The sequence below is a fragment of the Vombatus ursinus genome, unplaced genomic scaffold (assembly GCF_900497805.2).
Source record: "Vombatus ursinus unplaced genomic scaffold, bare-nosed wombat genome assembly UNPS02009573.1, whole genome shotgun sequence".
Lineage (NCBI taxonomy): Eukaryota > Metazoa > Chordata > Mammalia > Diprotodontia > Vombatidae > Vombatus > Vombatus ursinus.
The window spans coordinates 27,182,561-27,249,680 of NW_020949351.1; the positions used below are offsets into that span (position 1 = coordinate 27,182,561).

At 36.2% G+C, this 67,120-nt stretch overlaps 2 protein-coding genes and 1 pseudogene across 6 annotated transcripts; 1 reads left to right on the forward strand and 2 right to left on the reverse strand.

Annotated features, from left to right (window-relative positions):
* Nucleotides 1-2,805: 2,805 nt before the first annotated feature.
* Nucleotides 2,806-15,845, forward strand: HSBP1L1 (heat shock factor binding protein 1 like 1). 3 transcript variants are annotated; one of them, XM_027852335.1, is made up of 5 exons: nt 2,806-2,929; nt 3,178-3,379; nt 6,313-6,379; nt 7,893-7,987; nt 10,321-15,845. In XM_027852335.1, exons 2-5 carry the CDS (start codon nt 3,335-3,337, stop codon nt 10,324-10,326), a joined length of 213 nt encoding a protein of 70 aa, XP_027708136.1. In that variant the 5' UTR covers nt 2,806-2,929; nt 3,178-3,334; the 3' UTR covers nt 10,327-15,845. The 3 variants fall into 3 exon arrangements, with proteins under 3 accessions (XP_027708136.1, XP_027708137.1, XP_027708138.1); XM_027852336.1 differs by lacking the exon at nt 2,806-2,929 and adding an exon at nt 2,936-3,048; XM_027852337.1 differs by lacking the exon at nt 2,806-2,929 and adding an exon at nt 2,936-3,048 and having other exon boundaries at nt 3,181-3,379.
* Nucleotides 15,846-17,548: 1,703 nt separating this feature from the next.
* TXNL4A (thioredoxin like 4A) lies at nt 17,549-32,015 on the reverse strand. 3 transcript variants are annotated; one of them, XM_027852338.1, is made up of 4 exons: nt 31,928-32,015; nt 30,765-30,938; nt 21,518-21,621; nt 17,549-17,957 (listed from the first exon to the last, which is right to left on the reverse strand). In XM_027852338.1, exons 2-4 carry the CDS (start codon nt 30,915-30,917, stop codon nt 17,786-17,788), a joined length of 429 nt encoding a protein of 142 aa, XP_027708139.1. In that variant the 5' UTR covers nt 30,918-30,938; nt 31,928-32,015; the 3' UTR covers nt 17,549-17,785. The 3 variants fall into 3 exon arrangements, with proteins under 3 accessions (XP_027708139.1, XP_027708140.1, XP_027708141.1); XM_027852339.1 differs by lacking the exon at nt 31,928-32,015 and adding an exon at nt 31,630-31,711; XM_027852340.1 differs by lacking the exons at nt 30,765-30,938; nt 31,928-32,015 and adding an exon at nt 27,717-27,788.
* A 33,061-nt stretch (nt 32,016-65,076) lies between these two features.
* Nucleotides 65,077-67,120, reverse strand: part of LOC114036015 — a 12,373-nt pseudogene continuing 10,329 nt past the window's right edge.

Consider the following 67,120-nt stretch of genomic DNA (forward strand, 5'->3'; position numbering starts at 1 on the left):
AAGGAAGGAAGGAAGGAAGGAAGGAAGGAAGGAAGGAAGGAAGGAAGAACTGTCTGGAGATGGGTAGCATGTTTCATCATGAGCCCTTTGGAATTGTACATATATACCACTACTTATTCAGCCACTACCCAATTGAAGGGCACCCCACAGTTTCCAATTCTTTGCTACCACAAAAAGAACTGTTATAAATATTTCATACATATGGATCCTTCTCTTTCTTTAATCTCTTTGGAGTATAATACAGTGATATTCATAAAAACATCCAAACTTTTAAAAAACAATATTTTATTTTTTCCCCAACTACATGTAAAAACAATTTTTAACATTAAAAAAAAAAAGTTTTGACTTCCAAGTTCAGTTTCTCCCTCCCATTACCCCTCCCTGAGATGGTAAGCAATGTGATATAGGTTATACATGTGCAATCATGTTAAACATATTTCCATATTAGTCATTTTGTGGAAGAAAACTCAAACCAAAAAAAAAAAGAAAAGAGAAAGAAAGAAGGGATGAATGAAAGTGAAAATAGCATGCTTTGATCTGTATTCAGATGCCATCAGTTCCTTCTCTGGAAGCAGATTGTATTTTCCAACATAAGTCCTTTGGAATTGTCTTGGATCATTGTATTGCTGAGAATAGCTAAGTTATTCACAGTTGTTCATCATACAATATTGCAGTTACTGTATAAAATGTTCTCCTGGTTCTGCTCACTTCACTCTGCATCAGTTCATGTAAGTCTTTCTGAAATCATCCTGCACGTCATTTCTTATAGCACAACAGTATTCCATCATAATAATATACCAAAACTTGTTTGGCCATTCCTCAATTGATGGGCATCCCCTCAATTTCCAATTCTTTGCCACCACAAAAAGAGCTACTACAAATATTTTTGTATAAATAGGTCCTCCCCCTGCCCTTTTTAAAAATCTCTTGGGTGTACAGACCTAGGATGGTGTTGCTGGGTCAAAGTGTATACTTAATTTTGTAGTTCTTTGGGCATAGTTCCAAATTGCTTTCTACAATGGTTGGATCAGTTCAAACTCCACCAACTGTGTATTAGCATCCCAATTTCCCACATCTTCTCCAACATTTATCATTTTCTTTTTTCTATCATATTAGCCAATCTGATAGGTGTGAGAGTGTCTCAGAATTGTTTTAACTTGCATTTCTCTAATCAATAGTGATTTCAAATATTTTTTATCTGACTATAGATAGCTTTGATTTTTCGGTCTGAAAACTGCCTGTCCATATCCTTTGGCCATTAATCAACTGGGGAATGACATATTCTTATACATTTGACTCCATTTTCTATATATTTGAGAAATGAGGCCTTTATCAGAGATACTTGCTGTAAAATTTTTTCTCAATTTTTTACTTTCCTTCTAATTTTGGTTGCACTGGTTTTGTTTGTGCAAAATTTAAGTTTTTAATTTAATATAATCAAAACAATCCATTTTACATTTCATAATGTTTTCTACCTCTTATTTGATTCTAAATTCTTTCCTTATTGAAATATCCAAGCTCACTAAGGAAAATAAGAAGTGAGAAAGAAACCAATTTTCTCAGTATTGTAATTCATATTCCAACTGCCTGGAACATAGTAGGCCCTTAACAAATTCTTGTTAATTTATTAAACTGGTGCTATCACAGTGTGTTTATGCATCATAAAGATATAGAACTTGGGTGATATGTCAACGGGAATTCAATGAAAACAACTTTGTTAAAGGGTCCAGTCAGTAAGATACCATAAGAATTACTTCATCAAGCATGGCCTCTTTAATTAAAGGAACCAGGGAATGTAATACTCATGACCAATTCAAATTGTTTTTTTCTCAATGCATTTAAGTAGCACAGAGAATAATCTGCCAGAATTGGTCACCAACAAGAAAAAGAAATGAATTCTACAAGTCTTGTAGACATTATCTCAAATGAAATCCAAATTAGGTATATATAGTTTTTGGGTTTTTTTTTTGTTTTTTTTTAAATTACTGCATTTGGAGCTTGGTCTAGTTCCAAGTATGTGTAAAGAGGGGCTCAGGGTTGGATAATAGGCTTGATTGCCTCTGTAGTTGGGCTACTACAATGTTGAATACACTGCTGCATGCTTCAGGGGAGTTGGGTAGAGCAACCAAATATCCAGAGACTATTTCCTGATCTTGGGATTATACACAAATCTGAAATACCCCACTTCAAGAAATGCTTTGTGGTTCATGAGAAGGTGGGTGTTTAGAAAAGGCACCCATTTTGAATAAAAACCAAATCATACTCTTGGAGCTACCAGCTCCCTTCAGGTCACATCATTAATCATTTGTGATGTAAGAACAGAAACCACAGCTCATTATTTGGCGGTCCACCAGGTTATTAAAGCAGCTTTCAGTGTTAGGCTGCAAAACCTGATAGGTTCCTGGTTTTAGTCGAAGGGAGGGCCTAGTATTCAGCTTTAGAAGACAACAACCCCTCCCAATATAACAAATAAGAAGTCAAATGAAAACACACAAGGTAACAACCAATTATACCCTTACGCTCATCTCCTACCCTTCACTGGACTAGTCATTTCCTCCGGAGATTATCTCCTTCCTGATTTGGCCAGCCAAATCAGATAAGCCAGCCACTGGATTTGGGTGTGTTCATTTAAAAATTTTTGTTTGTTGTTGTTGTTTTTTAAGCTCTTTAACCTGGTTTGGAAATTAAATAAAGGTCATTTGAGGTGAAAAGTGTAGGAGTTCAGTTTCGGAGTGGTAATACTTTTTTTTTACTTCTTGCTGCAGGTTAAAATATCACGAGCACATACAGATCCGTATTAGCATTTTATTTTGTAAACCAGAAGCTTCAGGTTTGACGCATCCCCATCCCTTCTATTATTCACAACTTCAGTCATCACTCCTTGACCTCTCCTGTAGTAGGTAGCGTCTTACGGAAACCATGAGTTTGGGTGAGACCTGAATCTTTTTTAAACTCGATCTTGGCACAGAAAAATATGCTTGCTCTTAGCACTCGAAGAGCTCATTAACATTCACGTTGGGTTATTTCGTCTTGGGGTTTATAAATAAGGTGAGTGGGAATTACCTCAACTCTATCACAGTGCCAGGAAGAGGAAGGAGGGCAAGCAGAGCTAGAGGGCTGTCGGACTGGGCTAGTGTTGGCAATGCTTTGTCATTCGCGGGTGTTGCCTTCCACCAGCAGGCGAGTGGGAGGCTGCTCGGGACGCCGCCTGTGTTAGCTCCGGTGGAAGGAGCCCCGAGAGCTTCCTGGTTGTTGCCTTCTCCTCAACGTACTTGGGCTGCCGGTCGCCGCCAGAGCTGGCCCTGTAAGGGGGCTACGCAGGGAGAGGTGACGGATGGCGGACATCGATACCCCAAACGGGCGGGCTCTCACCGAGTTTGTAAGTTTAGAGCTTCTCCCACAACTCCTTGTTCCCATTCTCCCCTCGTCCTTCTCCCTCCCTCTTCTTAGGAATTCAGATTCCTCGGGATTGAAGATAGCAATGCTGCACTAGCTCCTGAGTAAAGCAAAGGGGTTATGCAGCCGGGACCTAGGCACTGACTGTTTGTACATAGTGAAATTATCTGCACTCGATTTTCTCGAAAATCCTACCCAAATGTGCACGCTAATGCCTTAGCTGGGTTTACTGCCGTTCTTTTCTTCGGTTTAATTCAATACCTATGCACATATGCGTGCAGTAGGTGATGAGACACTGCTTCTTGGAAAATTTTGCCTCTCTCAGCCAGGCATCTGATTCCGCGGAAGGCTTTCCCCCCGCAAGGCGAAAGGCCTATCTTTTATATTGACATGCAAAGTATAACAGCAATATCCCAGTTCAGAAGATTGGTATCTGGAAGCATGGAGCTAAAGGGTGGGTGAAGGGAGATACGACCCGAGGCTCTTAAATGAAAGGAAAATCATTATCATAGAACTTTTGAGGCCAAAGGAATGAGATGATCGGTTTGACTTAACTCTTTGTTATTTACATTTAAGGACTGAATCCCAGAGAACTGACTTCTCCCTCACCCAAAGATGTATCCTTCTAGTTAAAAGCAGCGCTGAGATTAGAAGCTAACTCTTCTGATCCCAAATCACTATACCACAGTTTTCCACGTTCTAGCCATTACTCCCCCTCCCCGGATTCTGCCCTACCTCATTATTGGCATTTGGGACCTTTTGTTGCCAGCCTCTCATAGCAGCAGATTGTCAGAGAAAGCTTGGGTAAAGACTGTCTGAAAAGTAAGAGGTCGCATAACTTTCTCTTGAAAGTGAGTTAATGATCTTACTACTGGGGGAGGAAGGGTGTTAAACATCCCATTCAATCCAATGATTTAGCATTTTCTCCCTAGACTGGCAACCAGATGAAAGAATCTATTATTTGAAGGGCTCTGTGAGACTGTTTCAGACAAGAGATGGATTGGCTTTGCCAACTATCCCCTCTCTCTTCCTTAAGTGACAACTAAGATTTAGTTTCTAATTAAATGCAATGCTAAATTACAGCAGCAGTTGGACATTGTAACATAGAATTTAAAAGTTTGGATATTTCATCTGCCTTCTAGATGGATTACCTACTGGGTCTTTATAGTATATAGGGCAGATTGTAAAATTCAATTACAAAAAATAAGTGAACGTTACCCCCATCCCCAAAGTGATGTATTATCTGCTGTTTTAACTGATTCAAGTCTGAAACACATTTTATTGTAGAGTTGTTAACTGTGTCCTCCTCGTACATATTATAAACCAAATTCTATTTTGTATATAAAGATGAGACAAATGCTCTATTATTGACCATTTTCATGAATCTTACAACCTGGCAGTAAGAAATAAAAAGGACAAGATGTTAAATAATAATTCACTTTAACAGTTTTGCATATAACTTTTAGAGCTAGAGATGTTTCTGGTGCTTGGAGAATGAACATTTAGAAATCTATTTGTTAGTTAAGTTTAACTTTTAGGCAACATCTGTGTTTTGTTTTGAAAAGTAAACATTACTGTCGAAGGAGGTAGCATGATGTACTAGCAAGAGCACTGTATTAGAAATAAAAATTGGCCCTAGCGCTGCCAGAGATTGTATGACCTTGGGCATGTTGTTTGACCTATCTAGGCCTCATGCTCTTCATCTATAAAATTGAGAGGTAAACTATACAAAATTTAAGATACTTTACATTTTTTAACTTGTATGAATTTTTTCTAGGGCAATTCTTTTTAGCCTTCAAACAGGAACTAACTGGCTCCCTGGTCAGATCATTACTGTGGTCCTAAGAGATACAGAAAGCATAAATAATCACAAGTCTATATAAACAAATCTTAAAACATGGTTGGTAATTCCAAGAATAGTATCAGCAAATGGGAGATCAGTATGACATGCACTTATTGTCATAATCACATGTATAAATTTCTTAGCTGGGAAATTCTCTATCAACAACTCTTAACATTACATTATTATCTAATGTCTTTATGAATATTTAGGCTAGACAAAGGACTGCAGCACAAATATTACATGTTACCTGTTCACAGAAGTTAACAAGCCTCTTAAGACTTGGCTTTTATCTTTGAAACAAGATAGCTGGCACTATAAATTTTAATGTTATAAGCACTTTAAGTAGCAGTGACTAGGTGTAGGTAGTGTGGTCTAAGAGATAAAATCAAATTTGGGAATCAGGGACAAGATGTTCTCCATTAGCTATTGAAAAACCTCACCAACTACTGTACCAACTGTTATTGTCCCACTGTCATAAAATAGGTGACATCCAGTTTAAAAGGGCAAATATTGTTTTATAAAGTCTTTTAAAACATTTAAATGGACCTCACCAACATGGTCATTCCTTCTGAGTAAAGAGATCATAGCCCATCCAAGCTTACCCATCCTATGTAACTCTTGTCCATGTCCTCCCAGTTTGCCAAAGAAGACCCATCAAAAATGCTTGGGGGGTACTTCTTGGATTTCTCCTGACATCACATAGGATATTACTGAAACACCAGTTATCTCTCCTCCCTCTTGCCATGTGATTAGCTTTTTTTTTTTTCAAAGATACATTTCTTTGAAAGCATTATTTACTCCAGTTCTTTTTAGTTCCTTGTAACATATTGCAGCCTGCTCATAGGCACTTTGTGCCTCTCCACTGCTGGGAAATTTTTAATTCTTTATTTGCCATACTAATCCGTTACTAAGTCATACAACAACATGGGTGGACTATTTATATAAAAATGAAGGGGTTTTATTTCTGGAATTAGAGTCATTAAACAAGTTTTACAATTTCCCAAGGGCAATCTCACCCCAAAATTCAGAAATGTATATTAAATGTTATATTCAATGATGCATTTTTGTTCTAGGCAGAAGATTTATTACAGGAACTTCAGGTACACTTTCAAGCTCTGACTGAGACAATAACTCTCAAAAATATCCTTTTGTATTTTAAAAGAATGTACAGCGTTGCTCTGAAATTGCATAGTGAATAAGAAATGTCTTCATGATCAACATTCCTGGCCATTTCTTTTCATATAACTTTTCTAGTATGCATATTTTTTAATGCAAAGTACAAATTTGCATTTTGGTGGTACATCTGGAGATGTATTAATATTCATCTGTAGGATGGAAGATTATTTCATATTTTATCAAGAGGTGGAAAGAGAATTGGTATGTATTTTTCAAGAATAAAATAAAAATTCATTTATAGTCCTCAATACGTCAAAGATATGTGATTCTGTTATTGTGGAAACTCCTTTTACCAGCTGCCTGAGACTTAGGGATGTTAAATGATTTGCCCATATTTACAGAGCTAGCAAGGGTCAGAGGAGTGATTTGATTTCAGAACTTCCTAGCTCTAGCTTCTACTCTATACACTATGCCAAGTTAACTCTGAGTAGCCATTGTGTGTGGTGCATTGTAAAGAATGCTGGATTTGGAGTCAGAGGCCCTGAGATGAAATCTGGCAAGGCCTTGAAGGGGCTGGTCTATAAAGACCTTTAAGGTCCTTTGCTCTATAAGCCTATGATCTCATGTTTATAAATATTATAGAAGGAAATCACTAGCTCTATATGATATGAATCCCATTATTTACACTAACAAGCATCAAACATTTTCAGCAATGCAATTTTTTTTTTACTCCAACTCTTCCGACTTGTGGCTTTGACTTAGAAATAGTCAAGCACAACAGGTTGTTTCCAGTTTGTATAAAACCAGAAGAAAAACAACCGATTTGCTGAAAATAAATTTTATGTCACTTCAAAAACCAAATTCCTGAATATTTGTGTGCAAAACATATATGTACAATAATTTCTCACTAACTTACACTCCAAATTTGGGAATTAGTTCCCTGGGGGAAAAAACACTGATCCTAAGGCACAATGAAATTAACTTAAATATCTTAAAATGTGCAGGTGTAAAAAAGAGGTTGTCCCACACAACTGGGCAAGACAATTTAGTTAAAAAGATTAGGTCCTCAAAATGTTTAAATGTTTAGTCACATATTAAAATACATCACAGTTAATTCCTATTTCCTTGGATATTACTCCTGATTCTATTAAATTAAATTAAATCCATTGGATTTCGACTTTTTAATATAGTAATGGCTATGCTCATGCTCTAGTTATTTGGCAATATATCAGTCAAGGAAAAATTATATGAAGGGATTTTTTTCCTTTCCACAGATTAGACAGTGGAAGTAAATTAATTTGCTATGATTTCTCTTTGTCCTCTTAATTTGCTTTAAATCTTTATAATTTAATCAAATTATCAGGATTTGTTATAAGTGCTAATAAAAAAAAAAGGGTCTTTGAAGAGGGTTTTTTGGCCAACAGTTCAAAAGTGACATTACATATGCAAACTAAAGGACTATTATAAAGTATCTAATGGAGAAGTGAATACACTAATGAAATCAATCTGCACTATACAGTTCTCTTTAACTTTGTACTGGAAGAAATGGGGAATCGGATTGATGACTTACAGAACAACGTAACTGATCTCATGGTAGAAGCAGGGATCCAAAATACAAACAAAGAACAAATGGTAAGGACCATTAATTTTTTTTTGTTTGATGTTTTTAAAGGCCATTATTTGTTTTCTTCTTTAAAAACTGACAACACACTTGTTTTTACAGCCTGAGATACTATACAACCTGCATACTAAAATAAAAATCTTGAAATCTACAATTTTTTCAAGTTATAAAGCTATATGCAAATTTCCTGTGCTTTCTGATTTATCTTTATGGGTATCAATTTTAAGAACTTGAGAACTTGAATGCTTATTTTTTTCTCCTTAAATAGGCGTAAGTTAATGTTTTCACACTTAACCTTCAGAGAAATCACTTTGGAAAATGTATTTAGGAAAATGGCTAGTTTTTGAGAGAATACATTCATGTAACCTTCAAGAAAAGCTTTATAAATTATTAGGTCCATAATACAGTCTCTGATGTATCTTAAGAGTTTCTGTTGTATGTGAATGCACCAGTTTAGCTTTTTCTTCTACAGATTTAAAGACCACCCTATTAGTGAAAATTGGCATTCTTAGTCTGAAGAATTTAGTAGCTTATGGCATTATATTAATATGCTTTGAAAATAAAATATATAGGGGCAGCTAGGTGGCTCAGTGGATAGAGCATCGGCCCTGAAGTCTGGAGGATCTGAGTTCAAATCCAGCCTCAGACCAAATATTTGACACTTACTAGCTGTGTGACCCTAGGCAAGTCACTTAACCCCAATTGCCTAAAAAAAATACATACATACATACACATATATATACACACACACATACACACACACACACACATATATATACTTAGAAACAGGCATGTTTCATTTAAAATAATTATGCATATTTGCTACTGGCTTGGCTTGTGATATTTGGTGGCAGCTGTCCTAATTCAACTAACAAAAATTTTCATGAATAATAATGAATTCAAGAGGGTTCATTTTTCAATGCCTGATTGAATTAGCTTTTTTATGAAATAACTAGATTATAATCATATACTAGTATTACAAAATCAGGTAGAGAGATTAGCCCTAGTAAGGGAAAGAGTTTCAGAGGGAAAAAGATGCTGAAAAGTTTTGAAGGAACTGAGAAGTTCAAACTCGTCAGTTAAGTAGGAAGTCACTTGCTGCAAAAGTATAGAGCTTTAGTTTGGGCTTGAGACACAAGGAAGAAGGCTGAAACAGGTGCTTTTGAAAATTAGATAGGCAGCAAGAGTTGGATCAAGAGGCAGAAGAAATCGAGGGCCCAGTTACAGTTAGGTACCATAAATCTGTAATGGGTTAAAATCAGTGTTTCTGTCAATGGCAGCCAGGAGCAAAGCATGCCCCAAAGTGGCAAAACTGGACAGCTGGGCTGAACCTCAAAGCAGAAGGACTAAGCTATTTAGGAATGCTAGGTCAATGAGAAAAGGCATTCTAAGGTAGTGGCTAGTGAAGCATTAAAGTGGCAGACCATGGGCTCAAGGCTGGATATGATGGTAAGAGTGTAGAAGAATAAGCATAAGTCAAAGGACTGGAGGTAACAATAAGGGAAAAATGTAGAGTTAGTGTGAATCAGAGTAGGTAAGGTAGGAGATTTAAGAAGTGTTGCTCAGAGACTAGACATTTTCAAACTTCTGGTTCTTGGAGGTGATATAATTCCAAGAGATACTAAGTCTAAGATGTGACTGAAGTACAATGCAGGAGGTTGTTGCAAATGAAGAAACTGAGGAATTATGTTCAGGTTATTCAACAGGTCATTAACATGAACACTGAAGTCTCAAAGGATCACACTAAGGAAAAAGGACAGAAAAGATAACCATGAGCTAGATGCTAAAGTCATTAAAAAAAGTTGGGAGAGTTATCAGGAGGTCAATAAATAACAGCAACAAAGATGGGGCAAGAATGGTATAAACTGATTTCATATAGCATTTCTTCATTCTCATTACTCCAAATCCATTGTATATGAGGGAGTGGATAATGAGCTGGTCTCTGAACCAGGTAGACATGGATTGGAATTCCAATTCCGATCCACACGGGCTGTGTGATCCTCAACAAGTTACCTAGCCTCTTTTAGGACTCTGGGCTGCTAAGACTACAAGGAGCAGATAAGGTGCAGACCTACATTGGCAAAGGGAGTTTCCTCATCTGGGACTTTACTATACCATAGATACATAGGTTCAGTCCCTATCCCTATTACAGTTATCTATGTATATGACTTATTCCCCTTAACTAAATTGTGTACTTCCTCCAGCATCAAGCACAGTAGCTTAATATTTGTTGCAGTGAATTGAACTTAATTATATAGTTACCTGGAAATTAAATTTTAAGATGTTTAGTTTTAACTGTGCATGAAGAAATATAAATAACACTATTTCAACTTTTCCCAAACAGACTTGAATTACTGTAATGTTAAAAGATGCAAAGTGCATTCTTTATGGATAAAGATTCTGCTGCACAGAAGCAACTGTTCCTGCAAGAGAAATCTTGTCAAAACAGTTTGAAAATTTAATCATATGATATGATAAATAATATTACTATTTTAAATGTATGTTTGTTTCAGTGACTAATTAGATTTGTTTGTAGAAATTCAGTTCTTAAATTACTTTTAAGACTGATAAGAATGTTTATAAAAATGTCTTTCAGGGAGCACTTTTATCAATTCATAAATATTTTCATCAAAGATGATAATAGCTAAATTCACATCAAAGATGATAATAGCTGAAATAATGCTTAAAAATGTGCAAATGCTTTTGATATGTATGATCGCATTTGTTCCTCATCACAATCCTTCGAGGGAGGTACTGCAGGTATAATTATACCTATTTTACAAATGAGGAAACTGAAGGAAAACTCTAAGCCATTATTACATATGGACCCTTGGCCTTCAGAAAAGAAGTCATTATCCTTAAATGAGATACCCAGTCAGTCTCTTAAAAATGGATGTTCATTTTCTATTGTATGGTATAACAATCTTTACCTTTGGTTTAATACTCATGATAGTTCAGTGCTAATCTTCTGGGGGGGTGGGGGGAGAAATCTTGAAGAATCTGAGTCATAATTTACCAATTTACCATGGCTAAAATGCCCAAAAGCTTCAAAGAATCAACTGAACAAGTGAAATAGCACTTAATGGTCTATCTACTGATTCTGAAACATACTAATACATTGTTCATCTTAGACTATCAAAAATACAATGGAGTCTTTTAAAAAGAAACTGCCAAATCAGGCCAATCTCCTATTATAGGCTGACATCCTACATCTCTTCATTCATTCATCTAAACTCAACACACCCATTTTTATGGGGAATCCAGTAGGGTAATTATCTGAAACAATTATACAATGGTACCTCCTTTTACTAATTCTGTCTGACTTTTCTGTAGTAACTGTTTTCTCTAGTACCCTGTTATAACAAAGATTATAATATCCTCTTATAAGCATGACAACATACATAATGCATAAGGTTTAAAAGTTATTTAAGCACCCTAGAAATTCTTATCACCAGATTCCCTTTATTTAAGTAGTAAACTGCTATAGCTGAACACAAGTTTTAAGTATGAAATAGTTTATAGCACACCCAAATAGAATATATACATTTCCACATCTAATAATATTCATACATTTGAATAAAAGCATCTTAATTTTTCCAAATGTGTTCAAAGAATTTGGATGTAAAAAATTCTGGTCCTATTATAGAAATACGTGGGGAAATTGTTGGAAACATCTAGAAACAAACATCTGTGAAGTCAGTTTCTGAAATTATGAAATGAAAAAGTACCCCTAGACTGTCTTGAAAACTACTTCATTTACATAGTAAACACCATCTAAAATTTCAAAGAAATTTGCCACCAGTATCACTGATAATATCTCTTCATAAGTAGGAGTGAGAACTGATGCTCCCCTCCCCCTTTTCAAATAAGGTTTATGAAATGATGTAACTATTAACAGAACTGGCCAAGAGAAATACAGTTCCTGAATTAAAAAAGGCTAGTTTGATGTCCTCTACTTTAAATCCTTAATAGGTTATTCCAAAAGATAAAAATTAACTTAGCACACACAAAGTGGGTATGTTTCTGCTAATTTTGGATAACTTCAGTTAAATGTGAAAAAGCCACACATAAATTTCAAAGATCAGATTTTTTTTTAAATGTTAACAGTGCAGGGAAAATATTATAAATTGTATTAAGTACTACATTGTTGTTTCTCAGTACTTAGTGTTGCTTTATAACTTTTTAATGTTTATAACAATGCCTATTTTCTTTGTATTTACTTTATAAGAAATAAAATTAAGTCTTCTTACACACGTCAGCAATCATTATTATCAAAGTTTAAGGACTAGCCTTTAAACACTTTACCTCAAAGCCACTTCAAGAAACACAAAGAGGGAATTCAGGGGATTTGCTATCTAGATAACCAGGAGCTTTGTTTTTCTGTTTTTCCAATGGGTAATTTCAACAAAGTAAATATACACGGACTAAAACACCAAACTATTATGATGAATCAATTATACCCTGACAGTATTTTGTCACACAATCCCATTTTATTTAAAAACCTCAATGATCTATAAATCAGTTTGGTCACTGTTTAAATATCAAGAATCTTTACAAAGAAACTACAGTGAAAAGCAATGGCATATATAAAACAAATGACATCTGTATTTGATTTTTATTGTGCCTAGTATCCATAAGCCTCATTTGGCACTAATTGCTTGATATTGTTAGCTAACTTTTTATAAGTTAATTCTTTGTTTCCCCAACTAGATTGTAAGTCCTTTGAAAACTGTCAATCACACATACATATAGGAGGGGCTCAACAAATACCTGTTAAATAAATTAAGAGCACCAGATAATGAAAGGTTAACATCAATTAAAGTATAAAACATGATACAATTTTCCTTTATTCTACTAAAATAAACATCAGAAATAATTAAGTTACGCAAACCTATTCCATTTCCCAGTGATATAAGTGAAAATGTCACTGCTATGAATGTACAGCATCACAACTATAATACATGCTAATCAAATCAATTGGTACAGCGCTTCATTTTGCACAATGGAGCAAAATAACAAACAACAAAACCTTTCTGTTATTAGACCCCAATTTCAACTAAAAATAAAGGCTTAATGTAGACTAAGGAATATCACTTATAGTGACACTATTCAAAGCTGGCTTTAAAATGTGCTAGTTGAATAGTTTTAGCTGGTAATCTAAGGAAAAATGATTTATTGCTGTACACTTACAAACTAGAAAGGAAAATTTGGGATTTCTGATTTAGATTTGATACTTAGTCAAATTTTCTCTTCTCTTTTTCAGAGATTAGTAAATCATGGCAATAGTTTCTCTATTTGATCATCAAAAAAAGTGCTATAAAGACATCATTTACTTGTAACTGCCATAAATTTATTCCCAGCAGGAAACTTTTTCAAGTATTGTTTCTAATCAAAATAATATGATTCACTTAGGGTTGTTTATAATTAATAGATGCCACACAGAGATTCTTAGAAATGTTTAATTCTTACTGATGACTGGAGACATAAAAGTGGGAACTGTTATGAATGGGTTAATATTTAGAAAAAACATATTATTTGTGATTGGATTGCACTAATGAAAGCTTGTGGATTGCAGACAATGAAAATGATTATTGCTGGGAAATGCCTGGTAATAAATGTCAGTGATTTGTCAGTGATATGGGCATATGGAACATAAACCTTTTCTTTTCATTAAAAACACTGTCTTTGTATAAAAAAAAAAGAAAGGAAAAGTGCTTTTTCTATAAACTTAACTAAGTAAAGCATTTTATTTTTCCAAAATGATGTGAGGTGGTTTACAAAGCTGGCACACACAAGACAATAAAAATTAAAATAGAACAGAATTAAAACTCAAAAAGTGGTTATGAAGAGGAGCATCAAAACCCCCATACCAGGCAGAGTGAATAATGTTTGTTAGTCACTGCGGGGGAACAATAAATCAGCGTGAAGCTTCTAGACAGCTAAGGCCAAAGGGGAAAAGTGTAGGGTTCTCATTATCAACAATTCAAGACACTTGTAAATACCTACTAGGTGGCAAGGCATTCAAAACACAGACACAAATGAAGTAGTACTTGCCTTTGAGGAACTCATATGTCACTATCTGTGTACATCATGTACATAAATAAGTAAATATAAAGTACATAAAGTAACACTAACAACTGCGGAATAAGAGCAGGAAAGGCCTCATTTAAGAGGTGGAACGTGAGCTAAAACTTGAAAGAAGCTGGGGATTAAATATCTACGGATAAATAAATACAGTTCAGTAAAGGAGAGAGGGGAGGAGAGTGCAGGTGGGAAGAGGTGGCTTTGTAAAGATTTTTCATGGAAGTGGCTACTTAGATGAATGTTAAAGGAAGCCTGAGATTCTAAGAATTTGAGGTAAGGAGGGAGTACACTCTAGACACAGGAGAATAGATTGTGCAAAGGTATGGATGGAGGTGGAAGATGGCATGTCAAGTTCTGAGAAATAATGACCAATTTGACTGGAATATATCAAATGAAGAGGAGAAATAATAGAAGATATGAAGGAACCAGATTGTAAAGATCTTAAATATGTGGGATTGTTTCATTATTTACACGTATAACTCCAGTGCCTCATACACTGCTTGGAACATTGTAGGCAATTAATTAAATCATCAGCTTAGAAGTCTAACTTATATCCTAGAGGCAACAGAGAACTACTGAAGATTTTTGTGTAAGAGAGACATGATCAGACCTTTGTTTCAGAAATATTAATTTAGTAGCTGTAGGGAAAATGGATTAGAAAAGAGAAGAAACTTGGAAAAGGAATCTTATAAGTTCAATAGGGAGAAAGAAGTTTTCTTGGTAATAAAGTTCAACAGGAATTCACCTCTAGGATCCTTTCATAAAAGGTACTGTTATATAAAAGACATTATTACCAATTACAGTTTTGCAAGAGATACAGTAATACCCCTCATATAGACTTTTCGTATTAGTCCTCTACCCTCTATGATAGCTGAGGGTTATGTTAAATTCTGGCAAGGGGAAAATGTTTCTCCAGGGAGCTGTGGTAATATGGTCTCTGCACACAGCTTCATAACGACCTAATTTATATAGAGATAAATCTTTTAAAACCCCAGAGGAAATAATAATGAACACATTAGACCTTTTTCTCTAAAATATCAAATGTCTCAAGTAAAATGCTCGCAACTAACAGACATCAGATTGTTCATGGTTAAATTATATGACAGTTCCTTGATGTAACAATCATAAATGTTACTGATAAAAGGATTGATGTTTTACACATCTGACAAAGGAAAGTAGCATTAACGCTGCTATGAAAATGCATGACCATAATCTGAATTCTTACACAGACAGAAGGCTATTCCATTTTCGTAGAGAAGTAGCCTAAATTGCTGATTTAGCCTCCACCCTTAAGCTAATGCAAATGTTATTACAGGTGAGAAACAATTAAAATGGTAGGTCAAATATTTTGACAACTGGAAAAAACTGTGTTTTCTGTAATAATTTCAATATACAAAGGTTTTTGTTAAAAGTCTAAAGATTAAATAGAAAATAATTTCCATTTGTGTTGGTCATACTTAAATAACTTTTTAGCTATTATGAAAAAAATATAGAACATGAATGTCACATTTAGTTTTACTTAATTACCAGTCAACTAGTTATTTTCCAGATTGGAATTAGCCAACTATCATATATGCAAGGTGATAATGAAGTAACAGGACTTTGACTGACTTGTTCTAAACAAACAGAAGTACTTATATATTCAAATGACTACTGATCCAATCACTTAAATTCAGTAAGTGTTGAGTACCTTTATTATATGCCAAACAATGTGGCCTAGGTCCTCAAGTGTGGCCCTTTGACTGAAACTAAACTTCACAGAACAAATCTCCTTAATAAAAGGATTTGTTCTGTAAAACTTGGACTTAGTCAAAAGGCGCAACCAAGGACCTAGAAGGTCACATGTGGCCTCGAGGCTGCAGGTTCCCCACTCCTGTTCTAGGTTAAGGACAGGTCCAAGAGCCAAGAATAGTTTTCACATTTTAAAAGTTTTGTTGTATTTAAAAATGTAAAAACCATTCTTAGCTTGGGGCAGTAAGCTGTAGGCATCAGGGAAGATTTACCCCCTGGACAGTAGTTTGCCACTTCTTTTTAGGTTCTACAAAAACAAGAACCTCACTCTTCCTCAAGAAGTTTACATTCTACTGGAGGGATATTAAGAGATACAAAAATAAATATAAAGTACATACATAGTAATGAACAATCCCTCAGGATGAGGGTGAGCATTCCTAGTAATGAGGCTGGGGATCAGAAAATATCTCATGTTGGAGGCAGAACAAGAGCTGAGTTGAAGAGGACGAGGGATTCAAAGAATCAGAGATGACGAAGATGGTGAGTATTCTAGACGTGGGCGGAGTCGGGAGGGGAGGTAGTGGAGAGAGACAAAATTTCAAATAACATTCCTTTGAAAGGAGTCACCTATCCCAATGATGCTGCCATTGCTCAAAAGGGGGAGTCTCTTGAAAGCCTGACAATGCATTCTTTTGAATATCCTCTATCAAATCTTATTCTTCATTCTTCAAGGATATAAATTTTGGAAAGTAGCCAAAAATATTCAAGGTCAAATCTGATGACCATAGTAGGTGGTCATGCAAGACACCATCATTTTTGTACCCTCCTTCTCCAACCTCCAAAGGTAAACACTAAAGAAAGCAGTTTTAAAAGACCATTTTGCGTAATGGAAACAGAGGAATAAGTACCTCAAAGAGACATTTTTAGGACATTAATTTAGATGCTCAGATCCTGATACATTTGCTAAAAAAAAAAAAGTTAAGGATTTCTTTTGCAATTTTATTCAAATGATTGGCAAAACTGCCCCCCTTCCTATATACTGGAGATATGATAAACATGAGCTATTCTATAAGACCACCTAATATAGCAGAAAGAGTACTTGATTTGGAATTAGAGAAGTTAGATTCAAATTCTGGCTCTATGTACTACAAGATGTGACCTTGGTACAAATGAAATGACTTGACTTCTCTGGGCCTTCGTTTTTTATCTAGTTCTAAATCTACGTCCTAGAATAACCACCTAGGCTAGAATAAGAGAAATGTGTTTAATTTGCCACAAGGAAGGTTAATATTGAAGATTTTTTTACCTTTTAGCATTATAGAGTGAACTTCCCCAGAGATTTTTAACAGAGAAAACAAATAAATAACAATAACAAATAAGAAGGCTAAATATGTTAGACATAGACCAGCTAAAATAGGAAGTGAACTAGTTGAACCCTCAGCCCTTTAATTCTAAGTGAACTTAAAAAAAAATACATTTATATTGTAGGGTTCTGTTTATAGCCAGATGAAAGGATGAACATTTCTTGTTCACATTTTTGGGGGCACTTTAGGAGCTTTGGATAGTTATTAAACAATGAGAACAGAACAATAACAGATTATAAAATATAAAGGATGAACTCTTTAATCTTCTGAGGCAAATTTAGTGAAACTTTTAACTAAATGCAAAGAATCCTCAATCACAAAGTTGTTTCAAAACAAAAAAAAATCACATTAACAAACTGTGATAATATTTTCATATATTTTAATTTTTTCAGCTATGAATTGTTTATAGTTATTTAATCATATAAAAATACACTTAAAATGTAAAGCTTTATAGCCCTTATTCCAAAAAGATGTTACAGCTCCTTATTTCATGTATCTTCCAAGCATTTTCTCCAAAGGATTTAAATATCTAACAACAAAAAACAAAAAACAAAAACCTCCACACACAAAAAACCCCAAAGAGTCTTTACATACTCTTAAAGAATTAGAACACCGATCCCCAAAAAAACATCAGTATCTGTATTTGGTGGAATAGTCTTTTGGAGAAACCACGAGACCTCTACCTTTACGAGCGCCTCTATATACTGTTTCTATTATGTCAATCATCTCTTGCTTGTCTTCCATTGCCCAGTTAATCTTGTTGTTGTTACCCGTACCCAAATCGATCATGATGTGCTTGTTCCTTCAAAGAGAAACAAAAAGAAGTCAATTCACATACGACTTTAAAGGAAAAAGAATGTTATGTACTCCACACATACCCCATCCAAAATATGTTACTATTATTTTTTCAAGTCTTGTTACAAGCTGCAGCATCAACATCACCTTAATACACAGCATTCTCTGTCATTTCTGGTTTTGTATATGTAAAATAAAAACTTAACTCTAAAAATGCATTGCTGCTTTTACTCCATTAAAGAGACATCTGAATAAGACATTAGACATGTTTCAATTCAACATGGCATTTATTAAATACCCACTATATATGTCAAACACTGAACTAGGTCTTGGAGATATAAAGGAAAAAATGACAACAGTCCTCGTTCTTAAGAAGCCTTCATTCTACTGGGTTGTGAATTGTTTATAGAAATGGGGCAGTCCTCAACTAACAAACTGTTTTTCAAAAGTTCATTTTACATCAATTAAACAACTAGTCATTTAAGCATCTACTATATGCTATTTATTGGGAACATAAATATGATTTTTGGAAGATCAAAGAGAATACAACTGACAAGTACAAATGTCCTACTTCCAAAAGGACAGTGAGAATGGAGTCTAAAAATTATAGATCAGTGAGACTAACTTCATTTCCTGGTAAAGTTCTGGAATTATTAAAGATATGTTTAGTAAACATCTCATAATGACGCATAATTTCATCAAGAACAGGTCATACCCAAGTAACCTCATTTCCTTGACTGACAGGGCTGATAAAGGGATTGCTGTATATACACATAAATTTTAACTAAGTTATTTGACACTGACAATCTCATGCTTTTTTTGTGTGTGAAAAGATTGTTTGTGGGGTAGGCAACAGTACAATTAGGTGGATTTGGAACTAGTTGAATAGCTGGACCAAAGATTGGTCATGAATGGATTAATGTTAACTTAGAAAGACATCTCTCCTGGAATGACCCAAGGTGCCATATTTGGCCCTATACTGTTTATCACTTTCATTAGTGACTTAGATGAAGGTAAACAGATGGCATGTTTATCAGATTCACTGAGGATACAAAGCTGGGAGGAACAGATAAGACACCAGATGACAGTCAAGATCCCAAAAGAATTTGATAAACCATATGTAATAAGGTAAAAATTTATTAAAATATACATAGAATATAGAATATAAATGAAGCCTTATAAATCAATTTCACAGGGACAAGTTAGGGGAAGCATGGGTTAAATGGCAGTTCACTTAAAAAAGATCTGGAAAAGGCTCAGGAGAGACAAGGTAGTTTTATTAAAGTATTTGAAGAGCTGTTAAGTAGGAAAGGGATCAGATGTTCCCTGTTTGGCCTGAGAGGGCCGAACTGGGAACTGAAAACAACAGGTAAAATTACAAAAACGCAAATTTAGACCAGTTGCAAAATACTGCGAATTCTACATCCACAACATCTCTGGCATCTGTTCCTTTCTCTACTCAAAAAAGCCACCACCAAATTTAGGCCTTCATCACTTTTAACTTGGTTATTTGCAGTAGCCTCCTAATTGGTCTTGCTTCATAATTTTTCCCTTCTCCAATGAATATTCCACACAGCTGCTAAAGTGATCTTCCTGAAATGGAAGTCTGACTACATCATTTCTTTCTCCCATACTCAACAAACTCCAATGGCTCCCTCGAGCACTACGGTCAATTACAAACTCTTCTGTTTGGCTTTTATAACCTTTCACAATCGGACTACAAACTCTTTTCAACCTTATTATATAATATTCCCTTTCTTATAGTTTTTAGCCAAATTGGTATTCTTATTATTCTTCACACATGGCACTTCATCACTAGTTTCTATGTCAGTGTACAGGCTTTCCTCATACCTGGAATTCACTTCCTTCTCATCTCCACCTCTTAGAATTCCTAGTTTCTTTTAAAACTCATCTCAAGAGCCACTGTCTACATAAAATCTTTCCTCATACCATTTCCCCACTCCGCAAAATATTACCTTGAATTTATTTTTTAATATATATTTTGCATCAAATATGTACATATAAGATAAATACACACACACACACACACATTATCTTTCATTTTAGAACGTAACCTCATTCAGGGGAATGAATGTTTCATTTTGTCTCTGTATCACAGGGTAGATACTTGAACATAGCAGAAACGTAAAACTCACCAATTGCCTAAAGTAACAAGGTAGTTGAGTGGCAGAGATCTGAACCCTTTGACCTGAAATAGTGTTCTTCCTACTAAAGCAGAATATCCAGAACATCAGTGTTGTCATTGAATCCTACCTCTCCCTCAGATCCAATCAGCAGTTAACTCTTTCCAGTCGTATCCTTCTCATCTGTCTCTCTGCCCATCCCTTCTCTATTCCCATTACTATCATGCATACTATCTGTTTTCTTACCTGACAATTCCAATAATCACCTGAGAGGTCTTCCTACCTCATCTTCACCTCCTTACAAATGAGCTGACAGTCACTGCAAGCCAATACTGCTCTCATACAGATCTAATTACATCATTCCCCTGCTCAAAACTTTTCAATGTCTCCCCATTTATTAGATAAAATAACTAGATACTTATACCAGATACTTAACTTGGCATTCAACAGCCTCCACAAGTTTCTAACCTGCCTTTCCAATTTTACCTCAACCTACTCCCTCCTTCATATACTTTATACTTCTACTAAACCAGTCTATGTGGTATTTACTAACACACTATCCCTTCTCATGCCACTGGTTCTTACAAGGTGTGCTGCAGCACTAGTACAACACAAGTCTTACTAGGTATACTATACTTATTAAGTATACTACTCACACCCTGAGACTCTGACATTCCCCCCCTCCTTCTCCCAGCTGCAGTTTGCTGCCTGGTCTTCCTAGGTTGGCTCCAGAAAGGTCACAATATCAGCTCTCTCCAAGGAGGAACAAAGCCACCTTCTCCATGGTAAATACTGGAGAAATAACGAAGAGGATGAGGGGGGTGCAGGATGGAAAAGAGAGGTAGAGTATCCCACCATTCCTACAGGCAAAGAATACTGTGATATGAACACAAAGAACTCATCCTTTAATGAGCCTCTCAAATACCATCTTTTCCATAGTCTTCTGTGATCGTCCCCCCTATATTGAGCAGGCAGTAAAAACTTTCTTTGCTGAATTAGTCATGAAAATTTGGGGAGAATAGAAGCGAATGACAGATTAATATTATGTATGAATTATTAAATGTTATGTCTGTCAGGATATTAAATAATTTTAAAGCCTCCATACATGACAAAATCTTACCATGGTTCCAAAAAATGTACGCACAAAAATGGAAAAACTCTCTTGAATACACTAATTACACTTAACTGCGTTTTCTTAGCAGTCACATTTTATAAAAAAATTATTGGAAGACATTAAATTGGCATAACTTCATTTCACTATTAACATAATGAGATTCATTTTGTATTCTAAGCCAATTCCACTTGGAGTGTAAATCAACTGTTCCAAAATAGGAAGTACCATACCCAGAGGTGTTTTGAATACATTAAACATCACAAGTTTTCTAGAATAAACTGAGTAGTAATTTTTTTAAAAATACCATACCTGAAGAAAAACATGACAGTACAGGGATCATACAACTCATACATTTTATTGAAGTCTGGTACTTCTGTAATATCCACAAGATATATAACTGCAAAATTTTTTACCTAAAAGAAAAACAAAAAAAGAGGAATCAATCTAGGATATTTCTTTTTTATTTTCATTTCACAAAGGTAGATTTTTAAAGAATTTGGTTACAATATATTTAAAATAAAGACATTTATTCATATCTCTGCCCAGAACCATTTTCCCCACTGTAGCTTTTATGGAACAAAAAATACCGAAAACGTCAAATTTTGACACCTAAATGTTAACATATGCTTCATACTTCCATTTTCTAAGACACCTCAGGATAGCCTGGTAAGTTTCAAACAACAATCTAAAGGTTGTAAAGAAAATTGCAACACGTTTTATAAACAGAGGCATTTTAATAAGTGATTCTGATACAAATAAATAACTCTGCACTAAGCAGTTCTAAAGAAAAGACTCCTAAACATAATCAGCTAGTTATCTCACCAGACACTTCTGTCCTCACCCCCAACCTTGGGAGGACAGAGTCCTGGAGGGTTCTGGTTTGGCATTGACCTTGAACTTGATCATGATCTTGGTCTTTTGGTCCTTTGGCTTCCACTTTTCCAATTATTCTGGTTGAACACTTGCAACCAACCCTGATGTTAAGCAGTACCCAAATACAAAATTATTATACAAAATACATTTTGCAGGGAAAAGCTGATTTTCAAAATTATACTCTTCTATCAGGTTATTAAAAGATTAATAAGAATAGGGCTATAAACTTCTAATAGACCAAGATAACTATACCTAATTATGTATGTGTAAACTATATACAACTATACTTTTTTTTTTCCCCACTCTGCTCAATGGTTAGCACAGTCCTGTACACTGAGTACGCACACAAGTGTGTAATCAGTATGCTAAGAAGATAAGACTCTACTCCTAGGAAGGGCACAGTGTTACCCCAAAATGTAAAAGCAGTATGGTACAGCAGAAAGTTATGGATTTGGAGTCAGAGGATATAAGTGTGCATCATGGCTCTGCTACTTGATTTTTAGTGTGACCTTGGGCAAGTCACTAAAACTCTAAGGGCCTAAGTCCCTCATCTGTAACGTGACAGGTTTGGGTTGGAGGGCCGCTGGGGTGCCATCCAGATCTAAATCTATAATCTTATAATCTTTATCCTTTTAGTTTTCTTTAAATGAAGTTTTATTCAAATTTTTGCAACACCAAAATTTCTCCCAGTTATTGGTCCTCCTTCACTCTCCCAGAGAGCCATTCCATATAATATCCCTCTATTTTCTTGTACACAATAGACCACTCTATTTTCTTACATGCAAATTAGGTCTAAAGAAGATAAATGTTTGAAAAATAAACATATGAACTTGTGTGCCAAGATATATGAAGACAGATGAACTGACTTCATCTTAAATGAAAATATGGCCAACAAGAAATAGAAAACAGTAAGACAAGTCATAAAAAATTTTAAAACACTCCAAGTAATAAAACTCTCAGTTACACATACACACACACACACACACACCCCTAAGTTTTACACATTTAGAAACAGAGGAAATGACATTATTTTAGTTATTTTATAGAAAATTCAATATGAATTAACAGATATTCCATAATGTTATTAACTACTGAAGATATATTCATATAGATATATAATTACCAATATTTCTAACTGTAGCTTCATTATTATTAAGTTCAGCAATAAGTTTCATCTTTTTTGTTGTTGTTCAGTCACGTCTGACTCTTCATGATCTCATTTGGGGTTTTCTTGGGAAAGATACTGGAGTGGTTTGCCATTTCCTTTTCCAGCTCATTTTACAGATGAGGAAACTGAGGTAAACAGGGTTAAGTGACTTCCCCAGGGTCACACAGCTAAGTACCTGAGGCCAGAGTTGAATTCAGGAAGATGAGTTTTCCTGACTTCAGACCCTGTACTGTGCTATCTAGCTGCCACTCATTACATATACATTATATGCTTCAAAAATTTAATGGGTTCAAGGTACTATACCATGAATTTCACTTCTTTCAATAACCTCTTTTCTTCACCTTACATGTAACCCTACATAGTACTCTCACTGAAAACCACAGTGAATTCTGCATACAGCACTTACACTTTTGACCATGCCTGAAGATCAATACTATGCACAGATATTCTCTTCCACTACTTCAATCATAAAAGAAACAGTAAATAAATATGTCAAAATCTTAATAAACATGATAAATGGTTTGATATATATAAGGTGACAACAATATATTACCAAGTTCTTCAATTTCTGGCCCCTAAAGCAAAGAACAAAATACAGGCAAAGGCAAAACATGGGGATATGAGAAAGATCAAGGAGTGAATAAACTACATATCTAAAGTCCTAGAATTCCCTGATATAAAAGCAAAGGTTATTAGCAATATTTTCTTAATAAAAGTAAAGGAATATAAATAATCACTTAATTTTCAAGATTAGACTTCTACAGGAACAAAAGGGAAATTTCTTTACCACTATAATTCTCACACTCTGAACATAAAGCTGAAAAAGTGCTAGGTTTTTAAAAACTGTATCCTTTTACTAGTCTTTAATACTGACAAAACATATAATAATTTATATTTCTAAGTGTTTTTAATAGAATGTTGTAATTATAATTACCAAGGTTATCCTTAAAAGAAGAATTGAAAAGATGCACCTCCACCCTTTTGAAAATGTGGGGGTCTATGGATGTAGAATATAGTACATACTGTCGGACAATGGATATGTTGGTTGGTTTTGCTGAACACTTTTTTTTTTTAATCTTTGTTATAAGGAATGGCTTGCTTGGCAGGGGAAGGGAGGACATATACAAAGTAAAGACATAAAAGCAAGAGCTATCAATAAAGATTTTTCAAAAGTGTATTCCTGTTTGGCTTGGCTTAACTTTAATACTGAATATACTCTTTACAACTTGACATATAGTAAATGTTTTCATTTTAAAAGATTATTATATATTATTTAATCTATAATACACGTACATCATAGAATCTTAAGAGCTGAATCTAGACATCATCTAGTTTAACCTTGAACTCAATGCACAAATTTCCCCTCTGACATATCCTGCAGAATGATTTTTCAAGCTTTTTAGCATGAACATTTCCAGAACAGTTCATTACCCCCCTAAAAAATAATCCATGCTATTTTCAGATGGGTATTTGAAAGTAGTTTCTTAGTCAAAATCTGTCTCTCCATAATTTTTACCCACTGAGTCAGTCCTCTGAAATTGTATGGAAAATACCTAATTCTTTTTCCCTATAATTCATCTTCACATATTTGGAGATAGCTATGAAATCCCTTAAGTTTTCTCCTCTCCAAGAAAAACAGCCCTGGTGCCTTCAACCAACCCTCCTATGACATGTTATCAAGACCCTTCACCATCCTGGATACCTACTTTGGATACGCTTAAATTTATCAAAGTCCCTCTTAAAACACGGCCCATTGGAATGAACCCCAGGTATACTGTGACACACAACACAGTAATAGGCAAAAAAGAAAAAGAGCCGAGGCATGGTGATGCATGTCTATAATCTCTGCTGCAATTAGTGAATCACCTGAATTTGGGAGTTGAGTTATTGTAGTAGGACTAAAGCTAAATGAAGGACCACACTAAGTCCAGAACAGTATGATAAGCCCTTGAGAGCAGGTCACCAGGCTGACTAACGAGGGGTGAATTAGTCCAGTTCAGAAAAATGAAGCAGGTTAAAGTTTCTATGCAGATTGGTATTGGGATCCAGCCCATGAGCGGATTCTGGAGTTCCAGCCTGGGACTTTTTTGAGACTTGGTCTCAAAAGAAACAAACAAACAAAAAACCAGTAGGATTATTACAGTGAATGACACCTGATTATCAACTTATATTGAGCTTGTAATCAATTAAAACCTCTAAGGTTTTTATAGATTGCAGTTGTTGGCTCGAAATTTCTGAATCCTGTATACATACAGTTTTTTGTTTTTGTTTTTTAGCTCAAGTGAAAGGTTTTACATTTATACCTATTAAAGTTCATTTATTAGCTTGGTACATTATTACAGCCTATTGAGATCTTCTGAGACTCAATACTGTCATTTAATACACCGATTGATCCATGAACAAAATACTCCATCTCTCGACTCCAGGCATCCTATCTGGCTGTCCCCAATGCCTGGGATGCTCTCCTTCCTTGACTATGATTACTGACCTCCCTGGCTTCCTTTAAGGCCCAACTGAAGCCCCAACTAAAGCCCCAACTAAAACTCCACCTTCTATAAGAAGCCTTCTCTAAACCTTTTCTATTCCAGTGGCTTCCCTGTAATAATTACTTCCTATTTATTCTGTATATGACTTGCTTTGTCTCTTTTTCTTTGCATGCTGTCTGCCCTAACAGATGGAAAGCTCTTTTAGAGCAGGGATTGTCTTTTGCCTCTTTTTGTATCCCCAGTGCTTAGCACAGTACCTGGCACATAGTAGGCACTTAGTAAATGTCTACAATTGACTATTGACAGATTCACTGAATTTCTCCATGATGTGTCTTTCTGCATGAATGATAAGCAGGACTTCTCTATCTTCAATCAAACTATTTATGAACAAGATGGATTCCTGTGGCATATCCTTGGAGATTTTTCTCTGCTGGCTGACAACAATCCATTAAGAAACACTCCTGGAAATATTATGTAGATGCAGGTGTTCAACCAAAAAAAATCCATCTAATATTTTCCACACTATACATTTTTGGGCAGTAATTTTTATATTTTTAGGGGACTAATTTTGTGGCTGTAATAAAATCAAATGATGATGATTTTATTTACCAGTAGACAATCACATATCTTACTGAGATCTACTCTACCACAACAATTCATTTGGCCTCATGCAACTTTTTTACTTTTAGCACCAAGGCATTACCTCTGTACACAGACACTTTCAGTGATTAGGGCTAATGAGAATCTGTAATCTTCCCCAGAGACTGCTTTTAATAAGAAACTAGAATTTTTAGACACAAACTCAGTGAGAAATCAAACACTATCTTTATAATATATATAATATAATAACATTATTTATAATTATGTATAAATACAAATATATGTAATATATGTACATACGTACACATGTAATATATATATGCGTGTGTATATGTATGTACGTATATATATATAATGTAAAAAATTCTTGTAATACTCCTCCAAAACAAATTTCCAGAATTATACATTTCCACTATGTCCTTAAATTGAGGGGGTGGAATATATATGTTCTCTATATATTATGTAACATTTAATATATATATTTAGTATTTCTAGACTTACTATGCAACTCCCACTGAAAAGAGTGGTTTTCTTTAATTTTTCAAAATGAAGGAGCTTTTTGAGCCCCCAAAATTGGATTTCTAATGCAGTCCCAAGAAAATTTTATCAAGACACTGCTCCCAAATGCTACATAATCCGAAGTTAAAAACCTTAACCTACATCTTCAAGCTTTAACATTTCTTAAGTTTATTTTATGTATATGGTTCCACCCTTCAGCTACCAGAGTTTCAAAAGAAAAAAAGCATAAACAAGATTTTTATACACATTGGATATAAATAGGGAATATGAAGTAAAAGCATGGTATGACATAAAGAACACTGGATTTGAAGTCAGGAGACCTGATTCTAGCATCATCTTAGTTATTAACTAGAAGTGTAACTTGGGCAAGTCCACCTCCTCTCTACATACTTTCCCTAACTTATAAAATGAAGGTGTTAGCTAAGATGATTCTGAGTTTCCTTCTGTCTGCAAAATTCTATGTTGTTCCAGTGCATCTCAAAGCAACACTGATTGAAGTTCATTAGTACTATTTCTGATACATGACTTCAGATATTATTGTGAGCCTCAATCCTTCAAAACGCAAAAATGTTTTGTATATGATATGAAATATACTTTACTCTAAGTCTTGAAACTACTTGTTAAAATGGCAACTTTATTTTTTAATGCCTGAAAATATTATTGTACCACATCTGTAAATAGTAAACTCTAGATTTAATAAAGACTAAATATAGTTTCCATCATTAAGTACACACCTCGTAATTGAATTAAAATTAAATCAGCTTGAGGTGTTGATTGGCAAAAGCAGTATGTCAACAAACTACATTCGAGGAGAAATACTGTATAACCAAGTCCCACCTGAACATCTGGAACTTTTACTCACTTTAAAACTGTCGTGATATCCAAAGATGGCTCGCTAGCAAGATGAGGAAGGAGATCTCCCATTATCTGCCATTTCTGCAGAGGGAGATTTTTAAATAGAAAGTTATATTTTTCTTATTTCCCACAGAAACCTTAAGCGTCAAAAATTCTTGTAATGCTCCCCCAAAACAAATTCCAGAATTATACATTTCCACTATGTCCTTAAATTGAGGGGGTGGAATGTAAAGCTTTGAAAAAATAATCTTTGCATCTCAGGTTTGCATTCTATATAGATATTAAAATGGATGTTAATTTAAAACTAAATCCAAATTTCACTGTTATAGAAATATGAAACAGAAATCTACAAAGCCCAGAAGCTCAAATTATTTCTAAAAATGTTTTCATTATTAGTGGATTTACTATTATATACAATTTTGCCTTTTATATAGTGATTTATATCATGGAAACTATAATAGAATTAGAAAAAGAACAAATATAGTTAACAGGACACAAAAACTTGTATTATATTCCCTAGCCAGTTGCAATTTATTGCAGCTTTGTTGAGATAAGAACACATGACTGATACTCATGTCAACAACCATTCCAGTCTCACTTTGACTAACGGCAGCAGGATTTAGACCACTTACGGTTAACATTACTTATGTGTACCTATATTCAACCTTGTGTGATACAGCTAAGAAATGGATAAAATGGGAACAAAGGGTCACATCTTCTATTATTCTTGGCCCTTGTCAGTGGTAGTTCCTAGTTTGAAGAAAATACAGTTCCTCTCCCTTGCTTTCCCCAGAAACTTCCAGATTCCTTAGTCTACTGAGGTGGGAAAGGGAGATTAGAACATGACTAGAAGTCAAAAGAGTAGAAGAGTATACAGAAGTCAAAAGAAAGTGCATTTCTTTAATTCTAACCTCCAGCCAACTACCAGTGATAATGACTGCCAGGTTAGCTTCATATAAATTGTTTTTATTGTTGTTCGCTCATGTTTGACTCTTCATGACCCCGTGGACCACAGCATACCAATATTGTCCAAGGGGTTTTCTTGGCACAGATACTCAAGTGATTTGCCATTTCCTTCTCCAGTAGATTAAGGCAAACAGAGGTTAAGTAACTTGCCCAGGGTCACACAGCTAATAACTGTCTGAGACCAAATTTGAACTTAGGTCTTTCCGACTCCAGCAGCATTCTATCCACTGAGCCACTTAGCTGCCTCCTAGGCAAACAGAGGTTAAAAGGCTTGCCTAGGGTCACACAGCTAATAACTGTCTGAGGCCAGATTTATAGTCAGGTTTTCCTGACTCCAGACCCAACGCTCTATCCACTCAGCCATCTAGCTGCTCCATTGCATGGTTTTATTTTTCAGTTGTTTCAACTGGGTCCAACTTGCAATCCCAAAGATACTAGAGCGGTGTGCCATTTCCTTCTCTATCTCATTTTATAGATAAGGAACTGAGGCAAACATGGTTAAGTGTCACACAAGCCCAAGGTCATTCAGCTATTAAGCATCTGAGGCCAGATTTGAACTCAGGAAGGTAAGTCTTCCTGACTTCAAGCCTGGCACTCTATCCATTGTGCCACCTAGCAGCAGCTGCCCTGAATATACATACACATACAAACACACACATACATACATATACCCATGCGTGTACATGTGTATGTGTATATATCTCTATTTACAGAGTTATATAGAGAGATTCATGTTGGTGTTTCTTATTAACACTATGGAAGCCTTGAAAGAAAAATCATATTTACAAAAATAAGCCATGATATATGGTGATTTCAAGATGTTTTATAGCTTTCACTAACCTTTAATTACATTTAATATTAGTTTAGGAAATTTCATCTTAATTAATAATTTATCAACATCATTATAACAACATATGAAAATGAAATTTCTTGACACTAAATGATTATTCCTACCACAGCCTCCAGAAATTTGTACCAAAAGTTTACCGCCCAACAATACAGTGATACCCCAGATTAATATTATTGTTGTCAGCAAAATAAAACACTGAAATACAGTACTCTGGTTTAGACAACACATGTCTAACATTTTATTTCCAAATGTCAATGGAATTTGCTTCAGAGGAAGATATCAATTAGCTCATGTATGGTAACCAAAGCACACAAGTAAGAGAATATTAAAGACACCAATTTCAAGATTACAGTATGCTCTATGTAGGTTCATATAACACACATGCCTCAGAAAGCTTTAAATTATAGGTAGCAAAAAACAAATTTAAGCATATCTAGAGTACAGCTTCTAGGATGTGAAGGAGAATTTTGCCTCTAAAACAAAGGCATAACACTTCTGAAATATCCTCTGAATGTTCAGACCTGTTATTTTAAACTAATGTTTTCTTTTATGTGGAGTTAACTAATTTTCACAATTTTAGCTGTTAACAGTCACAAAAACAGACTAATGCTGAAGGTAGCAAAAAGCAGGAGGCAGTAAGACCCTGAAATCAAGAAAGAATGAATCAATAACACTTACTGATTATTCCCTATGCTGGAAGCCTGTGCCACATAAGTATTCTATTTACCATGTTTATTATAATTCTGATTCATTTCAATCCTGAGATGGGGTAAGTAAATCCTGAAAAATACCTTATGTATCTAAACCATTTATGTACTGGTATACTAAAAAGCAAATGAATTCAAAATTTTTGGTTTCAATATGAGGTGTGGCTTTTAATCCTAGATCATATACATTCCTCATTTCCTTAGTTCCAGGAAAAATAGTATAAATGTTTAAGAACCTAATTAATGATTTCAATTACAAGTAGCAGCAGTGAGCAAAATGGAAAGAGAAACAGAGAATTAGGCAGGTTCAGGTCCTGCCTCCATCCCCATAAAGCTGTATGACCCTTTATAGTCACTTTACCTCTCTGGGTCTCCATTTTTTCATCTGTAATATGAAGATAATACTTGTTCTGCCTATTTCATGGGCTGTTAAGAGGATCAAAGGAGAAAAAGGACACCAAAGGGTTTTGCAAACAAACAAACAAACATGAGGGATCATAGTATTAAAAACTGTTAAGCAAATAATGTTTACCTTTTCTGCAATACTATATAAAACTTCATCCATTTTCATACAAGTGGGGTCCCAATCATGTCCAAACCTAATGACAACAACCCGGTCCTCTTCTGAAAGAATAGCTTGATCTACCTGCCAACCATTGTGCAAATGTGGAAGCATGTACGACATCTTTAACAGTTAGCCTGAGTCCTGCAGAAGAGAATCCACTTATTAAAAATCATGTTGTTTCTTATTGTCCATCCCATTCCTACTAACATTAAGAAATAATCCTGGTAATAACAGACAATTAATACTTCAACTCAGACTAGTGAAAATGAAAATACTCCCCAATTCCCCTCGCCCCCCCCCCAAAAAAACTCCCCACACCATCCCAACCACACCTATAATTCTACTGCTACAAAACTACACTCCTACAAATGCCCAAGTAAGACTCTCCACCTCCTAGGGCTTTTTAAACCCAGTTTAAGAAGCACCTACAGTAGACCATTTACGTATTGGAAGACTAAAAAACAAATCAACTTAAATTTTCGGTTTTAATCTACGACACTGGCTTTTAATACTAGATCATAACGCTTTTCTCATTTCCTTAATTCAAGGGAAAAAGTATAAATGTTTAAGAACCCAATTAATGACCTCAATTACAAGTAGGAGCAGAGTGCAACGATGGGAAAAGCAACAGAAAATGCGGAGATGCAAGCTCAAGCCTGGCCTTCATCCCTATATATCTGTGTGATCCTGCACAAGTCATTTGACTTCTCTGCAGTCCTTTAAACCCAAAGCCTGCAGTCACGGCCCAGCAGCCGCATCGGCAGCTCAGGCCTTTGAATGACCTCACGGGGGTTCGCTATGCATTCACACGGGGGGGGGGGGTGACTAATACCGCAGTTCTTCTGAATCTGACGTCCGGTCTGGGGGCGGCAGGCGCCGGGTCCCCTCTGGGCCCGCCCTCCCCAGGCCTCCCGTCGCCCGCCTCGGCCCGAGCGAGGACAAGCTCCCGAGGCCTCGCGAGACACCCGGGGGCCGGCAGCGGACGACACGCTCCCTTCCGGGCCCCCAAGCCGAGGCCGCGCGAGCCCTCCAGGTCTCGCAGCGAAGCCGAGCCTCGGGGAAAATGGCGAAGCGACGGAAACCCGCAGCGGGGCCAGGCCCTCACGAAGGGCACAAAGTCGCGCACAAACCTGCCGCCAAAGAGAGAAAACCCAGCTCCACGAACCGCCACTGGAACCGCTGGCCCGCCCCCAACATCTGCGCGTGTGCGTGAGGACGCACTGCGGGCGCGCCCCCGTCCCAGTCGGGGAGAACGCGCTCCCTCCCGGGGGCGCGCGCGCGTGCATAGATCGCTCCCAGAGCTCTATCTCTAACCCCATCCGAGCTAGAGTGGTTGAGTCCGTTCCTGTCCATTAACGCGTTTTTGGAGCACCAACTTGGTGCTAGACCTCGTGAGGGATAGAATGATGGATAAAACCTCTAGGAACTTACATTTCATTAATGCATTGAGGTTTGCAAAGCACTTTTCTCCCCATAACCATCACGTCAACCCTCTCAAGTAAACAAGCACCTACTTTGTGACCTAATGCTAAGAGCTGGGATACAAAGAAAGGAGAAAGACTTACCTGCCCTCAAGGTGCTCAAAGTCTAATGGGTAAGACAGCACTCAAAATCCTCTACATACAAGTAATATGCAGTATAAAAGGAAGTTAATCTCAGAGGAAAGGCACTAGCAGCTGGAAGGATAGAGGTGACGTTTGAAATGAGCCTTGAAAGTCGCCTCAGTAGCCGGGGAGGCAGAGGAGAGGAAGGAGAGCCAAACCAAAAATATAAGAACTAAACTGTCTTTGAATTGGTAAGGAAAATCAGTAAGCATTCACATATTGCCTAATAAGAACTTAAATTTCCTTAGTGTTTGAAGTTTACAAAGTACTTTCCCAACAACTCTGGGAGGTAAATAATGAAAGTATTATCCCCATTTTACAGATGAGGAAACTGGATGCTGAGTTTTTGGGCAAAGGTCAATGGAGAAAGAAACAAATGATTTTGTCGTTGGCGTATACTACTGACAACTTGCACAGAAAGAAGAGCTAGAAGAGGAATTTGGGAAATAAAATCATGAGACTGGCATAGAAGGGACTTCACTTATCCAGACTTTTAGTTAGTCAATAACCATTTACTAAGTGCCTATTATGTGTCCAGCATTGTGCTAGATGCAAGGAATAAACAAAAAGCAAAAGACAATCCCTGACTGATCTCAAGGAGCTCACAATCTGATGGGAGAGACAACATACAAACAAATATATATAAACTATATACAGAATAAATAGGAAATAGTTATAGGAAAGGCTTCCTGTGGAAGGTGGGATTTTAGATGGAACTAGAAGGAAGCCAGGGAAGACACAAGATGGAGGCAGAGCATTCCAGGGAACAAAGACAGCCAGAGAAAATGCCCAGCTGAAAGAATGGGTATCCTAGAAGAGCAAGGAGGCTGGTGTCATTGAATCAAAGTGACATGGGAAAGAGAGGGTGTTAAGTGGTGGGGAAGGGTGTCCTAAGTGTTGAAGGCCTTTGAACGCCAAACAGAGGATTTTATGTTTGATCCTGGGAGTCACAAGGAGTCACCGTAGTTTATTAAGCATATGGGTGACGTGGTCAGACAGTTCCACTGGCTAGAACTCTCTCTGCCAAAAGCAGAGCAGCTAGAGACGGCTTGATTTTGCTTTGCGGTAATTTCATCCTTCTAAAGGTAGAGAAACCAACAGGGGGAAATTCTATTTTTGGATCTGATTCTCACTAACAGGGAGGAACTGTTTGCTAGAGTAAAAATAATGAGATCCCTGAGGGAAAAGTTACCACTTTTTCCTACCGTTTGTGATAGAGGAGAGGAAATCCATCATAGTCTGACTTGTAGTCCAGGTGTTTGAGAAAGCAGATTCAAAGGGTTCACAAGAAAGATAGGTAGAGGGGCAGCTAGGTGGCGCCGTCACACACATGACACTTACTAGCTGCGTGACCCTGAGCAGAAAAATAAATAAATAAATAAATACGATAGGTAGAATACCACGGACTAAAATGCCATTAGAAATAATCAGCCGCTGGAGGGGGAGGGTGGGAGTTGCTTAGAAACAAAGAGAAACTCCTCATAAAAAAGGAAAATGAAACTTGTCTGAAGAGACTTATGTGGAAACATTGGGAACTTACAACTTACATTTAAAAAGTAGAGAAAGAAAATGGAAGCAGGATGAATATAAAGCATTGTGGTCCCGAAAAAATTACTTTGTTTATCAAGATTAATGACCTTTGCACTAGAAATGTCAGAACAAAAATGACTAAAAGGAAATTGATATCCAAGATAAGACAGGAAATAGTAAAAGAGTACCTAATTGTACTTAATATATTCAACTTACCTGACCCAGATGAACTATAGTGTCAGGTCCTAAAAGAACTGGAAGATATGATTACTAGCCTTAGGATTATTTGAAAGACCATGGAAAATGGGAAAGTTGCTACTCCCTACATCAAAAAATTAGAGAAAGTCAAAAATACTACTTTTCAAAAAAGGAAAAAGAAGTGATCTGCAAGCTATAGGTCAATGAGCTTTATTTGAATTCTTTTGAAAATTCTAGAATTGAAGTGGTGGTTGTCAAATACTTTAAAAAGGGAAGTGGTGGTTACAAAGACCCAGTATGACTTCATCAAGAATAGGTCATATCCAAAAAAGGAAAATGTTGGATGTTGGAGAGGATGTTGGGACACTAATGCACTGTTGGCAGAATTGTGTACTAATCCAACCATTCTGGAGAGCAATTTGGAACTACACTCAAAGAATTGTAAAACTATGCAAACCCTTTGATCCAACAATAGCACTGCTAGGTCTATATCTCAAAGACATCCAAAAAAAGGGAAAAGGACCTATTTATAATATATATTATATGTTATATGTATATAAATATGTATTGTACATACATGTATTATAATACATTTATGTATTATAAATATATATAATATATAGCAGCTCTTTTTGTGATAGTTAAGAATTAGAAATCAAAGGAATACCCATCAATTGGGGCTTACCAAGCTGTGGTATATGATTGTAATGGAATATTATTGTGCAATAAGAAACGTCAAGGTGTATGGACTGATGCTGAGTGAAGGGAGCAGAAACAGAAGAACATCGCACACAGTAACAGCTACATTGTAGGATGACTAACTTTGATAGACTTAGCTTTTCTCAGCAATGCAAGGATCTAAGACATCTCCAAAAGTCTCATGATGGAAAATGCTATCCACATCCAGATAAAGAACTATGGAGTTTGAATGCAGATCAAAGCACACCGTTTGCTTTTTTTTTTTCTTCTGTTTTGTTTTGTTTCTTCTTTCTCGTGGTTCTTCCTATTGGGTCTAATTCTTCTTTACAACATGACAATAGGAATGTATTTTTTTAAAAAATGACAAGCAGGATGATTTCAGAAAAACCTGGAAAAACTTACATGAACTGATGCATAGTGAAGTGAACAGAACCAGGAGAACATTGTACACAGTAACAGCAATATTGTTCAATTGGTGAATGACTTAGCTATTCTCAGCAATACAGTGATCCGAGACAATCCCAAAGGACTAATGATGAAGCATACTATCTTCTTCCAGAGAAAGAACTGATATTGATTGAATACAGACTGAAGTATGATATTTTTCATTTTCTTTCTTTCATTTTTTCTTTAATTCTAGTCTTCTTGTACTAAATGACTAACATGGAAATGTTTTACATAATTGCATATGTATAACCTATATCTAATTGCTTACCATCTCAGAAAGAGGAGAGGGTAGGAAAGGAGGGAGGGAGAGAATTTGGAACTCAAAACTTAAAATAAAAATGTTTTTAAAAATTGGGAAAAAAAAGAATAGATCATGTCAAACTTCCTTTCTTGACAGGTCATTACTAAATAAGTAGATGAGGGGAATGCTGTAGCTAAAATTTGTCTAGATTTTAACAAAGCTTTTGATGAAATATCTCATGTTATTTTTGTAGAAAAGATAGACTTGAACTAGGTGATAATACATTTAGATGCAGAACTAGTGGCCAGACTCAAAGATTAGTTGTTAATGTCCAATGTCAATGTATCAAGAGGTCTCCATGGAATACCTAATGAATCTGTCCTCCATCTGTCTGCTTTGTTCTGTGCTGTTTAAAATTTCTATCAGTGATTTAGATAAACATATAAGTAGCATATTTATCAAATTTGCAAATGACAAAAATCTAAGAGAAGTAACCAATACACTAGATAATAAAATTAGGGTCCAAAAAGTTCTTGACATTCTGGATAACTGGGCTAAAGCTAATAAAATAATATTCCACAGTGATAAATGTGAAGTCTTACACTGGGTACAAAAAATAATTAGCTTCACAAGTACAAGACAGAAGAGGCCCAGTTAAAGAGCAGTTTTTCTGAAAAAGAACTGGAAATTTTACTAAACTACTGGTTCAGCATGAATTATCGGTGTGATATGGAAGTCAAAAAGTCTAATTCAGACTTTGGCACCATTAGCAGGTATAGTTTCTAAAAATAGGGAAGGGATAATCCTACTGTACTCTACCCTCATTAGACCCTAACAGAAGTGTTTTGCCCAGTTCTGAGTGCCACAGTTTAAGAAGGATGTTGAGTGTCCAGAACTAGGATGTTGGGAGACCTTGAACCCATGGCAGGCGGGGGGGGGAGGATGATCATTTGAAGGAATTGGAAATAGAAGACATTTTGGGAACATGATAGCAGAGAATATACAGGAAGGCAAGGTGATAGATATTGTCAAATGCTGCAGAGAGGTCCAGGAAGGATAAAGATCGAGAAAAAGATCATTAGATTTGGAAATTAAGAGATCATTGGTAACTTTGGAGGAGGGTAATTTCAGTTAAGTAATGAGATCAGAAGCAAGATCAAAGAGGGTTTAGAAGAGAGTGAGAGAAGAGGAAATAGAAGCATTAAATGCATATGGCTTTCTCAAGGAGTTTAGCACCAAAAAGGAACAAAGATGGGCGTACAGCTACTGAGGATGGAGTGGATCAAATGAAGATTTTTTTTAAGGATGAGGAGACATTGACATGTTTGTAAGCGTCAGAGAAAGGGATAGTATGTAGAAACAGTCTGAGGATAAGAAAGAATAGATGATAATGGGGACAATTTGCTGGAGAAGTTAGGAAGGCATGGGATAAAACATTTATGTAAAAGGGGTGGCTCCTGCAAGGAGAGGGGCCAGCTCTTCGTTCAAGACTGAAAGTAAAGGAGGAGACAGTAGAAAAAGATGCCTGAATGATGTGAGAAGAGGCAGAGGGGAGGTACCTCTCAGAGAATAGCCTTATTTTTTTTCAGTTAAATATGTTAAGGTCCTAGGCTGGGGGAGGGGGGGGTGCAGGGGATTTGAGTTCCAGCTAATTGCCAAAATAGAAATACTTCTATGAAGAATAACACATGAGATCTTTTAAGTTACTTACACTTAAGTTTGAATTAGTTTATCAGAGAATTTACTAAAAGCCCATTTTGACTGTGGGGATAAGAAGAGAACCTGAGAGTACAGGATACTTGAATGGTGGTGGGAGCTCACTAAGTGGGGTGAGGAAGAGTATAGAGACGGGAGACTATAGACATTAATATTGTCAGCATGATGGAGGGCTGGACTTGGAACCTTATGTATTTTACCTTCTTCACCTCTCAAAAAATCATCCCTTATAAGAAAGAATTTTAAAAAGAGGAGGGGGAAACAATTCAGCAAAATTAAACAAATAAACCAAGTCTGACACTAAACATAGTGTTCCATCCAATCACAGTATGAGTTTAGTTGGCACCAGTAAACCTTATGTAATGAATTTATGTAACCAAACTGTATAATAGACTGTTCTGATTGCAAGGTAGGTTTTTGGTCACTGACCAGGCAGAGGTGGGGGAAAGGCAGGAGGGAGACAGGACTATGACACTGACTTCTATTAATAGTAACTGCTAGCCTTGATAATAAATAGCTTATGCTCGAATTTTTGTGCTTAGTTTTTCTTCATTGGGGATTTTTATCCCAACAATTGGCTACCCAGATGGGAACTGAGTGATGGGACCTCCATCTCAGGATGCCTTCTCCATGGAAACCTTTCTTTGAGGAGGTTGTCCTGGAGGTTGAACCGGCTCCTCACTTCCAAAACAAATTTCCTCCGAGTTAAGGTAAGCTTCCAAATGGGAGATATAAACCATTCAGAAGTTTTTTTGCTATGTGTATCACACAGTCTTTGATCAAGAAAGGAGAAACTTATTACGGACAGAACATTTTTCCTTACTAAGAGGAAAGAGATTTATGTTTCTAGCAATCTAAAGAGTTAGGTACTTAGATGATTTTTGTACAAAAGTAAAATGATGAAAATTATGAGAGCCTCTAAGCTTTTATCAGAAAACTCTAAAGATAAAGTAAAACATTATGGGGAGAGTTAAGAAAAATATGCAACACCAGAAATCACTTTTCAAAGTGACCGGTCACCAAGGCAATATGACAAAAATGACAAAATGGAATGACAAAAAAATTTAAGTAATCATTTGACTGTTTTCCGAATAGTAATAGCAGTCCTGAGGGCCTCCTTAGTAACCCGGTAAGTCATGACTCAGAGATCAGTTCTGTTACAAATCAGTAGTAGTTGCACTGAGGCTGTTTTGAGCATGGTGCTGTGATAGCAGTCTAGAAAGCAAGGAGTGTCATGAATATCTGGGAGCGACCACCTGGTGAGGGATACCTGGGTTTTATTAGATTAATGAGCCAAGGATCAGGCCTGTGACTATGCTCCCAAGGCAGCCACATCTATGTGGCCAGGTAAACTGAGTCAATGTAGAGAGCAAAGGCTGAGGAATACGGCTGAACCATATGACTCCTTGGAAAGGAACTCATGGGGCAACTAGGTGGCACAGTGGATAGAGCACCGGCCCTGAATTCAGGAGGACCTAAGTTCAAATCCGGCCTCAGACACATCACACTTATTAGCTGTGTGACCCTGGGCAAGTCACTTAACCTCATAGCCTAGCAAAAAAAAAAAAAAAAAGAAAAGAAAAAAAGAAAGAAAGAAGAAAGGAACTCCTGAGGGATAAAACCTTAGTAGGAGTGTAGGCCGATCTTGAGGACTACATTTCTAAACAATTGGCCAATGGTAACAAGTCTTACAGCAGGGAATTAGTGCCTTAACTAAGATGACTGGGGAATGCCCCATGAGTCAATAGTGCTCTTTCATGAGAGTGCCACTGTAGGGTCACTTGTGGCAATCTTACCTAATTAATCTTCCCCAGGGCCACTTGTGATTGTCCAATGTTGATTTCCCATTTAATATCCCTTCAAAAAGTGAAAATGGGAGCAAGAAGCAGTATTACTCCAACTCCCCAACCTCTCCCCTACATCCCCCATACCCACCCCAAATCCTGGAGTTAAGGTATCCTGCTGGTTCATCTGGGAACAACAAAGTCATATGCTCACATGTTGTTAAACTAAATGACTGTTGGTCTAAGATGGCTAGGGACTGTTCTGGCCTACGTATGGCTCTTTGGACTATTGGATCTGAGAAAAATTGAGACTGACTATTAAAAATTCTCTCCCATATCAAATGAACATCTCTTAGTGGTGAATCATGCCCAGTACTTCTCAAAGTGCCCACTTCTGACTATGCTGTTCTGACTGTACCCTCCTCTTCTGCTTCTTCACCCTATTCCTCCTCTACTATGGTAAAATAGAAATTTACAGCATGAGAGTGGAGTGGGAATAAATGTCTGTCTTATCTGTGCTGTTAGTCTGTGTTGGCAAGTGTTTCCAAATGTCTGTTTTGTTCTATGTCTTGATAGTTCAACCTATGCTTTTTCTTTTGGCCTGATCAACAATAGAAAAAGGCCATGAAAAGTAAAACTTTCAGAAGTCCTCAGAGAAGAAAAAATCTCTTTTTTCTCTTTTCTGACACTGGCCAAGTTGGAAATTACAGAGATGAATGACAGATACAAAAATTAGAGACTAAATTTGTTTTTAAAAATGGGGGTGATTTCTCTCCTGGAAATTTCTAAATTATGATGTGAAAGTTCTTATGGGTATTTTGATGAATTTTGAAGTTACCAGTAAACTTTATAAAGTTTTAAGTTTTATAGATCATGAAATCTGCTCAAGAGAATTTCAGGAAAATTCAGAGAAGTGTTAAGATAAGAACTTAGGAAAATAGTACAGGAGAAATTAGAGTAAAACTCTTGTGAGTTTAAATAATTCCATAACTCCAAACTTAAAATGAAACACATTTCCTATTTAACTTTAAAGTAATATGTTGGGGAATTAAAGATTAGATCTCTATCTACTCAAGTCTCATTTATAAGATCAGTCAGTTTCACTTTTTGATCAGCAGAGTAAGTTCAAAGCAGTTTTCAGTTTGTCAGTTTCTGAGTCTGAAGTTTTTGGGTGCCACTCTGTGAAACTGGTTTTTACAAATTCTTGAAAAGATACACTTAAAAACTGTACTTAAAGGGAATGACAAATTGATTGCAGGATGGAAATGTGATTTTTTTTATTAAAAGGCAGAACAGGGAAATTTTAGACTACTTTCAGTTTTCTATTCCTAAGAGTAAAAAGTTAATAAAGTTTAAATTTATTTAGCAAGGCAGTTGGGGTTAAGTGACTTGCCCAGGGTCACACAGCTGGTGAGTATCATGTGTCTGAGGCTAAATTTGAACTCAGGTTCTCCTGACTCCAGGGCCGGTGCTCTATCCACTGCACCAACTACCTGCCCCCAAAGTTAGAATTTATTTACCCTTCTATTGCTTGCTGCTTCTGAAGACACCAAGCAAACCCTGTTATCAGTCCCTACATTGGGACTCCCAGGTTGAAAATGAATCCCAAAGTGCTCCTAGAAAGAGAAACACTGGTTTTAAAATCAGGAAGCAACTGAAAAGTAAGTAAAATTTAATGTCTTCTGTGAAGACCATGATGTTAGGTTAAGAAAAAAGAATAGACAGCCTTTGAATGATCTGAAGGGAAATAGAGAAAAAATTATACCTATAACCCTTCAGAAAATTACAGTTTCCATCAGACTGAGAGAAATGATTCATTGACGACCCCTACTCAAACTCTAATCAGTATTAGTCAGTTCATTATGATTTTATAAGTGGTAATGATTGTTAGTAATTATTAACATATTCATTTAGTAATACATATCTAGTCAATCACCTAATCATTAAGCAATGTATTAATCCGTACTTTGTATAAGCCACATAGGAATATAGATTCTAATATAAGGGTCCTATAATAGGCCTCAAACTTTAATGTAATGTTCATTACTTGTTTACTAGCTATGGAGTTAACTTGTGCAACCACAAGAATGCTGACAAAGATATGTCCATCCTGTTTTGCTCAAATTCCATGACTAAACCAAGCATGGGTAGTGGCATGGTAAGGAAAGTCCCGCCTGATATGTTCTTGGAGCATATGTATAGATTGTACCATCTCCTCCTGCCTAACCTAAGGAGGATCCCATCCATATTATGACCACTCAGTCAGTGGAGATATTCCTTGCTTCACCCAACTCATAACCCTGCTAACAGATCATCTTTGCTTATTTTAGCTTATGTATCATATGTCAACCAAAGGGATTCTGTATTTTGTATAGCTACTTTAAAATGTCTAGGTAGCACATCTGGTATCAAACCCTATAAAAAAAAAAACAAGGTCCAGGAAGGAGGTATCTCAGATTGTGAGGAAGATCTGAGGTCCACTTCATTAGAGGGTACCATAGACCCTTCAATTGTTGGCTTAGAGCTTTGCCTTAGTCTCTTTTACTGTAGGTTGAACAATTTTAATCCCCATAAGACACTGATTTTTTTTTTAGTAGTGCAACTCCTCTTAGCTCTAATTAACATTCATTAGCTCTCATTAGTCAAAATTGAATCTTAATACAAGTAGATACTTTAAATCTAGAAATTATCATGCTACAAATCAAAGGATACTTTTAATGCAAATCATTGTTGACCATCTAAAAAATGAGGGAAACTTTATTATAGACCATAAAGGATAATAATTTGCTATCAAAAAGATAGTGAAAGTAGTATGAAGTTATTAGGGAAAGCCAAATCAAGACTATGTCAGTCTCTTTAAATGTCAAAGGACTTGTATAAGTGTACTGTTAAAAGGTTCTGTTATTTAATTTACATTTGATTGAACCAATGTGATGTTCACATTTACATCTCAACAGGTGAAGTCTTACCATCACTTTTCTAATTGATAACAGTGAGCCCTGAAATTTAAGATCCTGGCAGTTGATGGTCTTTGTGAAAGCTGAGATTTTAAAGTGATAACATTTGTGATTTTACAGCTAGATTTGATTTAGTTGAATCCAAAAATTAGTGTGATAAGGTTTGTTAATTTAAAATCATTAGAAAATTAATTTCTCTTTGATGAAAGAAAACCTAAAATTCCTGATTAATTAGATGCAATAATTCAATAATGAATGGTATTGGAAGATATCACAAAGTTTGTAAAAGGAAGAGACAATTAAGAAGTAAGATCATTCCCAGTCAAAAAGTGCTTACAAGTTTCTTTTTGCATTTAAAAGTTGAGAGAAAGGATTATTAAATAACTAGTTGTTAATATTGAGGAGACAGGATTTATCTTTTTCTAAAACCTTATTCTCTAGTAAACTAAGCCAGCATCAGAAAGACATATCTGATAATGAGATTAGATTAACTTTCTCTTTAATCTTGTCCAGACCCCACCCAGGTGAGGAAGCCCGTTGTGTTGTACTCAGGTTTGGGTGGGGATAAATTGTTTGATTAGATTGCCATAGGCTGGAGCTGGTTTGGAAGTAAATGACTTGACCAAAGTCATGTCCTATAGCCCTTCATTATAATAAGTCCACCTCTCCATTATAATATTCACTCTTTCTCATTACTTCTTAACCCATCAGAGTTGATTGCCACCCTCAGAACACCACTCTTCCCAGGGCGTATAAGGGTTGAGTGGGCTCCATAAGGAGTCTTCGGCATTTCAGAGTGTCTCTGACCCCTTTTGTTAATTATATGCTAGCATGATTAATCAAATGCTTAATTGCTTAGAAGCTACTTCTCTCAAACTTTTTATATGTCACAAAATACCGGCACCAAAATGAAAGTTGCTTTTAAACAATAGACCATAATTTGAGAATCCATAATTAGACTCTGATTAGTCCCCCTGATTATTGTCAAGTAAAGTCCTCCATGAAATAAGTGGATAAATACTTCTCTAACATAAAAGAGGTTAACTTTAAGGAGGAAATAGATGACTTCATCTCCAAAGTCTTCCTGCTTACTGAAATATGTAACATTTTACAATAAGGAATAAAGAGGAAGCTTAAATTTTGCAGTTGAGACAAGTGAGTTGTATTTGGGTTTCTTTGACTATCGCTTATGAAAACTATGTGATTCCAACCAATTCTGATTGCCCAAAAGGCCTCAAAGAAATTGGAATGAACTATGTACTTGTAAGGCTTTAAGATACAAAACTGTAACAGTATTGCAATTAATTGGTTTTGAAGGACAATTTCAGTGGAGTAAAGATTAAATCTGTAGACAGTCTTAAAGACTAGAGACATTAAGTAAAAAGGAAAAAGTAAGAGAAGTGTTGGATAAGGATACAAGAAAGGTACAGTTTTGGAGGGCTTTAATCAAAGTCCATTGGAGTGATATAAAAAGAAAGGAAGGAAGAAAGTTTAAGCAAGTAGGGATGAATGAAGACTGAGTAGAGAGTTAAAGGAAAGTTGGAGTCTGCACTGACACCATGAAAATGGAGAGTAAAGGGGTTTGGAGGTTTGGAGGAGATTTAAGGAAGGGTTTTGGTCCTACTGAAATAAAAAAAGGTTTGAGCAATTTTTAGAGAAATATGTCTTTGACATGTATTACATGTCTCCCTTTCATATTCAATATAAGATTATAAAAGAAATTTCATAAGACTTTGAAGTGTTAAGTGGAAGTTTAACAAATACAAATTGACTAACTGATAGAGAAAATAATATTTTTTTGGTCTGGTTTAAATAGCTGTGCTAGAGGCCTTTGTAAAAAAAAAAAAAATTAGTAGCTTGGGTTACAACCAAAAAGCCTCATAGTAAAGAGAAATGTGCCCTTTATTTTTCCTCTCAAGGTACACTAGTAGGATTAAGTTAGGAAAACAAAAGGAAATGATTTGGTTCTTTAGGTGATTTTTAAAAAATAAAGGAACATGGAGTAGAGCTCTGGAGTCAGGAGGACCTGAGTTCAAATCTAGCATCAGACATATGACACTTATTAGCTATGTGACTCCGGACAAGTCACTTAACCCCAATTGCCTCACCCCACCAAAAAAAATAAACAGTTATGGGGGATTGGGAGTGCCACCATGAAGTTTTCCTTTTTTTTTTCACATGAGCTAACTGAAAACAGTAGACCCCTGGGAAATTGAGATTTAATATTGCCATTAGTAAGTATAAATCAAGAATTGATTTGGTTGAAATTTTGTTCTAAAACTAGAATATAAGGTGGTCTCATTTACAGTGAGATGAAATATTTACATCTTCCTCCCTGGGTTATTGGGAGAATCACATAATTGTGAAATGCTTAACCCAGTGCCTGGCTTGTGCAAAGGATGAGAACTGCAGTATTCAGACGTCATAAAAATTCAGTTGGACAAAATGCTCTGCCACCTAAAAAGTGCTTTTTAAAAAATTGGTATTGAAAATTAATAAATTTGCTGATATGTTTCAGAGATTCAAAATTACAACCGAAAAATAATAAGCTAAACATTTTAAGTAATACAGAATGCATAGCTCTGAAACTCTTTAAATTAAGCTTTACAAACCAAGAAGAAGCCTGACATGTAGGAAATGCTATATAAACTATTGTTAAATGTTATTATTCCATACTGAATTAAGATGTGACTAGTATAGAAACTCCAGGAGTATAAGATAAATGATTTTACTGAATTAATGTCACTTGATTAGTAATACTAAAATCTTGTATTGTGAAATTTGAAATTTGAGAAACCATTGCATCAGAAATGCCATTAGAAAGGTCACTTCTCTTTTTTTCTGTTGTGAGATGCTGTTATGAGAATTCTTAAAAAAACGTGACCAAAATGTTACAACTGTTACATGTTTAATGGGTTATAGTTTGTTTTAAATTAGTAAATAATAAAAATGACTTGCTGCTGAGAGAAAAGAGTAGCAAAATCCTCTTAAGAGATCCTTGTCTGTGAGGTTCCTTTGGATTTCCTACTAGGCCTGGGTCATAAGGTCTCACCAATCCTGACAGTAATAAAATTCTACAGTTTGATGAACTAAGAACTCTGCCAGACAAAGTGGAGAAATTTACAAGTTAGCTTTAAACAAAGGGTGATTTAATTTCATTTGGAAAATAGTGAAATTGTATCTGTTAATAATTAGTATGTAATGAAGCTACATTTTTGAACCAACTATTTACTGTATGTGTGAACCAGTATACACTGCATCTGAGTTTAAGTCCAGACTGTAATTATTCTTACATGAAAGATCAGTAGAATGTTTTGATGCTTATTAAGAGAAAAATAACAATAACCTAGCGCTAAGCTGTAATTAGTGAAATTTTGCTTTTTGAGGAAAAGTCTCTCAGGACTTTAATCTGCTGTTATCCTAGGTTTTGATTTCAAGTATAAGCATCTGACCTCTCATAAGGGTACCTTTCCTTGGCATTCAAAGGAAATGTCATGTTCTCCTACAGTCTGAGTAGTGCCTCTGGGAAAGTTGAGAGAACAACCTTTTGAAAGTGAAGGTAAGATTCTCTTGACTTAGTTTTCTTTTGAATGTTGTTTGGATGAAAAACAGAGATATCCAGGACTTAAATACTCTGAAGTTTCAGGTGTGGGTTCCTAATTTGATGTTACTAAGTTGTATCCTTAAGATTTGTTTTGTGAAAAAGGCTATAGCAAGAACACCTAGGAGCCTCTGCATAGGGCCAAGCGGCCCATCTCTGAAGACCCACCTTCAAAGCTATCATCAACTGAGACCTACTGTAGAACGAGAGCATGAGAAATTATTTCCAGGGACCACACAAATATTTGAGACATCTGAAACTCAACTGGAGATTAAATGGACATTGTGAGTGGAACATGTAAATTTTACCTTTCTCGTGTGCCATTTTCTCTGTAAGGTTAACTTACCAAAGGTATCTACTCCTAAAGGATTTTGTCAATGTGTAGGCTATAGGTAGTAAGGCTATTGCAGCAAAGCATTCCTGAGTCATGGGAATCTATTCCTGTTAAGTCACCTTTCCTGGGCCATTTGTAACAGTCAGTCAGCACCAGTAATAATCAAATCTTTCATGGCTGGCCTTGGATAAAATGTTGAACTTTGTAATTTTTTCTTTCCATTGCTTCCATTACTAATTTAATTCCAATGGAGTGTGATCATGGCTGATCATATCAATTTCAATTCAATTCAATGGAAATATGACTCCATAGAATCAAAGGGAGGGGGGGAAATGTGAAATTATTATTCATTATAGATTAATAGTTGAGAATTTTCACAGTAAATGTAACCAATTTCTAAGGCTTAGATTTGGATTTATTCTGAATAGGCCTTGGTAGAAAAGTTTGGAAGAAACTACGTAAGAGACTGCATGCAACTGAGACTGGACCTTTCTCCTGAAGGAAGTAACAAAGATGGATGAAAGATGAATCAACCTGGTCAGGAGATATTTTTCCTAGCACTGGGTCTCTCTGGTAAAGGAGGTGGTGGGGGAGGGTCATGTGGTTGAGGACTTTCCAGAGAATGTTGAACTCTGTGTTTTCCTTGTTACTGTGGATTTTGAAGATACCTCCCTCCTTTTGCAAGTCAGCATAATTATGGACCAATCACAGTCTGAGTTTATTTGGCACCAGTAAACCTTATTAATGAACTTATGCTACCAAACTTTTTAAAAGGCTGCTCTGATTGTAAGGTAGGTCTTTGATCCCTGAGGGGAGGAGAAGAAAAGGGGATGGTGGAGGAGGAGTATTGACCTTTATTATTGGCAGCTGCTAGCCTTTCCAATAAATGGATTTTGCTTGGACTTTTGTGCCTCAGTTTCTCTTCATCACAGATTTTTTATCACAATGCTGCCATCTTTTCAAAGAAGGGAAGGAAGCCCATTCTCAAAGTTCTCCCTTGGGGGCAGAACTTGGTCATTATAATTTCACAGTATTAAGTTTCTGTTTTCCTTTTATTCTTCTTTACATTTTCATGTTATAGTCATTGTGTATATTGTTTTCCTGTCCTGCTTATTTCATCTTCCATCAATTCACGTCTTCCCATACTTCTCCACTAGTTATGTTTCTCCTAATTTCATACCCATCAGAGTATGAATATTTTAATCACTCTCTTAGCACAATTCATTATAGTTATTTCTTATATCACAGTAATTATTCCATCTCATTCACTTATCACAAATTGTTTAGCTATTCCCCAAACTGTGAACATCCACTTTATTTTCAGTTCCTTTCAACTGCAGAAAGTGCTACTACAAATATTGTGGTGTATATGGGATCTTTCTTTTTTATAATTCTCTTTGAGGGGTTATATACTTAGTAGAATCTACCACTCAAAGGGTATGAATATTTTGCTTCAATAGTGTGACTATTCAAAACCCCTATCTCACTTTTTTTTTTAGGCAATTGGGTTTAAGTGACTTGTCCAGGGTCACATAGCTAGTTAAGTGTCAAGTGTTTGGTCTGAGGCCAAATTTGAACTCAGGTCCTCCTGATTTCAGGGCTGGTGCTCTATCTACTGTGCCACCTAACTGCCCCTCCCTATCCCACTTTTTGCCATTTTGTCAATTTGCTTCAATTTGCTGGCCTGAAATGAAATCTCTGAATTGTCTTAACTTGTATTTCTCTTTTAAAAAAAATTTGTATTTCTCTTATTAGTGTTATGGAACATTTTTTCATATATTTAACAATTTACAATTTCTCTTTTGCTTGAAATGTACATCAATGTGGGGGCAGGCAGTCTAATTAAGCATGGAAGTATAGACTATTACTATAACATTTATTTCATTCTGTGACACTCTGAAAGTTTTTTTGTTTTTGTTTTTTTTGGGCGAGGCAATTGGGGTTAAGTGACTTGCCCAGGGTCATACAGCTAGTGTCATGTGTCTGAGGTTGGATTTGAACTCTGGTTCTCCTGACTCCAGGGCTGGTGCTCTCTCCACTGCGTCACCTAGCTGCCCCTCTGAAAGCTTTTTTAAACCACACTGGTGATCACAGCACTCAGACTAACAAACTTAGCTCTAGAGTACAAAAGCAACAGATATGTTGGCAGAAATACTCTAAAATTGGATTCAATTCAGTTAAACAAACATTTATTAAGGAAAAGTGGAGATAGATGAGTACCCATACCCAGTTCACACCCACACTCATACCCATACCAATTCACACACTTACAGAATTATACTGCCACCTTGTGGCCTTTTAATATATTGTGCCTAAGCATTTTTGAAACTCTAGACATAAGTTAAAAGACTATAGCCCTTTGGGCAATTTCCCCTATCCCGTGAGGCAAGTAAATGAGGGGCCAGATGCAGCCTGTAGAAGGAGCCTTGTCTACTAGGCTTTTTATAGCAGTTAAAGCAATAAAATGGCCCCCCGAACCACCAGTCCACGTATATATTATCTGAATATAGAGTCCCTGATTTGTACTCATGCATAGTTATGAAATAAGTGGCTTTTTTTCTCATCTCCCCTATGTAAAGCTGTGTTTTTAAGACTGTAGTACTCTTTTCTCTTGGCTAATCATTTCTTTAAGTACCAGTAAAAACCAAGGTATAGAGGCTAAAGATTGGCTTGTAATTAAGAGCCTATCCCCTTGGGAACCACAAAAATGCTTGCAATACTGAACAAATAAATGGCTTTAGGAAAACAGTATATTCATATCTGGACCCTTTACCTTCCTGGAAGATGACTCAAATCTGAAACAAATAGGTAACATATTGGATGCCAGTGTTAGAATATCAGAATAAGGATCTTGGTTGACTAGAATATTAGACTAAATCTAGTTTATGGAATTAGACAGAAATTAATGTATAGTCCTATATTTTGATTTTAAAAAGCAACTTCATAAGTACAAGTGGGAGAAGTATGACTAACAACATTCTTGTGTGTAAAAGACCTGGGGATTTAATTGGATTGCAAACTCAAGATGATTCAGTAGTGGCAGTAAAAAAAATAATTAATTTTAGACTGTATTTTTAAAAGCATAGCATACAGAATGGAAGTTAACCATCTTTTTGTATTCTGCCATAGTCAGACCACATCTGTAATATTTTGTTCAGTTCTGTGGACATTTTAGGAAAGCCATTGATAAGTTGTTCATTGATAAGGGCAAACGGGATGGTGAAGGGCCTTGAATTCATTTCATAAAAGGACCAGTTGAAAGAATGGGGAACATTTAGCTTGGAGAAGAGAAAACTAAGGGTAGAGGGTAACCGTGTTCACATATTTGAAGGAAGAGGGGCTATACTTGTTTTGCTTAAGGGTAGATTTAGCAACAATGGGTAAAAATTGCAAAATTAAAGAATACTTAGAGACCTATTAAAAACAAAATCAAATGTTATCATTCAATCAAAGTATAAATAGTATGGAGTAGATGGTAAGTTAAATAGGAATTTAGAGAAGGGGCAGGGTTACAGGTATCAGAAGCAGGGTAATGCTTTTAGTTTTTGTTTCATGTATCATAGATTGAGAGTTAGAGGGATTTGAAAGGTCATCTAGGCCAAATTATTCAGTTTACAGATGATTAAACTGAGATCCAGATGTCAACCAGACAGAACCAGTCTCTAACTTGTGGGTAGCTATAGCCTAACAGAGCAGGCTAGAGGCAGGACAAGCAGGAATCAAACAGAAGTTTATTTCAAAGTGAGAGAAATGGCTTGAAGCAAGGACATGTGTGATGGAGCCCTGCCCCTAGTGGGGGGACCTGAGGCAGTGTGGGGAGGTCTCAACACTTACAACAATGGCTATGCAGTGAGTTGTAGCCCTGACAATGAGGGGTAACAGCAACTATGAGACAAGTTTGATTCATAGCAAGGCTTCAAGAGCAGAACAGGGATAAAGCAGGTGCTTGTTTGAGCTCAGAGAACAACTGGTGGTCAAAGCAATATAACAATCACGTGATTTTGCCAGAGGGGGGTGTTATGCAAAGCTCAGGGCACTGTTTGCTGGGCCTTAGCACTGGAAAACCCGAGTGTCTCCTAATATCCTGACACAGAGAAATTAAGTCACTTGGCTGAAGTCACAAAGATAATAAATAGTAAAGGTATGATTTGAAATCAGGTCCCATGACTTCAGGTTCATTCATCTTTCTGTATAATCTACAAGTCTTTGGTCTCTCTCATTCCTTATTCCCGGCCTATACTTTATTAACATATTTTTAGCTAACCTTGCCTACTTTGACCTTTGCATTGAAATCACAAACTAACAAAATACACATAAATTTCGTTTGGAGAGTCTCATCAAGTTTTTTGTAGAATTTCTTGATTTCATTTTCTACCACAGAGGTTGATGCTTAGGCTGTGATTATTTTGATGGTTATCTTTTTACAAATGTTTGTCACAAGTACTGTAATACTAGATGATCAGGTATGGCAGGAAATTATATTTCTTTTTGACTTTGCATGTACAACCAAACCAATTCTGCCAACTCCTTTATTTGCTTTTCCAAGCGGAAGCTGTGAAACATTTAGCTGGAACATCCTTTCATCTTCTGTCACCTATAACAGACTTGTCAAGACTGATATATTTCAATTTTTCCAGTAGTATGTCCACTTGTGCATTGAACAAGATCCCTTGCTTAGGACCAGCATTTAAGTTAGAGTTTATAGACATTCTAAAAAGTATATGATTCTTACCACCATTTATCCTCCTCTCCTCTACTCTGCTACTCTCACCGCAAAAGGTGAAGAGGACTATACATTCCTGAGGACCATTAAGTCTTTTTTGTTTGTTTCTTTGTTTCATGGGTTGCCATGGCCAAATTGTTGTTGTTCATCCTTCATTCTCCAAGAGGACCAATGTCATCATGAGGGTGATGTCTTGAATTGCGTGTGAATTTATGTGAGGCAGAGTTGTACAAAAGTTGTTGGCCTTACTCTCTCCTCCAGAGTCATCAAAGCCCTGTGGGAAGACAAAAGTCAAGACAACTAGTGGTGGCCCAGATCAAATAATTTGCTATCAGCCAACCTGCTAGTAATGGACTTCTTTGTACTTTGCTAAACTGATTCTTGGGAAGTCTATTGCCATGGAATAAAAAGATAAAATGAGACACAATTCCCACCCACAATGACCTCATAATCTCATAACCTCATAAGACATGCAGATAAATACAAAGCAAAATGTAATAAGTGCAAAAGTGAGATTCATTGCGGTATGGTGAGAAGGGTGTTGGCCTTGAAGTCAGAGGACCAGGAATTAGATTCTGTCCCTGATCCTTACAGAGTCTTGACATGAGTCATTTAATCTTTGCAGCATCAGTTTCCTTATTTCTAAAATGAAGAAACTGCAAAGTTTCTTCCCAGTTCTAAATCTTTGCTTCTATGATGATCAAAGTGCTGTGAGAAGATTAAAGAAGGAGTTAGTTGTCACTTCCAAGCTGAGGGATCAGGGGAAACTTTCATCAAATACATGACACTTGAGAGGAATCTTGAAGGAAGAGAATGATTCTAATAGGCAGATATTGGTGTGGGGAAGCGCGTATTCCAGGCACGAGAGAAAATGTGAGCAAAAACATGGTGGTGGAAAAGAACAAAACAAAAGCAGAGACATATGAATAGTTCATTTTTGTATATAATAAAGGGATTAGCATGAGATAAGGCTAGAAAAGTATGTTGAAGACAGATTATAGGGAGCTTTGAGTGCCAGAATCAGAAGTTTATACTTTACTTAGTAGGCTGTGGGTAGCTACTACAGGTTTTTTGAGGGAAGGAACGACATTAGGGAAAAAGCGTATTAGAAAGAATACATAGGCAATTGTGTAAAGGATAGATTATAGATTAGAGAGAGACCAGAAGTTAGAACAATTAGGAGATTTTTAAAATAGTCCAGGTAAGAAGTTATGAAGATCTGAACTAGAGTTGCAGCAATGGGAGTGAAAATGACAGTGTGAGAGATGATCTCTCAGAAGTGAAGCCTCCTCAAAGGGTTAATAGTTTTTGTTAATAGTTCTCACAAAGGGCAGCAATTAGGACATCACTGGTCATTTGGAGAGAGATAAGGTCAGAAGCCAGATAGTAAGAAGACTAGGAGGAGAGAAATTGGAAGCACCTGTTGTAGATGACCTTCTCAAAGAATTTAATTGTATTGTTGAAACACACTCCCTTCTGACCTTGTTAAAACCCCCCCAGACCCTGTTTTTAAGCACATAAGCATAAAGAATAGAATAGCCCTACCCCCAACCTATCCTTGCAAGACTTCCTGCCTTTTCTTGTCTCTGGGCAAACTTGTGTAAGCACCTTTGTTCTCTGTTGCTGGGGGAGATTTTCGTTAATAGATTGTGCCCCCTGAAGCCCAGCTAATGGGTTAAGGTGAAGGGGGTTAGGGAGAAGAAACTTGCCTTAGGGTATAAATAAGCCTTGCTTTCTGTAACCAACTTTTACCATATTCATCTTCCCTGGCCAGGCCATTAAGGCAACCAGGGGGTACCCTTTCTCACCAGAAAGCAATAAACTCCTTTCTGCTTCCAAGGTAACTAAGTCTTTGTTTTGACTTTGAGTAGTGGTCTCTGTCCCACACAACAGGATAGATGCAAGAAGCATAAGGAAAAAATCAGCTTAACTGATCAATACATTGAAAGAGTCCTAAAGCATGTGCAATGCACAACACCTTTGGACCTCCCACCTCCATTAAGGGTGCTGTTCTTAATGAGATGGAGGTTGGGGGTGGCCTCTTATATCTCTTGCTTTGAGTCATGCTTGATCTTGATGATTTTGTTAGATTTACTTCTAATTTTTTTTTTTTGCATGTGGCTGCTCTTTCCATTTACATTGTTGTAGTCATTGTGTGTATTGTTTTCTTGGCTCTGCTTAATTTACTTTGTATCCATTCACATAGATCTTTCTATGCTTTTCTGGATTCACCACATGCATCATTTCTTACAGCATAGTAATATTACATTCATGTATCTGTATCCCTTTTTGGTAAGGGTCACACTAATAATTCACTAGTCCTCCAGAGTAATGAATGTTCGTAACAACAGGTTAAGCATTTTGACCATAGGTTTCAGGATTTTTTCCTTTTATTCTTTAAGACTTTTGGTTAGCTGCCATCTGTTACCAGATTAGATAGCCTTTGATGTCTCTCTTGACATTAAGATCCTGTGGTTCTATGAGAGTCTATCAATAAACAAGCATTTCATGGAACCTACAATGGAATCTAGCACAGTGCTGATTCCCAATCTCAAACTTCACCTTGAAATGATAACAAATAAGGATAGAACCACTGATCATTTAAGTAAATCAATCAAACACTTCATAGGATTGCAGGAATTCATTTGGAAGGGACCCCAGAAGCTATCTAGTTCAATTCATTCCTGAACAAGAATACCTCCTTTAACATACCAGATAAATGACCATCTAGCCTTTCCTTTAAAGCCTTTTAGTGAGGGTGCACCCACTAGCTTCTGAGTCAATCCATACCATTTTTGTATACCTTTTATTCTTACATCACTTTCATTTTTTAATATAGCCTTCCCTCTTCTGTCCAGAAAGTCATAAAAAAGACAAAAAAAACTGTTCAGGAAACTATCCACTGTTGTAACTGAATCTGACAGTCAACAAGCACTTAGTAAGTGTTTAATATGTGTTATGGCACTGTGCTGAATTAACACTGGGGATATAAAGAAAGGCAAAAGAGCTTTTGTCCTCAAGGAACTCACATTTGAATGGGGGAGATAAGTAAACAACTAGGTAGATACAAAATACATGCAGAGCATATGGAAGGTAATCTCAGAGAAAAAGGCATTAATAGCTAGGTGGCTTCAGAAAAAGGCTTCCTGCAGAAGAAGGGATTTTAGCTGAGTCTTGAAAGGAAGACAGGGGAACTATGAGGGAGAGGTGAGGAGGGAAAGCATTCCAAAGCCCTGGAGACAGGAGATGGAATGTTGCTTTTGGGGAAATAGGCCAGGATTTATGAGGGAGTAAAGTATATGACTAGAAAGCTAGGAAGGAGGGGCAGCTAGGTGGTGCAGTAGATAGGGCACTGGCCCTGAAGTCAGAAGGACCTGAGTTCAAAACCTGCCTCAGACCAAACACTTGACGGCTTACTAGCTGTGTGACCCTGGGCAAGTCACTTAACCCCAATTACCTAAGGGAAAAAAAAAAAAGTTAAGAAGGGACCAAGTTGTGAAAAACTTAAAATACCAAACAAAAGAGTTTATATCAGATTTGAAACAAGAGGACCAATTAGAAGGCTCAAAAGTGATGCTTAGCAGTAGTTCCAGCAGGAAGGGATGGTAGTGTAGTGTAGGGTAGGGTAGGTAGTAGGGTAGTGGCTGTGTGAGTAGACAGTAAGGACTTACATGCAAAAGATGTTGTAAAGGTAGAAATGACAAGATTCATCAACAGATTGGATATGTGGGGGTGAAACTGAGGATTCAAAAATGACCTCTGGGTAAAAGGAAGAGAAATTCTATGCATATTCCACTCACCTCCAGCTTCTTTGTGAAGTGGGCAGTAGGGGGTAAAGAGAGGAAAAGTATATAGAATTAAAAATGTTTTATACAAGCAAAACCAATGCAATTAAAATTAGAAGGAAAACAGATAAAAGATATATAGGGACCTGATTCAAATATATAAGAATAAGAGCCATTCTCCAATTTGTTAAATGGTCATAAAATACGAACAAATAGAAAATGAAAAGGAAGAAATTCCAGCTATCAACAGCTACATTAAAAAAATGTTCCTTTTAAAAAAAATGCTCCTTTTTAAAAAAATGCTACTAAAACACTGCCAGGTGATACAGTGGGTAGAGTGCCAGGCCTGGAGTCAAGAAGACTCATCTTTGTGAGTTCAAATCTCGTCTCAGATATTTACTAGCTGTGTGACCCTGGGCAAATCACTTAACCCTGCTTCCTTCACTTCCTCATCTGTAAAATGAACTGGAGAAGGAAATGGCAAACCACCCCAGTATCTTTGCCAAGAAAACCCCAAACTGGGTCACAAAGAGTTGGACACAATTGAAATGACTAAACAAAAAAAGCTAATAGAGAAATGCAAATTAAAGCAACTCCGAGGTTCCACCTCAGACATCCTAGGATTGCTACAACAAAGATGCTCTGTTATCATCATGCTACATAAATATGGGCCATTATTACTCTAGGTTTTATTTCTACCAAGATGCAGTTGTCTACCCTTAGGTTAGTTTGTCTCTACATCAATATTTCCAAGTAGACATATGTACTAATTTCTACTGGACTGCTTTTTTTATTTTTCCAGCAGTTTTTGAGAAATGGTGAGTTCTTATCCCAGTAGCAAGGGTCTTTGGTCTTATTGAATACTGTGCTCTGTTCTTTTGCTTCTGTGTGTTGTCTACCTAATGTGTTCACTTGACCAATATTTCTACTATTTAAACAGTATTAAATTTTTATGTAATTACTGAGTTATAGTATTATTATATTACATATAATATATTATATATTATATACCAGTATATTTCATTATATACTATATATACACATAATATATATACCAGTACCAAACCAATACCAAATTTTTATGATTACTGATTTATATAGTATATCTATAAATGCTATATTATTATACTGCCTAATTTACTATATTGTATTTTATATTATATGTCATAAAACAGTATATTATATACAGTATGTATATCTATATTATATAGCATATATTATACTAAGCATAGTATAATATATACTATAAATTGGTAATAACATAAAAAACTTGGTACTGATTAAAAAGTAGTAATGTTGGTCAGGTGAACACATATAGTGTAGTATATGAAATCTGGTACTGATAGGTGCCCTTTTCCTCTATCTTTTTTCATTATTTCACTTGAGATTCCTAACCTTTTGCTCTTCCATATGAATCAAATTACTATTTTATTATTATATTATAATTATTATACTATATATCATATATAATTATACATTACATATTATATAATTATTATTGTTTATTATTATATAATATAATTATATTATATTATATATAATTATTATATATTATATTATAATTATTATATAATTATTATTATTTTATAAATAATCCTTTGGTGGTTTGATTGGTATGGCACTGAATAACCAACAATAATGATGTACCCTAATTTTGTCCATGCACACAAGTCTAACATTATAATTTTTTAAAAATAATTAAGACTTCTAAGAACATTTTATCATAAAGTAATTCCTAATTTTTCTTTGTAGCTAGATCAAACACCTCCAAAATACAAATTTCTATACACTGTGAGCACTTTGCTTAAAATGAATATTTAAGTAAATTGAGTATGTGGACAGGCTAAGAACAAGCTGCTATTATAATATTCGGTTAAGTAGGCAACAAAACATGGTGCCAAATAGAAAAGCTTTATTTGCAAATAAATGTCAAAAACTACGATAACTTTTTATAATTAAATATGGAAAACATACTTATTTACTAAAATAAATAAGATGTGGTATTAACACTTCACTATAAAGAATGCATACCAGAACACTTATGAACAGTGAATGATTCTTATTAAGAAGTTACTATAATAATGCTAGCTAAATAGAAGTGCATATTGTGAAGCACTATGGGTAATACATGTTTTGTCAAATACTTCTGTTACCTTGAGGTAGAAAACATATGTGGACCAAATGCAGCATTCCTTTTCAGTTGCTGCTAATATCATGTGTTTTAAGGAATGTATACAGTATGAAAAACTTGAAAGTACTCATGAATGAAAAATAATTTAGGAAAAAATATTTTCACGCAATCATCATATACAGCCCCACTGTGTAAATTTCAAGTTAAGACTTCTTTTTTTTCTGCAAAACAAATAAGGATTTTACAGGTAGAAAGTTTTTACTTGATTTAGTCTGTACTTATTTTGCATGAAATTTCTCTTTCTCTTCCTTCTGTTAGTAATATACAGAAATAATGATGATTTATGTGGATTTATTTTATATCCTTCAAATTTACCTAATTTATTGTTTTAATTAATTTTAGTTGACTCTTGGTTTTTCTGTATGGTCACATTTTTTAAAAATTAAATTTCACTTTTTCCAAATAGCAAGTACTTATTTTCTCTTCCTCACACCACCTCTCACTGTAAAAAGAAACAGAAACACAAAACCTTTCTAACAAATATGCGTAGTCAAGCAAAACAAACTTCCATAGTGACTTTGTCCAAAAAGATACATATCTCATTGCACCTTATGGCAGCCATCTCTCTATCAGGAGGTGGGTAGCATGCTTTACCTTTGATCCTCTGGGATCGTGATTGGCTATATTGTATCGAATAACTGTATTGTGTTGGACGAAGTGCTTAATTAAGTCTTTCAAAGTGGTTCATTTTTATAATGCTGTCATTAGTAAATAAATTGCTGTCCTGGTTCTGCTCACTTTACTCTGAATGAATTCAGACTAGTCTTCTCAGGTTTTCTCTGAAACCATCATCTTCATTATTTCTTATGGCACAAGTGTATTCTCTTACATGGATAAACTTTACTTTGTTCAGCCATTTACCAATTGATGGGTAACCCACCTCCTTAATTTCTAGTTCTTTGCCAACAAAAAAAAGGCAATTGGCCAATTCTGCTTTTTAAGGCATTCTTCTCCTCATTGGCTTTTTGTTGTTCTTCATTCTTTTTTTTTGGGTAAGGCAATTGGGGTTAAGTGACTTGGCCAAGGTCACACAGCTAGTAAGTGTCAAGTGTTTGGTCTGAGGCCGGATTTGAACTCAGGTCCTCCTGACTTCAGGGCTGGTGCTCTGTCCACTGTGCCACCTAGCTGCCCCTGTTGTTCTTCATTCTTGAAGAGGACCAAAATGACATCACTATGTTGGGGTCAAGGTGCAGTGTTTCCAACTGTGTCTGATCAGACTGGTACAAGCTCAGAAGGCTCTACCATAGGTCAGGAACAAACAGTTCACATGAACATTGGGAGTGGAGATGTTTCTAAATTGGCCAGCCCATCAGATCTGAACTCTCTGCAGTAGAGTTTGAATGCTTGGCAGTTTAGCTTAAGAAATGATGTCAGTGTCCTCTACCTTATCTTGCAAGGTGACCTTCAAAATCTTCCTAAGACAATTCAAACGAAAGCAATTCAGTTTCCTGGAACGGCACTGAAATACCGTCCAAGTTTTAAAAGTACACAATGAGGTCAGCACGACGGCTCCAGTTTGGCTCTAGGCTGTGTACTGAGACAGAAGCAGGTTCACAAGGAAGTAGCAGTTGCGTGACTCTGACCTCAGGGGTGGAGTGGGATCTCAGTTGTACCTTCTAGCCCACTTAGCCTGCAGTGGAATAGCCAGGTCAGGAGTCACAGACAAAAGTGAACTCTGCAGTTGTGTTACTGAGTCAGCGTACACCCAAAGGATAATTTCTTACTTGCTCGTCTCATTTTTGTCTTCTTTGTATCTAAGTCATGCATCAATGACTTATTGAGCTTATTTTCATATACCATGCTGTCCTGGGGAAAGCCACTCTGCAAGATCTCACTCATTGTCCTGGTACTAAGCATTGTAGGTATCCATTTTGGTATGCTCCGAAGGGCTTCCTGGTTGTACCTCTCTCCAGTGACCACAGGATTTTGGTAATCTGAACATGCTGACCTAGACTGGAAAAATGTCTTACTGTGGTTTCTCCTCGGATTTCTAAATCACTGTTTGGGGTCTGGTACTTCATCTTTTTTAGTTTGGGGAGAGAATTGGAATACACTGCTTCCTCCATTCCATCATTTTTACTGCTATTACATGAATTTTTTTTTTTTGGCTAGGCAGTGGGGTTAAGTGACTTGCCCAGGGTCACACGGCTAGTAAGTGTTATGTGTCTGAAGGCAGATTTGAACTCAGGTCTTCCTGAATCCAGGGCCGGTGCTCTATCCACTGCGCCACCTAGCTGCCCCTATTATATGGATTTTAAAGACCTTTCTTTGCAGTGGGGCATTTTTTATCCCTGTGTACTTGCAAGTCCGTGTTGGAATATCTGGAATATCAACCTCTCAAAACTCCTGTTTTCAAGATTCATGTGCCACTTTCTCTGTGACTCCTTCCTTCATCCAACTTGATAGTGTGCTCTCCGTCCTCAGTTTTCCCAGTAGGGAATAAGTTTAATTTTGGGTATATAGTGTCCTCCTACCCCACCCCAAACCTAAGCTCCTTGAGATCACAGTCTATTTCATTTTTTTCTTTTTTATAGCAAATAATAAAGTATTTTACACATAGGTGTTTAATAAGTGTTGGTTAGATGGAATTGAGATAAATACTGCAAATATTATGACACCCTGCCCCCCAACCCCCATGAAACAGTTAACCTAAAGGTAAAATGACTTGTCCAGGGTCACACAACTAGTGGGCATCTGAGGTAGAACTCAAGTCCAGGGCTCTAGGCTGTCCAGCATTCTACTATGTCAAATCATTTTTCATTTTTTCAGAATGTATCTAGACTTATGGAAAAAAGGACCCCAAAACTTTATTTTTCTCATAGTACTTTTAAGAACTTATTCTTCAGGGTGAGCCAGGGCAGACCCCGAGGTGAAGCAGATAATGTGTGAGCCGGCCTCGCGGCTCATCCTGGAGCAGATGTAGAAGGACCCGCATGCACTCAGCGAACACTTAAAGAACCCTGTAATCACGCAGAAGATCCAGAAACTGATGGACCTGGGTCTTATTGCATTCAGTGATGATATATTGAGCCCCCGTCCCTTCCCCCTTATCTGTGGAAAGAGAAGCCGTGACCGCGGCAGGAGCAGCGAAGGGGAAAGAAGAGACCCACGCTTTGTCTCCATGTATTTATACATATATACATAACATATATATGTGGAAGACAGACTTCCTTGCCTCATTCGTACAGCCGCCGCTGCCTCGTGGCTCCCCCAGCACATGCATGGTGTCGCTCTTCACTGCTGCCCCTTTAAGCCCATGGCCTCCCTTCCCCCATTGCTGTCCCAGCTTCTCTCTTTTCCCCTTAGTTGGTTTTGTTTTTTTTTAATCTGGGGACGTGTGTGTGTGTGTGTGTGTGTGTGTGTGTGTGTGTCAGGGGAGAAGAGGGCCACCCCTTCCATCCCTTTGGCCCCAGCTGCCCCTGCTCATTGTTAAATCCATGTCCCCATCACCTCCAAATAAAAGAAGCCAGTTGCCTGGTTAAAAAAAACAAACAAACTGATTCTTCAAAGAAAAGTTCAATCACTTCCAAAGGACCAGTGATGATGCATGCTACTCCCCTTCCGACAGAAAGGTGATGGATTCAAGGTGCTGAGTGAGACATACCTATTCAGATGTAGTTGATGTGGGAATTTGTTTTGCTCAACTGAATATTTATTATAATGGTTTTCTTTTTCTTTTCAAGGGTGGGGTGAGTAGGGAGAAGAGGACAAGTAATAGTGCTGACAAAAAAAGAAAAAGGAAAAAGGATCCTTAAAGCATGTCTCAAAAACACACAGAAGAGCGTAAAAGAAAGGCCAGAAGGAAACATAATCAGGGTAGCCCTGAAAGTTATGTGTTGAACTTATTATGCATATAAAAGACAAAGCAAGCTATACATAATTGAGATTCACAGTTTCATAAATAATACTACTTTTCTCAATAGGGAAAAAGGAGGGAAAGAGGAGAAGGGCTAATTAGGGGACATGGATTAAGGGAGAAATTACTCCTATGCAAAATGAACCATAAGGATGTACAAAAATATTTATATCTCTTTTTGAGGTAGCAAAGAACGGGGATCTGAAGAGGTCACATGGAGATCAGAAGAAGTGAGACATGTACACTCTCAAGATCTCTCTGAAGAACTTTGGAATCTATTGTGTGACATGGAAGATACTGGCAAAGGACCACCCAGCACAGCATGCCCATGTCAAAGAAGATGCTGTGCTCTGTGAGTAAAGCAGAATTGCAGTAGCTCAAAAGAAACATGAGATGAGCAAATTTAGAGACATCCACACTTCAAATGTTCATGCCTGATCTGTGGTAGAACCTTTCGAGCTTGTACCAGTCTGATCAGCCACAGTTGGAAACACTGCACCTTGACCCCAACATGGTGATGTCATTTTGGTCCTCTTCAAGAATGAAGGACAACCACCATATCTCCTTTTGAGGTAGCAAAGAATGGAAATCTGAGAAGGTCGTGATAAATTGGAGAACCGATGAACAAATTATGGTATGTAAATGTGATGGAATACTATTGTGTAACCAAGATATGATGAAGGGTATAGTTTCAGAGAAAACTGCAGAGGAAGAAGAGGATGGAGCCAAGATGAGAGGATGCTTCCCCCATCCCTTGGACAAAGATCTAGAGAATAAACTAGACTAAATTCTTATTGGGAAAGCTAAGAAGAAATCACAGTGAGTCATGTTTCCAGACTAGGGTGGCTCAGAGAGATGAATAGTGAGGTCTGTGGACAATGGGAAGTGGGATTGACCAGGAGCAAGTGGAAGGGAGCTTTCTAGAGCCCAGGGACTGAGAGAGGGTCAAGACTGGCACCAGGACAGGAAGTACCAGGGCAGAAAGACATCCCTAGGGAGCCCTGCAGAATGGGTGCCTGACAGCTGTCACTCATTACCCAGTTCTGAATTATCAATCCAGGGTGCAGAGAAGCAGCTGTGAACAAAGGCCCTAGCTGTCTGTGTAGTGAGCACAGAACAAGCCCTGGGAACAAAAAGTAGCTCTGTGGCTCTGATACAAGGAATAGTACATAGTATTCCAGATCAAAGAGGAACTGGCAATTCAGTTGCTCTGAACTTGCAGAACCTCCCAGAGGGCCAATAGTGTCAAGCTGGAGTCCACTGAAACTCCCAACTAGAAACCAGCCAACAGACCCAAACTTTGGTCAGGGGCTTGAGGAAGTTCAACCAGGAGGGCAGAGAACAGCTCTCCCACCTTGGGAGCACTGAAGCTTACAAAAGAAGACTGAATATGTGAAACCCATCATCCATTAAATTTCACATTATACTAGAAATATGATAAAAATATTTAATGAAATCCCCAGCCACTTCATTGTTCATAAGGCATGTTCATTTCTAACATACTAAATTCATAAATCAAGAAAACAAAAATAAATTAATGCAAATTGAAATAAAGTTAGACTAACCTTAGCTCTAAGCAAACAATTTCAAGATCTGCATTTATACTTCCATCATCTGTTAAACTTGTTAGACTAGCCTTGCCTCTAAACCAGTGATTAAAAAAATGAGAGAACGGGTGACCAAGGACATCCACAAATATTAAGTTGGTTACAGAACTAAAGTTTTATGGTATTTTTTTTAACTCATGAGAAAAAGGTTAAAAATTAAACTCTCAAACTTCCTAAAAGTTACTTCACCTACAATATTACTTAAATATCCACCTGTTTCATGGTATTTTCACTTTAGTTGTTAGGTCCTTTGTTTTTCTAATTAATTGTTTCTTGTATTGCTTATGCTATACACCAAAACATTAAGACAAATTCTTTTAAAGTTACCTCTTATGATCTGAAAAATGTTTATTCAATAACATTTTCCACAGGTCTACACATTTCTTACATTTTAAATTTCAACTATTTGTCACCTTACCTACAATGTAAGAAACTGTGCGTCTTCTGGAGAAGAACCCTATCCAACGTTCTTCTATTTCAAAACTTGGTTAAAACAATATAAAACTTAGCTAAAGAATATTAGTTGGTAGCAGCGTATCATGAAGTAAAAGATTTTTGTTTATTATTATTTACCAGACAGAATAGTATACACATGAAAAAAAAAGATGCACACATGCTGATAAACCAATGTTTTCTTGTCCAGACCTGGAATTTCATTAATAGAGGGAACTCCCAGTGAGAAAACTTCACCGATATAATTATACAACTCAGACTTTTGGGAGGACTGCTGAGGACACTAAAGGGGTAAGTGGCTGCTGGCTTATGGCCACACTGCCAGTAAATGCTGGAGGAGAAACTAGAACCCAACTTCTTCTGAATCCCCTCTTTGCTACATATCGCTCTGGCTCTCACTTAGTGTATAGCAGTCAGAATGATGTACAAATAACCTTAATAAAATTTAAAATAAACCAACCATATGAGTCAACTGAAGGTAATATTGTAGAATGAAACCTCAGTGTTTGAAAAACTAACACACTAAGAAATAGCATCTGACCATAGGGCTGTTGCAGAAGCTTTCTCTTTGTTCAGGTACCAGCAACAAATATTGCATTTATATGGAAAAATGGAAAAACAGGAACCTTGAAAAAATAAATTTAAAACAACCTATAAACAAAATTTTAAAATTATTCAGAGTGAAAAATACTTCAATTTGAAATAAATTTGACACATTGTCTCTAGTCAAATAATTGAATTGTAAATCCCTATAGCAATTACACATAGGCGAGTGCACTGTTTACTTATGCTTAGGCAGCTCCTCTAGTTCCTTCTTTTTTCTTGGTCCAGACCTGTGATTTCCTTGATATTAGAAACTCCTGGTCTGAAAGCTCCCAACACCAATATGGATAGGCAGCTCACATTTAACTTATAGATAATTTAACTTATGGAAGCACCTGGGGCAGGGTGGGATGAAGTGACTTGCTTTAGGTCACAGCCAGAGTCTGTTAGAGGCAAGGCTTAGACCCCGGTTTTTTGGACTCCAAGATCAGCTCTCTACTCACTGCGTCACACTGCCTCTCATTGCAGTTATAGAAGTCAGAAAATATTTCCTTAGCAAAATATTCTGAATTCTCTAAGAATTGGGGGGGGGAGGGGGTTTAGGGAGAATCAGAGTTTTCTGACTATACTACCTAATAAACCAGAAAAAACATTACTAAATGTTTAAAATTAGTAACCAGTTGAACCCACTTCATCATTAATAGACAAGATCCACATAATTTCTGAAGGGTCAGGTGCATTTTTTTTTTGACACTTTAGGATGGAGTTGCCACTGAGCTCCACAAATTTAAAACTATGCCCTTTCTATTCCTATGGCACTTGCAAGATGCTAAAATGACAGTTTAAAAAACACTTCATGTTTGGGAATTAGAATTTTTGGAGCCAAAAATATCACATTTCAAAGAATTAAGATCTTATATTCTCAAAAGTTTTATAGGTAAAACCAAATATGATTTAATACATAAATATATACAAAGATGATAATTATTCCTGCTTGAATATTAGGGTTTAATTTTTCTTAGTAAGACAGAAAATAGAGCTGTATATTTTTCTTAAACAAAATAATTAAAATTTAAGATCTAAGGAATATGTAGCCCAATGAAAATTTCTTTGAAATTAATGTTTTCAGAGTTTAAAAGACAATTTTAAAAGTTCATATATTTGTTGGTATAAATCATTATAACCATACGATTCTACTAAATGTAGTAGCTTTCCAGAGTTTTGAATAATTATTTACGTAATTCAACCCCCAAACTTTCAATGAATATATGTGTATATGTGATATGTCAGTGTACCCATCCCAAGTGAGGGCCAAAGTTGGGGAAAAAAATGCTTATGGACAATATAATAGCAAATCAGATATAAATGGGAACAAGTAGGGCAAAGGTTAAAAAAGCAATGCATCCAATGGATTAAAGTATGTGTCCTAGCATAATTTCTAAAGGAATGGATGTTTTGTGCTTTCTGACAAGTAGTAGCAATATTGTATTTTTACTAATTTTGATTAAGCAAGTCTAGTTTTAGTGCTAAATTAATTATTTCATTTAGCAAATTAAAGCTTATTGCTCTTTTGTGTATTTTTGACATTGAAGACCTGTTTCGTAAGGCAATAATCACTTACTTGCTGAAAGTCTTCTATGATTACATGGTTTCTTTCTCCTATTTTTGTTATAATAAAATTTTCTTAGTTCCTTATTAGGAAAAAATCAAAGCTGGAAATAACTTCTTATCCCTATTGAATGCTCTGCAAAAATCACTAGTTCTTTTTGTACATCATACTGCATGTGCCACCTCCTTCCATTTTATATGCCTGCACTTTTTACTTCATTATTTTACATGTTAGTGATAATCCAGAAAACGAAAGAACAGAATTCTATCTACATAGTAAATCAAGAAAAAACAAAGGCACGAAAACACAATCAAGACACACACATACACAAAAAAGATATCAAATGCACAATTTTTGTAGTAGAAAGTCAGGTAGATTATATAGTTTTTTTTCCATGAAAACTACACAGCAATACCAATGTGCAGAACCTGAAATTCAGGGTCACATGCTGGCTGAGGTGCTGGAAATTCTGCCTTCAGTTCATTCCTCTCAGGTGTCTGAATGATTTCATCTTTCAAGGTGGTGGCTATGTCATGGTATGTGTCTACAGCAGCAATGTTAGTTAATGAACTTGGGTTTTCCAGGGGCAGAGCTATATGAAGCTTACTAGCTTCCCTTTCACTACTGATACTTATTTCAGTAGCACCACTAAGATGGTGAAATGTCATTAAACAATCTAGTAAGAGATTACTATCTGGTTCATTGTTAGAGCTATCTTTACTCCATTTACCCTGCTCTTCATGAGTATCCTTTGTATTAGGATTCTTAGAACATCTGTTTCTATGAAATTATCTACTGTAGAATTCTCATGTTCTCCTGTAGAATTTATTTCAAAATAATGAGAAACTTGCATCTGTTACTTGATCTGTAAAGGAGGAATGAAAACCAGAATCTGGAAACTGTAGGAGGATTCCTCAGGGGGATCTTTGGTATCTGAAATAAACCAGTCAAAATAATCAGCAGAAGAGGGCTTTTGACTTAGTGTGGATAATAGAGAAGGCTTACATAGCACAGTACTTGACACAGGAACATGATATTGCCAGATAGAATTGAGGTAGTGGTTCACTAAAAGTTGCCAGTTTTGTAAGGATCTTATCTCAAAACCACAAGATAAGGTCTCATTACCTGTAAGACATTTTATAAATGAGTGATAACCTTAACATTATAAAAGTCTATCTATGTTGGACAATAATGATACTTAACATTACAATGCAAGATGTTTCAGATAATCATGTAAGGTAAAAGAGGTTCTTTAAATAATTTAAATGCACTCATTAAAAACAAAGATATTATTCCTAGTTCTTGCTCAGATAACTTTTACTTAGATTTCATTGTAATGAGATCTGATCTATATCTGTAAAACAGATTCTTAAGGTTGTGATTCTTAAGACAGACATAATGCAGGCAAAGACTTTCAGTGTTGTGCTAAAATCACATCAGTGAGCTGAAGATGAACCCTGAAGACATATGCAAAGAAGCTCAAATGTGGCTGCTGATGTAATTTAGAAATAAATTAAAAAACTTCTCTCTTTTGGCTATTTCCCTTTATTCTTACATCTTTGGTTACCTGGTTCCAAAGGAATTTGGAACCTTTTGTACAAGTTTCTGCATGTTTCTTTTTTCAATCTATAATAAAACAATATATTTCAATTACTGATGTCAATAAATCAGACTGTTCTAACCTGTATTTTTTTTTTAGGGCCAGACCTGTGATTTCATTGGCATAAGGAACTCCTTCTACCAAAGTGCATCAGCAACTGTTCTGCAAAAATTGCCGAAAGGGCTAAGAGGTAGGTGACTTGCCCAGGATCACATAGCTAGTACATATCATGACTGAAATGTGAACCCACATCTTTCTGACTTCAAAGCCAGCTCTGTCTCCACTAGGGGTTATGTTGCTCCCTGTATTCAATGCTACTATTTATTGCAAAATGAATTTGCTCAAGTCTAGTAATATTGGTCTTCCTTTTTATAATATGATTACTTAAAGAATAAATATTAGATGAAGCTTCAGTAATGAAACAAGCTGAGATATTTGAATAAATAGTAGCTGGCTGGATAAACACTACAGGCCACATTTCATTTTTATATAGGAATGCCAATGTCAACAGGAATGTCAGTCACAGAACCATTGAACAAGGTTTAAGACGGCTCTTTGTATTTTTGTATTTTTTGCATATTTTTGAATATTTTGTATTTTTGGAAAGTAGACTGTATGGGACGCAATCAATTATATATTTCTCCAACATTTTCAGGCTCACATGAATTCTGTGTATCCTATTTTCAAAACTAAAAAAAAGTGATAATGTATATAACTCATCCTTAATGAAAAAGAACACAAACTACGCATTTTCTCAGTTGAGAATTAAATAAAGTTAATGGTCAGCAGATAATGGAAATGCAACACAAATTATTAATTTCACCTACCCATATCCAATTAATTTT

Bases quoted from the DNA above. Each gene is read 5' to 3' on its own strand.
- TXNL4A (XM_027852338.1), bottom strand. From the start codon at position 30,917: ATGTCGTACATGCTTCCACATTTGCACAATGGTTGGCAGGTAGATCAA. The intron at 21,622-30,764 runs GTAAACATTATT...TTTTTCTTTTAG, and splicing joins TATATAGTATTGCAGAAAAG to GTAAAAAATTTTGCAGTTAT. The intron at 17,958-21,517 runs GTATGGTATTTT...TTCTCTTTGAAG, and splicing joins ACTGTCATGTTTTTCTTCAG to GAACAAGCACATCATGATCG.
- HSBP1L1 (XM_027852335.1), top strand. From the start codon at position 3,335: ATGGCGGACATCGATACCCCAAACGGGCGGGCTCTCACCGAGTTT. The intron at 3,380-6,312 runs GTAAGTTTAGAG...TTTTTGTTCTAG, and splicing joins GGCGGGCTCTCACCGAGTTT to GCAGAAGATTTATTACAGGA. The intron at 6,380-7,892 runs ATATCCTTTTGT...TTAACTTTGTAC, and splicing joins TGAGACAATAACTCTCAAAA to TGGAAGAAATGGGGAATCGG.